Source organism: Sesamum indicum, linkage group LG7, assembly GCF_026168435.1.
Source record: "Sesamum indicum cultivar Baizhima isolate 11 linkage group LG7, ASM2616843v1, whole genome shotgun sequence".
Classification (NCBI taxonomy): domain Eukaryota; kingdom Viridiplantae; phylum Streptophyta; class Magnoliopsida; order Lamiales; family Pedaliaceae; genus Sesamum; species Sesamum indicum.
The window spans coordinates 2,135,363-2,207,451 of NC_142663.1; the positions used below are offsets into that span (position 1 = coordinate 2,135,363).

General features: G+C 34.2%; 3 protein-coding genes across 7 annotated transcripts; 1 reads left to right on the forward strand and 2 right to left on the reverse strand.

Annotated features, from left to right (window-relative positions):
- The first annotated feature begins 10,828 nt into the window (after window positions 1-10,828).
- Window positions 10,829-27,004, forward strand: LOC105165913 (histone deacetylase 19). Of its 3 annotated transcripts, none has more exons than XM_088882862.1 (8): window positions 10,829-11,010; window positions 11,569-12,142; window positions 15,784-16,224; window positions 17,891-18,121; window positions 20,109-20,179; window positions 20,269-20,326; window positions 22,761-22,850; window positions 26,455-27,004. In XM_088882862.1, the coding sequence occupies exons 2-7, from the start codon at window positions 11,615-11,617 to the stop codon at window positions 22,824-22,826; spliced, it is 1,395 nt and encodes a 464-aa protein (XP_088738988.1). In that variant the 5' UTR covers window positions 10,829-11,010; window positions 11,569-11,614; the 3' UTR covers window positions 22,827-22,850; window positions 26,455-27,004. The 3 variants fall into 3 exon arrangements, with proteins under 3 accessions (XP_088738988.1, XP_011083371.1, XP_011083370.1); XM_011085069.3 differs by lacking the exon at window positions 26,455-27,004 and adding an exon at window positions 22,918-23,100 and having other exon boundaries at window positions 10,830-11,010; XM_011085068.3 differs by lacking the exon at window positions 26,455-27,004 and having other exon boundaries at window positions 10,830-11,010; window positions 22,761-23,100.
- Window positions 27,005-29,532: 2,528 nt separating this feature from the next.
- On the reverse strand, window positions 29,533-38,731 carry LOC105165914 (histone-lysine N-methyltransferase ATXR7). 3 transcript variants are annotated; one of them, XM_088882861.1, is made up of 16 exons: window positions 38,077-38,729; window positions 37,866-37,982; window positions 36,157-36,480; window positions 35,737-36,081; window positions 35,347-35,655; window positions 34,606-35,199; window positions 34,142-34,514; window positions 33,887-34,027; window positions 33,339-33,757; window positions 33,143-33,265; window positions 32,764-32,844; window positions 32,273-32,326; window positions 32,025-32,176; window positions 30,647-30,689; window positions 30,505-30,561; window positions 29,533-29,947 (listed from the first exon to the last, which is right to left on the reverse strand). In XM_088882861.1, exons 1-14 carry the CDS (start codon window positions 38,476-38,478, stop codon window positions 30,668-30,670), a joined length of 3,456 nt encoding a protein of 1,151 aa, XP_088738987.1. In that variant the 5' UTR covers window positions 38,479-38,729; the 3' UTR covers window positions 29,533-29,947; window positions 30,505-30,561; window positions 30,647-30,667. The 3 variants fall into 3 exon arrangements, with proteins under 3 accessions (XP_088738987.1, XP_088738986.1, XP_088738985.1); XM_088882860.1 differs by having other exon boundaries at window positions 29,533-29,896; window positions 30,547-30,561; window positions 35,737-36,480; window positions 38,077-38,731; XM_088882859.1 differs by having other exon boundaries at window positions 35,737-36,480; window positions 38,077-38,731.
- A 9,498-nt stretch (window positions 38,732-48,229) lies between these two features.
- Window positions 48,230-70,477, reverse strand: LOC105165915 (chaperone protein dnaJ 10). Its single transcript, XM_011085073.3, has 11 exons — window positions 70,358-70,477; window positions 70,145-70,253; window positions 67,814-67,873; window positions 66,866-66,948; window positions 66,588-66,747; window positions 66,084-66,213; window positions 65,242-65,400; window positions 49,104-49,282; window positions 48,928-49,008; window positions 48,688-48,840; window positions 48,230-48,535 (listed from the first exon to the last, which is right to left on the reverse strand). Exons 2-11 carry the CDS (start codon window positions 70,229-70,231, stop codon window positions 48,443-48,445), a joined length of 1,185 nt encoding a protein of 394 aa, XP_011083375.1. The 5' UTR covers window positions 70,232-70,253; window positions 70,358-70,477; the 3' UTR covers window positions 48,230-48,442.
- Window positions 70,478-72,089: the final 1,612 nt, after the last annotated feature.

A 72,089-nucleotide genomic window follows, 5' to 3' on the forward strand; every position in this document is an offset into this window, starting at 1 on the left:
AATTGTTCTCCCCTAAAAAGGCGTATTTAAGGTGTTTTGGCAACTCCTTCAATTCCAATGCGGGTGCCTGCAATACAGAGGGAACAATTTTGGTGTGAGAATGTTGTAATTCAATGAAAGCAACATTGATAGGTAAGGTTCGAAGAGCTTCGAGCTCAAAGACGGTTTCACCGATGTTCGGATCCATGATCATATTTTCTTCTCGAATTTTTGCTTTTTCTAGTGTGATGCTCTCTTCCAATGCGTATTTCACATAATCCTCACCGTTAGTTGCTGCGAAATTCTGCATAAGTGGGTAAAAAATATCTACAAGAAGGGCAGTCGGTAAATCAGTTGGGTACCTCATGGATTCATAGATGTTGAATCTTATTATTTCACCCTCAAATTCCATGGTGAGACTTCCACTGTGCACATCGATTTTCATTCTAGCTGTCTTGAGAAACGGTCTCCCTAGCAAGATTGATGTGGAATTGGAGGAGTTGTCCTCCCTCATATCCAACATGTAAAAGTCGGTGGGAAAAACCAACTCATTTACCTGTACTAGAACATCTTCCAAGACTCCTTCGGGGTAAACTATTGAGCGATCCGAACTACCCTTGTTTCCTTTAATGTACCAACATTTAAAGACTCAAAAATAGTGAGGGGCATAACATTAATAGAAACTCCAAGATCACACATAGCCCTCTTTATGCCAACCAAACCAATTTTACAAGGTATAGAAAATGTATCTGGGTCCTTGCACTTTGGGGGTAGTTTTCGTTGGAGGATTGCAGATACATTTTTCCCAATACTTACCCGTTCGTTTCCCTTGAGTTTTCCTTTGCTAGTGCACTGCTCTTTGAGGAATTTCGAGTAGCGGAGTATTTGCTTGATAGCATCAAATAAAGGAATGTTTACCTCCATTTTGCAAAATGTCTCAAAAATCTCCTTTTCTTCTTCCTCCTTCGTTTTGGTGAATCTTTCCGAGAAGGGGGGTCTAGTTGCCAAAGCTTTCAGATGGTCTTCTTCGGGTTCGGTCTGCTCTTGTCGGACCTCAATTTCTTTTTCTGGCTTTCTCTTCAAAGCATGCCTACATTTAGTACCATATTCGTCCATATTTTCCTACAATTCCTTTCCACTACGAAGCACAATAGTTTGCTAATTTGAGATTCTAGATTTTGAATGCTCGTTTGGCTCTACTGTTGAAACCGTTGTGTTTGTTGTTGGAATTTTTGTGTGTTGGTTACTAGTGCTTTCATCATATCTTCAAGAGATGGACTAGACGTGGGATTAAGCAGAGGATGTGGTATAGATGGCCTGTATTGGGGTCTTTGAAAGTATTGGCGTGGGTACCGTAACTCAGATTCGGATGATCCCTCCATCGGGGGGTTGTAGGTGTTGGAGAAAGAATCATATTTTCTCTGTTGTTGTCTGGTGAATCCTCCTAAGGCATCGGCATGTTCGGTGGTTGATTCTTGAAGAATTGGGCACATGTCGGTGGCATGCCCATTAAAGCGCAAATGCCGCATGCCTTGACTTGTTGATGTTTATCTACAGCAAGTTTTTCAACAAGGGATGTGAGTTTATTCAAACGATCTTCAAGAGTACTTACCTTATTGCTCCTTCTTGGTGGATCATCGTATCTGACCCCGAACTATTGCGTGTTGGACGCCATAATTGAAATCAGATTTCGTGCTTCGGTTGGGGTTTTATTGAACAGTGCACCACCACTCGCCGCGTCTATCAATTTCCTATCCATGCTCGATAGACCTTCATAGAAGTACTGGATCAATAGGTGGTCTGGGATCTAATGGTGGCGGCAGCTTTCCACTAATTGATTGAATCTTTCCAATATTAAAAAAGACTCTCTCCTGCAAATTGGCGAATCCCACTGATCTGCTTTCAGATTGTTGTGGCTCGTGAAGCGGGAAAATATTTCTCAAGAAACTATCTCTTGAAATCATTTCATGTTGTGATGGATCCCGAAGGTAGGAAGTATAGCCAATCCTTAGCTTGATTGGTGTGACACCCCAAAAATTATAATATATAATTGGGGGATCAATTGGTAAATCTTTATGAAATTTAGTTGATTGGTAAATAAATTATGTTCCATAGTTGGAATATAATAAAAGTTTAACGGATTAAATTGGAGTTTGTTATAATATTTTGGGACAATTTATATTAATTAAAGAAATTTAGGAGGAACGTAATGGATATTTTAAGAAAAATCTAATTAAATAAATAATAATTATAATATTATTATTATTTATATATATGTATTAGTAAATAATACATATATATTAGTATATATATATATATATATTAACGAATACTACATATATACATATGGAAAGAGAGAGAGGATTGAGAGTGGGAGGTGGGCCATCTCCCCACCACCTCACTCTCCTCTCTTTACTCAGACACACATACATATTACACACACATGCACGGCGCACACACACATGAAATTGAGGTTTCTTTCGCAGAAGAAAAATCAGAGGTACGAGAATTGCAATTTCAATTTTTATTTATTTATATAATTATATTATTTAATTAGTTCGTTTATTAAATGTTGTTTATACTAAGCGATGTACTATTTAATCGGATTTATGAGTTTGACTATTTAAAATAGTGTCGAATTAAATATTAAATTGGAAATAAAAATGATATCGTCGGTCAATTAGATTATTAAATTTATTAGATTTAAATATTACTATAGCTAATTTATACAATTCCATCGAAATTGTTAACCAAATACACAATTATGTGTATTATTGTTCAATTAAAGTGTATAATAGCGAGAAATTGATAGAAAATTCATAGAAATATTCTGAAAATTATATTTAATAAATGGTATGTTAATAAAGAGGACAAACGAAGATTTGTATTTCGATAGAAATAGAATAGTAAAGAATATTAGAAATTGTACAAATGATATTCAATATTATATTTAAAAGAAGTTACGATATTCTCGATATATTAACTATATGTGGTATAACTCATTATAGGATACAGGGGTAAAGTGAAAAGACCGAACCACTACCTATTGGATAGATAAAGGCGTTGTACGGCGAGGTAAGTAAATAATTAGTATTATCTATATATGTCATCTTTATTTGTGGTTTTACTATTATCTGAATTTATGGTTCATGCTGACATTAGTTTATCTGAAAATATATGAGTGGTGAATGATTTAATTTGATTGACGATATTGTGTACGTGGAATGCAAAGACACATTGGCATATCATGTTTGTTGTATGTTGTGTTATGGGTGTCTGAAAATGAGAATGTATTGATATATGATTTTACGTTACTAGTTGCTTACAAGAATGGTGATATGTGGAAATGAGGGAATGGTAGAAATTGAATATAATTTTGGTGTGAATACCCCTTTATGTGTTGAAAAGCTTATAAGGCGAAATGAAATGAAAAGAGCTTTGATGCGATATGAAAAGAGCTTTGATGCGATATGAAAGAGTTATGTGCGAAAAGAAAATGCTATGTGCGAAATGAAACAGCTATGTGCGAAAAGAAAATGCTATGTCCGAAATGAGATTGATGAGCCGGCTATCAAGGGGGTTCACTTAAATTTATATAACGGTGAGATTGAGTTGGGGGGGAAAAACACAATATCACCTTCTAGTAAGCAAACTAGGGAAAAATGGAGTTTGGTCCGTTGTCTTATTATGAGACAGTCATGTCGTATAATAAAGCTGATTATGTTGGAATTAAATTGATTGTATTCCATGCGTGTTGCCTGTTCATCTTGTTTGGGTTGTGTTTGATATACATATATAGATAGGGCTGGTTATTTACTTACTGAGTGGCAGGCTCATCCCTCTGCTGACATTTTCTTTCAGCAGTAGACTTTGAGGTGTCTGACTGTTGAAAACTAGGTCTACGCGTTATACTCAGGCAGGTCGGGCCAGTATGCAGTTTTTCTCCTCTTTGGCAGTTAGAGTACAAATCAAATTTTGTTTATACAGAGAGAATATAAGTGTACGGATTACCTGTGACGAATCACTTTGTAATGTGTGATATGTATATATATATATAATATTGTGGATTGATAATAACTATTATGACGTGTTGGGATTACATATGCAAATTAATTAGATGGTTATGTGTAAATATATATGTATGAACACAGGGATTACTATAAGTATGACGTTTAGGATAGATATAGCCCTTGTAGCAAAGGGGGTGCTACATTAGGTGGTATCAGAGCAGGGATTAGATTTCCTTGGGATAGTAGATGAAATGTAATATTATGCGTAAGGTTCATATGTTAGGAATCTACTCACATGTGTGTATTTCACATAGGATGGAAGCGTCAAGGGAAAACGCTGCTGGCCCAACTGAGTCATTAGAGTCTGTGTAGGGTCATGATTCTGGATCAGAACATCAGGGGTTAGGATCTCGAAATAGAAATGCCTCACAACCAGAAATAAACCCCTTTATGCACTAGTTTGTTGAAACGATGCAGAGGACATGAGAGAAAAATATTCATATTTATTCCCTAAGCCAGTAACTTAGTTAAATTTCAAGGACGAAATTTTTATTAAGAGGGGAGCATTGTGACGCCCCAAAAATTATAATATATAATTGGGGGATCAATTGGTAAATCTTTATGAAATTTAGTTAATTGGTAAATAAATTATGTTCCATAATTGGAATATAATAAAAGTTTAACGAATTAAATTGGAGTTCGTTATAATATTTTGGGATAATTTATATTAATTAAATAAATTTAGGAGGAACGTAATGGATAATTTAAAAAAAGTCTAATTAAATAAATAATAATAATATTATTATTATTATTTATATATATGTATTAGTAAATAATACATATATATTAGTATATATATATTAATGAATACTACATATATACATATTAGTATATATATATATATATATATTAATGAATACTACATATATACATATGGAAAGAGAGAGAGGAAGAGTGGGAGGTGGGCCATCTCCCCACCGCCTTACTCTCCTCTCTTTAATCACACACACATACATATTACACACACATGCATGGCGCGCACACACATGAAATTGAGGTTTCTCTCGCGGAAGAAAAATCAGAGGTACGAGAATTGCAATTTCAATTTTTATTTATTTATATAATTATATTATTTAATTTGTTCGTTTATTAAATGTTGTTTATACTAAGCGATGTACTATTTAGTCGGATTTACGAGTTTGGCTATTTAAAATAGTGTCGAATTAAATATTAAATTGGATATAAAAATAATATCGTTGGTCAATTAGATTATTAAATTTATTAGATTTAAATATTACTATAGCTAATTTATACAATTCCATCGGAATTGTTAAACAAATACGTAATTATGTGTATTATTGTTCAATTAAAGTGTATAATAGCAAGAAATTGATAGGAAATTCATAGAAATTTTCTGAAAATTATATTTAATAAATGGTATGTTAATAAAGAAGAAAAACGAAGATTTGTATTTGGATAGAAATAGAATAGTAAAGAATTATTAGAAATTGTACAAATGATATTCAATATTATATTTAAAAGAAGTTACGATATTCTCGATATATTAATTATATGTGGTATAACTCATTATAGGATACGGGGGTAAAGTGAAAAGACCGAACCACAACCTATTGGATAGATAAAGGCGTTGTAAGGGCGAGGTAAGTAAATAATTAGTATTATCTATATATGTCATCTTTATTTGTGGTTTTACTGTTATCTGAATTTATGGTTCATGCTGACATTGGTTTATCTGAAAATATATAAGTGGTGAATGATTTAATTTGATTGACGATATTGTGTACGTGGAATGCAAAGACACATTGACATATCATGTTTGTTGTATGTTGTGTTGTGGGTGTCTGAAAATGAGAATGTATTGATATATGGTTTTACGTTACTAGTTGATTACAAGAATGGTGATATGTGGAAATGAGGGAGTGGTGGAAATTGAATATAATTGTGGTGTGAATACCCTTGATGTGTTGAAAAGCCTATAAGGCGAAATGAAACGAAAACAGCTTTGATGCGATATGAAAGAGTTATGTGCGAAAAGAAAATGCTATGTACGAAATGAAACAGCTATGTGCGAAAAGAAAATGCTATGTGCGAAATGAGATTGATAAGCCGGCTATCAAGGAGGTTCACTTAAATTTATATAACGGTGAGATTGAGTTGGCGGGAAAAACACAATATCACCTTCTAGTAAGCAAACTAGGGAAAAATGGAGTTTGGTTGGTTGTCTTATTATGAGATAGTCATGTGGTATAATAAAACTGATTATGTTGGAATTAAATTGATTGTATTCCTTGCGTGTTGCCTGTTCATCTTGTTTGGGTTGTGTTTGATATACATATATGATAGGGCTGGTTATTTACTTACTGAGTGGCAGACTCATCGCTCTGCTGACATTTTCTTTCAGCAGTAGACTTTGAGGTGTCTGACTGTTGAAAACTAGGTCTACGCGTTATACTCAGACAGGTCGGGCCAGTATGCAGTTTTCTCCTCTTTGTCAGTTAGAGTACAAACCACATTTTGTTTGTACAGAGAGAATATAAGTGTACGGATTACCTGTGACTAATCACTTTGTGATGTGTGATATGTATATATATATAATATTGTGGGTTGATAATAACTATTATGACGTGTTGGGATTACGTATGCAAATTAATTAGATGGTTATGTGTAAATGTATATGTATGAACACAGGGGATTACTATAAGTATGACGTTTAGGATAGATATAGCCCTTGTAGCAAAGGGGGTGCTACAATTGGCAAGAAAGAAGGGAAAGATCCTCAGTTTGACTTGTTCCTCGCTGATACCTTGTGGTCGCAATCCGGAGTGCACCACATGAAATCCCTTCAGATGTTTATGTGGATCTTCACATGCGAGACCACGGAAAGTAGGAAGTAAATGAATCAATCTAGATTTTAGTTCAAAGTTTACTTCCAAATTCGAGTACTCAATGTATAGTGGTTGCTGGTTTAGATTGGGCGATGTCATATCCTTGATCGATCTTTCGGGGATCAAAGCCATGATTTCTTCTCCATATTCGCTAGAGGGTTCTGGGAATTTCAATGTTATGTCTGTTCCGTCTTGATAGGGAGTGGATGTTCCTTTAGATTGTTGTTTAGTCTCCCGACGAAGTCTTCGTGCGATCTTCTCGATCTCGAGGTTGCATTCTAGTTTACCTGTACGAGAAGACCTTGGCATTAATAATGATGAAAATTAAGTAACAAGAAACAAAGAAATCTACTTAAAAACACCTGTCCCCTACAACGGCGCCAAAATTTGATGGGTGTTGACGCCACCAAAATTAATTCCTACAATAGTTTGCAAAAGTGGGAGTATGATCGATTTCACAGGGACTGGTTTAAGTCTATTTCTTTAGAAAAAAAATAGGAAAATAGCTGGGGGGATGTTTGATGGTAGATAGAAAATAAAAAATTGATTTGCCCTTCAAAGTCTCCTTGGTCTTGTCTAGCTTTTTATGTCCAGAAAAATGCAGAATTAGTAAGAGGGACACCCAAGTTAGTTATAAATTACAAATCTTTAATTAAAGCATTAAGATGGATTAGGTATCTCATACCTAATAAAACATATCTTCTTAAAAGACTTTATAATGCAAAAATCATGAACTCAGGATTCTGACAAATTCAAATTGACGAAAAAAGATAGATATAAAACAGCTTTTGCTCTCACTTTTGGCCAATTTGAGTGGAATGTTATGCCATTTGGTTTAAAAAATGCTTCCTCAGAATTTCAAAAAATTATGAATGATATTTTCACTCCATATACTTCTTTCACTATTGTTTATATTGATGATGTTTTAGTCTTCAACGAAAATATAGAAAAACACTGGAAACATTTAAAAATATTTCTTAAACTCATTAAAGATAATGGCTTAGTTGTATCAGCTCCCAAAATAAAACTCTCCCAAACTAATATTAGATTTTTAGGGCATCAAATTCATCAGGGATCCATTGTCCCGATTCAAATATCTCTAACTTTTGGAGAAAATTTCCCAGACCATTAGATAAAACTCAATTACAGAGATTCTTAGAAAGTCTAAATTACGTTTCAGATTTTTATCCAAATCTTAGACAAATATGTAAATCATTATATGAAAGATTAAAAACTCCACCACCACCTTGGACTCAAATTCATACAGATTTAGTGAAAAAAATTAAAAATAGAAATTAAAGAAATTCCTTGTCTAAGTATATATCATCCAACTGGACGAAAAATTATGCATCAGACCTAGGATATGGAGGTAGTCTTAGCCAAATTATTAATGATAAAGAAACAATAGTAAGATATTATTCTGGAATTCAAAAAACTACAACTCAGAAAAATTATCCTACAATAAAAAAAAAATATTATCTATTGTATTGTGCATTTCTAAATTTCAAAATGATTTGTTAAATCAGGAGTTTCTTTTAAAAATTGATTGTAGAGCTGCAAAAGATGTACTTACAAAAGATGTTAAAATTTTAGTTTCAAAATAAATTTTTGCAAGATGACAAGCTTTATTATCTGTTTTTTATTTTGAGTCTAATTCAATTTATTTAATCCCATTAAATTACCAAGTCTAAGCTCTAATTGAAGGTATTAATTAATTAATCCGATCCAATTAAATTGATCTTATCAAATTAATAAAACCTAACTCAAATTCGATTAATCTCATCAATTAAAACTTGGGCTTTCCATCACATAGATTCTTTCATTTAAATGATCACATAATAATCTCTCGAATTAATTTAAACTTTTTAAATTAATTCATTCCTTATAGAATTAATTCATAATTAACTCTACTACTTCCTTTAGTGATGTTTTGTGTGTATCTATAGGTTCATTCTCAACTAGACTTGGGCTTGTGTTAACATATAATTTAATTGATAAATGTTTTTGCACTAAATTAATTAAATCCATCAAAGGAAAGGATTTTTCACGAGTCCGTGTTGTGGATATTGGACGTGTGATAGCACAGTTAGTAGTGAAGACCTCTTAGTCATTCGGAGGAAGATCGGGTTGCCCTCTACCCATAAGTTTGTTGTTCCTTCTTCGGGGGAAAGGATTAGGGAGCCCCCCAAGGGGTACTTCATTGTTTATGCCAGTTATTTTAGTAGTAGGTTCTTTATCCCTCCCCACCCACTGTTAGTAGAGGTGATTCTAGTTATAGCCTTTGCACTAGTCAGTTTACGCCAAATCCTTTCATGTATTTTGAGGGGTTTCAACGTAGATGTCGAGAGAAAGGGCTCCCCATTATTTTAGCTGGTTTTCATGCGTTATGTCATGTGCATCTAATAAATCCATAATTGTCGTAATATGACCAGGGAAATACCCCTCTAAATATGTAAGGAAATCGTCCTTTGAAAAAATATTGAGTCGGATGTAGGATCTGAGGCCTTAAGGTAGGCACCAGTTAGCAGTGGGCTTCACCCCCTAACTCGAGGTAATGTCATAGCTTTGGTGGGGATGGGGGACCCCACCAGCTTCAAGCTGGCGAATTTATCTCTTGGCTCGAGGCTTTGCCTCGCCTCCCCCCCCCCCCCCCAACTCGTGGCGCCCCCTTGAGTTGTCAAAGAGGCCTTGCCTTGCCATGCTAGCTTGAGGTGACGCCTCGAACTAGTGAGGCCGCCTTGCTAGCGGGGGGAGGGGGGCAAAGCCTCGACCTGGCCTCACGGACCTCGCGCATGGTAACACCCTGCCAAGTAGAGGTGAAAATCCCCAACACACTCGCCCGCCCACATTGAGATACCCCCATCGCCACCACCCTCACCCACTAACCCCTCACTACTCTCCCACATATTTTAGAAAATGAAAGTGGATTGAACTAACCTTTGAAGGTCATGCCTTGGTTACTTGATGTGAGGGAGTGAATGTTTTGGGGTTGAGAAGAGAGGGCAACAAAGAGGCTCCACCCACCCCTCTTGTCACATATTAATGAGATCATACAGTGGATATTTTTCCTTACTCTCCAATTAGGTACTCCACAAGTCCAGTAACTCGTCCTAGAGTTGGGGTTATATGATGAATATGTTTGTAATATCAAATTATTATTAAGGGTACAAAAGTAATTCTCACATTTTAAATACACATAAATATATTCATCTTACCACACCCTAAAACCCTCAACTCCACCAGACATACTCAAAATATCAGTTTTTTTAATTCAAGTTACTATTCATGATTTTCTGTACATCCTCTACCAAAAATTTCTTTCACTAGATCAAAATTAGACTTGAGAGTGGTCCTATGTCGAAAGTAATTTTCTCAAAAATCCCTTACTCAAAATTACTACCACATGAAATTCATTGAAGAAGTGCCTTGATAATGATAATATTTGATAATATAAAAATACATAAATATTTTGAGTTTTACATAGAATGAATTTAAACAGGCATACCAAGTATATAACTCGTGATAGTTGTTGACAAGGACCTATATGAATTAGCAACTATCATTGGTTTGTGGTGGGTATGGATTAAAATACCAAAAAATATACTTATTTCTTCACCATCCCTTTAAAGTTGTTTTTCATAAATAAATTTTTTATTAATTCATATTTAAAATTATTTTATTTTATTAATTTTCCATTAGTTATTTTTGCCATCTTCTTTTTCTTTCATTTAATTAAATAACTAAAAATACCATCTTCTTTTTCTTTCATTTAATTAAATAACTATAATAAAATTATAAATTATGTAACACCATTAGTATTCGTTGTATTGAATTGTTATGCACATGCACGTTTTGCCTATATATTGAGAAAAAAGGAAAGATAAAGAGGAAAAAGAAAAATATATATCCACGTTAACTAATCCAAATCAGACTCCTCCAAGACTGAGCCTGAAGTCTAGAAGAAATAAGAGAGTTGAGTCATAACAAAGTCCAAAGCCCTTGTTTACGTTGTATACCTCCACTCCGCACCGCAGCCTCTCCGTCGCACTTGAACAGTGTTAAACCTCGATTCCTCCTCTAAGCTACTGGCCCTGATTCCCATCGCCATCTCTCAGGTAAAATTTATCAATTGCTCTCTGTATTTTGCCTGTTGCTTGCTCGCGCATACACCATTACCTTATTTGTCTGTACTAATTTTTGCTACCTATTTTCTTCCTCCGTCTGATGTTCTCCGAATTTTATCGCTACTTTGGGACTGCAATATTTCCCAACGAAATCAAGTTCGCAAATCATGAAAAGAAAGCTTCTTCTCCTACTTCGGGGCGTTTCCCGTGTTTTCTGAAAGAATTATATACTTTGACTTGAACTAATTACTTTTTAGTGAATCCTTGCAGGTTTGCTTATGGTTTGATTTTATTATGATATACGAAAACGAGAAGAGTGTTAGAACCGAGTTCCATTTTTATCTACTTCCGCTATAAGATGTTGGATTTAGCTTTCGCTTTAAAAATGTCAATTGGGTTCCACTCTTGATGTGGGGTTGTCATATTGTTTCTAACTGGAAGTCTTTTCTGTAAATCTTACTATTCGAGAAAGTGCTTATTGCTTGTGCCTTTACCTGCCTAATTGCCTGGTTTGCTCACTAGTTATGCTTTATTCGCTGTTATTTTCAGGTTTCACCTCAGATAAGGATTAAATCATTTCTTCGTTGATTGGTCAATGGAAACGGGTGGAAATTCTTTACCATCTGGTCCTGATGGGGTGAAGAGGAAAGTTAGTTATTTCTATGACCCAGAGGTCGGCAATTACTATTACGGGCAAGGTCATCCAATGAAGCCACACAGGATTCGGATGACACACGCCCTTCTTGCACACTATGGATTGCTGCAGCATATGCACGTCCTTAAGCCCAATCCTGCCAGAGACAAAGATCTCTGCAGATTTCATGCAGATGATTATGTTGCTTTTTTGAGGAGCATCACCCCAGAGACACAGCAGGAACAGCTCAGGCAGCTGAAAAGATTTAATGTTGGTGAAGACTGTCCTGTATTTGATGGTCTCTACTCCTTTTGTCAAACTTATGCTGGTGGCTCTGTTGGTGGGGCAGTGAAGTTAAATCATGGACATTGTGACATAGCAGTAAATTGGGCTGGTGGGTTACATCATGCAAAGAAATGCGAGGCTTCTGGTTTTTGCTATGTGAATGATATAGTGCTGGCTATCTTGGAACTGCTGAAAGTGCATGAGGTTGGTTGCCCTTTCCATAATATCCCTCCTTTTTGTTTTACATTTTTCAGCTTCTATGGATTCTTAAATCCTAGAACAGCATGTAATGAATAAGCTATGTTTGAGTCAAGCTGTTACCGTTCTTTTGATTTGATGGTCAAGCCGGTCTTCAGGGCAATGCTTGAAACTCATTCTAAGCATACCATGTTACTGTGTACTTAGCACGAGCTACTTTTGCAGCCTTAAATGCAAGTTTGACAGTAGTAATTTGTCTTGCTTGATACTCAACAAGAAATGGGAAGTTTCAGTACTGTTGGTTAGCCAATTTATATCATTATAGGTGTTTTCTGCAAACCACCATATATATAAATATACATGTCGATATTGCTTTCTTTCAATTCAAGTTACTTATTTTTCTATAGGATTTTTCTTGAAATTTTATCAAGTGAATTTTTTCTATGCATATTGTTTGTTAAACCATGCCCCTGAAATTCAAAAAATTTGGGGAACAATTATGTGATTTTAGGTGCAAGAGAATGAAAACGCCATCTCTAGTTCTTTGCATTTTAGAAGAGACAGATGAAATTCTTGTTGGCCATTTGGTTAGGAGTGCAGATGAGCTGAGTCGGCTCGACTAAAGCTCTACTTTAGCCTGCTTGACCTCGAGATCTTTGATGAGCCAATCTCGAGCCAACATAGTCCTGTTCAAAAGCTCGCGAGCATTTTTCTATTTTTTTGATATTTTTTTAGTATTTTTATATACCTAACGACACATAATAATATATCAGGTTAATATACAAAATATTTATCATATATTAGAATTGTATTCAAGCAATATCTCATATTTTAATATTATATCATCATAAAAGTATAGTATTTCGATATCTATCTAAAAATAAGCATAATCAATAATTTAGTTTTTTTATTATTTTTGTGTAAATTATTGTTTAATATATATAACACATTTGAATTTTATTGTTATATTTTAATATCAATTTGTGATTTTCTAACAATTCAAAATATTTTAGATATTTATTTGGGAGTATATATTTGTATCAACATTATGTGTAAGTACTTGGATAATTTTTATATGCATTTTTTATATGTTGACTAATTATGTTACCACTAAAACTAGTTTTCGACATATAATAAAAATAATATGAAGCCGTATATTCCTAACATTAGATTAATTTAATGTAAACATTTGCTTTTTAATTTTATAATTAATTATTATTATTATTATTATTATTATTGTTGTTATATACCTTTATGTTATATTAAATAATTGATTTTTTAAATTATCTAATAGTCAAAGAAATCTAGGAATATATTCTTATTAGATGCAAAATTATTTGCGCTTGTCAATCTAACATAATAATAAATATTGTAAAATCATTATTATTTTAATTTCAATTATTAATAAAAAGTATATCTTTTGAACAAGTCGGTTCATTTACACCCCTACATTTGGTGACCATGAGAGAGTCTTTCTATCAAGGTGTCATTGAATCGTAATTGATTAGTTTCAGTTTTTTTTATGAGTAGCAGCTGGTCTTTAACTGAAAGGGCTACACTGCAGTTACCAGTATAGACTGTATAGCGATTAAAGGGTGGTTGTTTTGGTAAAGAAGCTTGGGCATCAATATTAGGTCTTGATACTGCGAGTGTAAACAAACTTATGGTTATGAAGGTGGTGAGTATGCTGGGAAGAAACAAATATAGGCAATGAAGGAGATTTGAGGATATGAGTTAGAAATACGAGTTTTTGATAGAGTATCACATTCATCTGATTCTGAGTAGCACCAAACTCGACCAAGAAAAACAAGAATGATTTTACTTCCTTCTAAATTTTGCCCCATGATATGGGCCAGGGCTCTTATAATACTAGAAAATTGATGCTTGGTTACATCAAAAGAAAGTTTGTACCAAATTGGTGTGATGCTCAACATGTTCTATGCATAAAAATTTTGCCCCAAACTCGACCAAGGAAAGTTTGCACCCAATTTTTATGCATAGAAAACGTTGAGTTATGGAATCATCAACAGCTAATGCACAACATTATCTAGATTCTAGACCTTGGCGGAACTGCAAAAGTTGATTGCTGAAAAGTTGAAATACCCAAATCAACAATTTATAGTATGTATGGTATGGCCCATTTCTCTTGGTGCAAAACCAGACCACTCATCTAACACAAACAACAAGGTGTAGTATAATAATTATTTTGGTCAACTAAAATTCAAGTCACGTATTAACATATCTTCGATCTTTACTTTGCCCTGAATTTCACCAGATTACATTAGTAGGTTGGCTGATATTCCACCAAAATCACAAAGTTATCAGCACCGTGAATCAAACCCAAGCATTCCTGACTTGATCTTTGAAAGAGGATTTGCCAACATATCTGCACGATTTTCTTGAGCTGAAACTGTTCCACTTTGAGTTCATCTAAGCTATATTAACATGAACAGAGACCTAATATGGCTGGTCTTCTAGTTCTTTCTCGAAACCTTTGGTTTTGGTCAAATTTGGTATTTTAACTATTAGCAAGAACGGCAATCATGTTAGAAAAAGACCTAAGATTCTAAAATACTCCTAAGCGAACTGCTTCTCAATATCTCAATCACTGCCTCTCTCTGGATACTGCAAAAACATATTGCAAAGAACTGTGTGACTAACAGCAACCCCCAGCCCCCCAAGAGTGAATACATAAGTTGTGAGTGATCTCCTTTGTCAATTTCACATCCATAATTAGAGTCAGTCCACAGTCGAGCACGAACTACAAAACTGCAGCTTTAGAACTCCAAACCTAGCTTCTAAGGCACCTTGCATATATCTATCAAATAAATCTGGCAGTCCAGGTCTTTTCCCGTGCCAAGCAGATCATCTGGCAGAACAAATTGCATGCAGAATATCAGGATGTGCACAAAGCATAACAACTGCACTAGACTAGCAATGTACTACACATTCCAACTTGAACTTTGTATTGCTAATAGATGCCAGTTTAACTAAGCAGGGATCAATTATTTTTGAGCTAATAGTTTTGCAGACTTAATTGGAATTAGAACCAGCCTGAGAAGATCTTAACAACCAAGAACATACTGCTTAATACTATAACATTTAGATGAGTGTGTAACTCAATAAAAGGAATAATAAAAGCACTTGAAATACTCATAATTTACCATATCTTTTCCGTTGCAGATGCAAAGCATTTGGCCTTTAATGTCACAGCTTTAGGCTATATATGATTTTCAGGCGACCATTAATACATGAGATGAGAACAAGATTTTACTTCTTTTGTAAATACTACTTGTCACCATCCAGCAGCATCAGATAAATATTGATCTGGTTTCTGGCTTTGCGATGGTGACTCTTTTTTAATTTCAGTTTAATTCTTTCATAACATCATGACAAATTCATGTCACAAGAATACATAATATTCAAATGTCTAGGGCATTTCAGTTCTGGTCTTTAGGTGGGGTCATATGGATGCTTGACTTGGATCAGCTCTTTGCTAAATATCTAGAGCTTTCTCCTTTATTGCTTAACCGTCAGGATACTTGTTTTAATTGTTTTCTGTTTAGCGAGAATTAGATAATGTTATTTGTACCACAGTGTTTATGTTGACTTTTTAATTTTGTTACTATTTTATTATCTTTTTGCAGCGTGTTTTATATGTGGACATTGACATTCATCATGGAGATGGTGTAGAGGAAGCATTTTACACCACGGACAGGGTCATGACTGTTTCTTTTCATAAATTTGGAGATTATTTTCCTGGTACAGGTGATATACGTGACATTGGATATGGAAAGGGGAAATATTACTCTCTTAATGTTCCCTTGGATGATGGAATTGATGATGAAAGTTATCAGTCTCTGTTTAAGCCAATAATGGGCAAAGTGATGGAGGTTTTCAGACCTGGTGCTGTAGTATTACAATGTGGTGCAGATTCTCTGTCAGGAGATCGGCTGGGGTGCTTTAATCTCTCCATTAAAGGTCATGCAGAGTGCGTTAAATTTATGAGATCTTTTAATGTGCCACTATTATTGTTGGGTGGAGGTGGTTACACGATACGAAATGTTGCTCGTTGCTGGTGTTATGAGGTAAGCCATTATTCTCAACCATCACTCTGGATCAAGTCATCAGTTTTATGTTTATGATGACTTTGTTCAGAAATCTATCTGCTAAATTTGTTCACAACATATGGAAAATCACTTGTACAAGTTTGAGATGCTTAATGCATCTGTAATAATTAATTATGAAGCTTGGACGTCTCTGGAACTCTGGGACCTGGACATGTGGTCAAAAACCCTGAGACCTAAATCAAATCTGAGTTTCATTCAGATGGTTTACACACTGCGATGCCATAAACCGTTTCTTTATAGTAAGATGAGCCTGTACTCAAGGGCACTGCTTTTGATTGTTTTTCTAGTAATGGTGAAGTTGTAGACACTGCTGATCATAATGCAGCTGGCAGTATTTTTTTCACAGCTGATACTGATTGCTCAACTGTACCGGTCTTTCTAGTTGCTGATCAGTGAAAACTGTAGACCCCTACTTGTTTTGTAGTTCAATCTAGTTTTTATTTCATCAGGGGTAGCTACTGGGGACCAGGTGGTGCTAATGGGGACAGCAAACGCACTAGTCTGAATCAATTCTGGTTACCATTGAAAGAGAGAAACTTTGTTGTATCCTCCCAATTATTATTTTTCTGCCAACTAAATACACAGTTGAAATAATGTTACCTAGAAATGGCTGCTGTCTTGTGGTAATGAAGTAAATTACGTATCTAAGTTTGTTAGAGCATTTGCAATTAACTTTCTCTTTCAAGTATTATATGTTTTATTACGTCGGTTGTCTTACATTCTTTGGTTAATCCATGGAGACCCGTGACTCCAAGCATATAAGCTTTTTGGGATATTGTTTATTTTTCCCTACATCTGTTGAAGCAACTTAAGAGACATGTTATTCTTTGATTTAACAATACTATCCCAGATTCACCATATAGAATAACATTTATTTATCATATATTTCTTTATACCTTTTTTAGAGAACTGTATAAAACAATGTGTCAAAGTTTGTCCTGGATGTTTCTCGATAAATGCTCAGATATGAGCTAAAGGGCCTGTCCAAATCTGGCTCCCAGTTAATCCACTACTGTTGGACAATCCATACTATAGAGGCATGGATTGAAATTTATTCATTTTTTATTTGTTGGATAAGACTTTATTTAATGCATATTTCGGATATATTTAAGTCAATGCAAATTGGCTTTTCTACTTTCACCAGAGACAGACAGTTCTATTTATTACATTCCATGGTATTGCCAGTCCTGTGATGAGTGAACCAGTGCATGTTTTGATCGGTATAATTTGGGGTTTGTGATCTGAGATACTTCTGGTAGGAAAGCGATTTTGTTACATTCCTTTGCAAAGACAGTTCAATACATGGCTTTAAGCGTGTTAGTCTAGTTGGAAGTTGCCATTTGTCAGCATTTTTTGACAGTTTAAAGACGTGCTGATGAAGTGACTTGTAGCCACTGATGTAGTGTGGAATGGCCCACCAACCACCCACCCACCCTACATCTGAAAATGAAAAAAAAAAAAAAAAAGGCATACACAGATAAAGAAATCCTGTCTTATTTTCATGCTAAATGAAAAGATGTGGATATAACTTCATACGTATATGTTTAGAGAGCTGCCCCCTTCCCCCCTTAAGCTATAGTGGTTGTAGTCTTACTGGTGATTAACTGTGCATCTGATGTAACAGACAGGCGTAGCACTTGGGATTGAACTTGATGACAAGATGCCACAACATGAATATTATGAGTACTTCGGCCCGGATTATACTCTGCATGTTGCTCCCAGTAACATGGAAAATAAGAATTCTCGTCATTTGTTGGAAGAAATCAGGTCCAAGCTTCTTGATAATCTTTCAAAGCTTCAACACGCACCCAGTGTCCAGTTCCAGGAGCGACCACCAGATACTGAACTACCAGAGGTTTGTTTTACATTACAAACGTACTTAGGTCACATTTATGTCTTGCCTTGGACCGTTTTTGAGGGAAAAATCTATCTTGGACCTGAATTGGCCAAAATCAACTAAGTGCATGGAAACAATACTACTTACGCTATATATGACTAGGGCTTTGCTGGGCCAGGTAGAGGATAGAGTTTCCTTACCTTGAGATATCCAATACCATATGCATCATTTCATGAGGATAATCTGAATGTCACTTGCTAAGAGTCGTATGTGACTATCTGTCTTTACTGCACCTATCCCTATCCCGAACTGAAAAATGATTTTTCTCGTCAGAGTTCATAAAAAATCAATTACAAAGCTCAGCATTGTTCTTTAAATTATTGGCCATCATGTTAGATTTAGATTTCATTGTCCAGGATGATGGCACTATTTACAGGAAATTTACAGGACTTGAAGACTTTATCTATACTTTGAGAATCATTTTGTATGAGTTTCATGATAAATCCATTTCTGGACCATCAAAACATTTTTCTTCTGGGGCCAAAAAATGAAAGATTTGGTTATGAAATAATAAGTCGCATGATCATATGAAGTAATGACTTATTGGAAATTATAATTCTTTTTTCCTGTTTTCTGGAGCAAAATAAAAAACTATTTTCGTTTATGCTTTCCCCCCCTTATTGCTGAAGCAGCTTTTGTTATTATCTGAAGATTGTAAAAAGAGGCTTTACTTGTTTACTGGGATTAGTTGTTTAAATCTTTCCTTGGGGATATTGGATTCTTAAAATTTTGAAATGTGTGATGCCAAGGAAAGAACTCATTGCATATGGTTCTGTATATGGAATATTTTATGTGGATAAGTGAGCACGAGTTATTCTGGAACTTTTAGTGATTTTGCTTTGCTTCTATTGTATTCTTCTATAACAGTGCTGCTTCTTAGTCTTCTTTTGATCTTGGGCTTCGATGGTTGTAACATGCTTAAGTCAAGGTTCTGTCTATTAATACCTTTATATGTCTTTTGACAAGTTAGCAAAGATATTTTTGTGAATCATGGCTGCTGCTGGATTCAATGACAACACAAATGCATTCCCTGCTTTCTCACTGTTTTGCAGTTTTTTTAATCACTCCCCGTCAAGATTAGAGATTTGACTCACTCAGTTAGCATGATACCTGCGTCAAATAAATGCAAATCTCAGTTTCCTGTTTAAAACACTGCTCTTATCATTTTTATGCTCTCCATTAACATATGACTGTGGAAAGGGCACAAGCACCATGTCAGTTATTCTACCTGCACCTGTAAGATGTAATTTCAAATAATTGACTGATTAATAATACAAAGTTCTTTAATGACTTGGAATTAGAATATCAACTTTTGATTATTTTCTACATATATTGTTGCATTCTCTGAATTACTATTATTAATATTTTTGAAAAGTGAGAGACAAGTTAAATGATGAATCAGAAAGTATATTCAGCTGATAAATAAAAATATAACCTCCTTTACATGGCAATCTAGCAATTTGTGGTCAGTGCTATTACAATGTTCCAACATCCATGTGCAACAGTAGCATGAAAGAAATCTCCTGTTGAGGATATTTCCAACTTTGGGAGGAATCTCACCCGCAGCACAATCTTTAGATATAAATAGTCTGCCTGTTCTGAAGAGGAACTAGAGGTTGTCTCGCTTTTGGATATTTTACCTTTTTCTTTCCCTTTTGGGTTTAGGGTGATCGAAGACATCTTGAAAAGGATTTGGGTGGCACTCTTAAGATTGTGTATTTTAGTTTATAAGAAAATGGATCAATTGGAGTCAAATTAACCTTTAATGGGATTGACCTGCACTTAATAGCAAAAGATGGTAAAATGTAGCAAGAGCATAGGAGAAATTCAGTTAAAAGTCAAAAATTCTATAGTTTGTAAAGTTCACCTGCCTCTGTTTTCTGGATTGTTAAAATTCAAAATGTTCCAATAGCTGAAGCCTATTCTTGACTTCTTCTGTCTGCAGATGGAAGAAGATCATGATGGAGAGGATGAAAGATTTGATCCTGATTCTGATATGGATGTTGATGATGAACGGTACCTTTTTTTATTGAAAAAATAAACAAATTCATGACTGTTATCATGCCAATTCTTGTCTCTAAAGGCATCCAAAATAATCCATACAGCAAGCCTTTGCCGAGCAGAGTGAAGAGTGAATTTCCTGAACCCGAAGCAAAAGACATGGTACTGTTGCTCATCCTTTTTAATTTTCTTAAGAAAATGTTGGACTTCAATTTGCAAGGATTTTGTAGTGATTTCGTTCTTTGCTTTAGCATGCCAGACAGACATCCCCACACCCCCCGATATAACTTTTCCGTGTTCATATTTTCCATACTTCGTTTGATAACTCTCCATCAAGAGGAAGTGCATTCTTTCTTGAATGGTGTTAAGAGAATCATAACTTGCTTATGCTTCAAGCATTGTTCTCTTAACATTCTTATCTGGTTTATGTTTTTGCCTAAACTTCGGTTGGTTCCTAATGAGTTTGTATGGAGGACTCCACAAATAGTTCAAACCAGTTTGCTGAATGGTCCCTATGCCGCAAGACGACATGTGAATGTTAGAAACTAGAGGACGTAATGGGAATTTTAGAAAAAGTTTAAATCAAATAAAAAATAACTGAAAATTCGGGGCAGCAGCACGTACTGCCACCCCCCCATCGCCTCACTTTTGCACACAAGTATTCTTAACACACTATTATCACACACACGCAAACCTACAAAATTGACGAGCAGGTATGGAAGTTTTTTATTTTAATTATTATTAATTAATATAATTATATTATTTGATTAGTGCATTTATTAAAAGTAATTTATACTATCAGATGTAATGTTTAACAAGAATGAAAAATTTATGAGTTTGACTATTTATAAATTAGCAATTAATTAAATAACCCATTTGCTTTAAGATTATTATTAAATTATTGAGTTGTTACATCTAATCGTTACTATAATTAATTTACTCAATTTCAATCTAAATTTTTATATTTTCTTGTAATTTGTGAATGCTATCAGGTGTACACTGAATGATTTCACCTGATGTAATTAGGAACATGATCCGTATGTCATGCATAATGTTGTTTGTTGAGTTTATTTACAGTAGAGGGATGGTGTCATGGTGATACCATCTGATGCATATGAGCGGCTTTCAATTAAGTGCAAATGTAAAAGAAAGGAGGGATTGGATAAAAGTGAAGCTTTGAGATGATAATGGTCTGAGGTGATTAGTCTTGAATTCAGAAGAGGAATGACAAAAAATAATACTAATAATGGGAATGATACCCCAAGAGGATTAAGAAAATCTAAAAACTAACTTTGGAGATACTCCAGTCTAAAATGTATCAAAGGTGCAGGTCATGTTCAGAAGTGATCAGTTTTTTCCTTGATTACCATGGTGTTGATCTAAGAATGACATTCTTTACCAAATGTTTCAAGATGATCTAGTTGGCCTTTCTATAGTTGAAAATCTGTTGGGTGCTTATTCATAGAAAGCTACCTGTTGCACTAACTATTTCATGCTGTCTAATAATGGGTTTAAGCAATTTCCTGCTTGAAAATACTGATTTCGCCTGTCATTTATCACTGCATCCTTGAGTTAACACGGTTGGCCTGAATTATATCCTGGTTCACCACTAACTCCTTCAAGTCTTACTAAGTCTAGATCTCACAGATCTCAGCCTATTTGACCATCCTATTATATGTACCAGCATTATCCTTCCAACTATCGAATGTACAAGAGCCAAAACAGTGCTAAATCTTAGAAGTAGGACGAGTAATATCATCCTCAACATCGTAGTATTTGTATATATGAGATAAGTGGATGGAGAGGTGGATTGGGACTGAAGGCTTTACATGGAGAAATTTTTATTACTGGTAACAAAGTTTGAGTAATTTTTGCACGTATAAACTTCAACAAATTTTAATTTGATAAACAAATAAATATTATAAGTATAATAAAAATTACAGTAAAGCAAAAGAAACTATTGATGTTACTAAGTACTAATTGTTGAAATAATTTGTCATTTAAATAATATTTATAATGTAAGTTTTATTCAAAAAGTGTCTATTAATTATTTTTTAATAATTCTTTTCTTAAAATTAGTGATTAGCAAATTTTAATACATATATAATTGAATTTAATAATATAAGCAAATTAATAATTTGAAAATAATGATTATTAAACTTGTGTGGGAGCAATACATATAATATTACCTAAAATATATATTGTTAAGTCAACTTCACGAATACACATACCGATTCTTGAGGGGGAACAAGGACCCTCCTAGCCCCCCCCAGGATCCATCCATGGACTCAAACCTGGATATAACACATTGTATAATTGTATACCAATTCTTGAGGGGGAACAAGGAACCTCCCTGGATCCATCCATGGACTCAAACCTGGATACAACCACATTTTATAAATGTTGATTGCTCGGATGATATGTAAAACTCCATTTTTCATTTATTGCTCTAAGATATAAAAGAATGATATTTTTTGGGGCAGGTGAAGATTGATAATTGGTTTTAGTTTCCCATGCACAGAAAATAGAGAATCTTGTTCATATGTGTAGGGATTTTTGTGGTTGTTTAATATCATTGTCTCTCTTGTTATTTCAGGATGATATCAGAGAAAACGAGCACAATAGGGAACTGGATCTGAAATGCTCTGAACCCCTTGCCTAAAGATACAGCTCAATGTTCCATATCGTAAGTAAGTCAATACGGTGTAAACATTGAAAATTAAATGCTTACCAGGTAAAAGTTTTAATTTCAGTAATGCGGGAAGCATGCCAGTGATTGGTACATGATTTGCATGGTAAACTCTGTAACCTAGAACCACTTGTAAATTATGCAAATCTTAGCAAGCCTCTTGATGTCAACTGGCGCAAGTGTGCAAAGTTGTGTGTGGTTGAGAAGAAACTTATCAGGAACTTAAGTATACGTTCTACTTTTCTTCCGTGTCTCCATCTTCACAAATTATATTGGACATAAATACCATGCGATATATGTGAATATGAAATAGAAGCAAGTCCTAGAATTGAAAACTTGAAAAGTTTTCATACTGGAGGGGCTGGAAGAATCTAGTTCTTTAAGCCACTGTTTGACTTATTCTCTGTTTGTTTCTCTCTCTACTACGCTCACACAGCTTTGTGTTGAGTGGTTTTTAAGGGCTTACTAGGTTTCTCTTTCTACGCATCTCGCCCCAGCCTTCTTTTTCTTATCAAGGACTTCCCACCTCAGCTTGATGTATATAAATTTTGCTTAGAGAAGCAGAATTAGAGACATGTTAGTAATCCAGTTAAGAAACATGTTGTGACATTCCTTAAACCTCTGCGCTGTGCTGTGCTGATTAAGAAACTACAGCACCTATAGATGTACAGTGCTGGTCTTGCAGATTGCAATTTGTTGTTGTGGTTTCCAAGTCATAATGCTCAACTTAGTTATATGCAGTCTCTTTGGGGGACTAATGTCTCTAAGTTTAATGTGCTGATAGTGCCCCCCATGTCATGGTAGCAAGGACATATCTGACATCAATTGGGAGCAAGTCTTGCGTCTCGGTAGTAAAAGACATCTAACATTAATTGGGAGCATGTCTTAATACGCTACCGCTTCAACACTGCAAAAATAAGTCAAAACAGTTTGTTAGATCTCACCACTTATAACACACCATATTTGAACTTTTTGTGGTTGTCCCACTTCAATGTGTTCGGAATAGTGGCGGCAATGAGTCTACCTCAAACTCGAACTCGAGCTCGAGCTCAAGCTGATTTTTATTTATTTATTTATTTTGTTTATTATTATTATTATTATATTAAATTATGGGAATTACCAATTTTTTACATAAATTTATAAGTAATAAAATAGATTGTATAATGCATACTATATTATTATTATTATTATTATTATTAGATTAAATAATGGAAAATATTAATTTCTTACATAAATTTATAATAAAATAGATTGTATAATGTATACTATATTATAAATATACCAAAATATAGTATGAAATTCTAATTTATTGTTATAAATAAATTTAAACTATTAATCAGTTTAGTAGTAATATAATTAGTAAAATGTATGTAAAAAATAATTATTCTGAACAGTTTAAAGTCATAGAAAAGTATATATTATCTGATAATGCAAGTGAAATACATAAAAATATTTTATAGTTGAGATTAATATATGCAGTAAATTTATATATTTATAAATATTAGTATTACACTGATGTAATTATCATCTTACGTTGTTGAACAAATGGGTTAATCGGACCATCAAAATTCAAATCAGACCTTTAGATATGATCAAACATATAGAAAAATATACTTGATAAAGTTTTAGACGTATTGGAAATGCGGATGTCAAGATATCGTACTCGGAACATAAGAATAAGGACAAAAATGTATAAAATCCTCCTGTGTTTTAGAAAGTATGCAAAAAACACCCTTTTATTTTTAGAATAGGCTAAAAATCCCCTCCTGTTTTGTTTTAGTCAGCGAAAAACCCCCATTCTGTTAGAAACTAACGGAAGGTGGAGGAGACGCGCGTTTGGTAGTCATTTTTTCTGTAGTTCAGGTTCATATTTAATAACAATTTTGACTAAAATACCCCTCTATGGGTCTATATAACATACAAAGAATTTTTTGTCTTATTTTATGTCTTCCTTTTGCCATTGTCACCCTAAAAAAAAAAGTATTAAATTTGTCATATTAAATTTAAATTTAAATTCAAAGAATTTTATATTTGTTAATTGTTAAATCCAAAATTATTTTAATTAATTAAAATATATATTTAATTACAACAATTATCATTATAATTATTCTTAATTAGTTAAAATATTTAATTACTGTAATTATTTAAAATATTCTTAATTAACTAAAATATATTTTAATTAATATAATTAAAATTAATTAAAAAATTAAAAAAAAAAAGAAGAAATAAGATGGCGAAGCATTCGCGGTGCTCCGCGATCGAAAAATTGAAATGCATGCATAGAGTTGACGAAAATCGGTGGAAGGGGGCTCATTCGATTCGCAAGGAGACGAAGCGATTGGTGGTGGTTTGCGATCTGGGTCACTCCGGTGATAGCGAATCGACGGAGAAAAGCTTCGGTTGTCGTGGTGGTAGCCCAGCTTCTATGGTTGACAAAATTTCAAATTGTTTGAGGGAAAATATTCGCCTCATGAAGAGGAGTCGAATGATATGTGTGGCGCCCAATGACTTGTCGTGACGGCGCCGGAATTTAAGAGAGAAGGTGGCGGCGTCGGAGTTTATATATATAACAATAATAATATATTTGTTAATTTTAAATTATTTTTTAAAATTTAACGATTGAAATTAATTGATTAGATCTAACGATCAATATTTGATCAAAGAAGATCCAACAATTATTAAAATAAGAAATAATATGTATTAAGTAAGGGTATAACGGTCATTTTTTAAAAAATTAACACCGTGAGTTGAATTTAACGGAGAAGGGGCGATTGAGTTGAGTTTTACAAAATACAGGAGGGCTTTTAGCCTATTTTCATAACAAGAGGGTAAAACACAGGGGTCATCTTGTCCTAAGAATAATCATTCAAGTCCGTGTGTCGTAAAATCAAGCCATGTGATTTTAAATCAACTTGTCAGATATGATTTAATGGACACAATCTTATAAATATATAAATTTGGTGTGAATCGGATGGTCAAATTTTAAGATATCGTAATTGTTGATTAAATTTTTTGGTCCATTATATATATAATAAAATAATAATTAAAATAATTAAAATTATTCAACCATCACTATTATTATCATTATCATTATTTTTAGATTAATTCACATGAATTACTAAATTTGATATAAATTTATAAATAATAAAATAAATTGTATAATGCACAAGATATATCCTGATATAAATATAAAACTCAAAAATAGGTAAAAAATCATAAGTGAATTACTTGTCAATTTAAAAATGTATAACATAATACAAATATATAAAAGATATAACATAAAATTTCTATATGTCATACTAAATAATGATTTTAATTACAAAAAATATTCTAACTTACTAAATTGTTGATTAAATTTATTTTTGTATAAAGATTAAGTGTATAAATAAAAGTTCTATAATTTATTATTTTTCAAAATAAAATGTATAATATTGATTAATAATTATAATATATGATCAATTTTGATTATAAAATTGCACAAATATTAAATATAAAATTCAATATATAAAAAATTCAAAATAAAAATATATAAAAAAAATAAAAAAAACTAGCGGACTTATGAACAGACACAATTGAGTTTCATTTGCTTTCTTGTATGCAGGGGTGGGCGGAAGGAATAGCATATGTAATATACCACATTCAGATCTGAATTAAGACCCACGAATGGTCCCATATCAGAAAAATAAAAATAACAAAAAAGAAGAAAACCCTGGACCTCAAGATACATTCACAAAAACCTCAAATTGTGCTCGAAGTCGATATCCTCCCGACATCAGATCTAGATGATTACCGCTTTCTCTTGGCCAGTAGACAAGCATCAGAAAACAGCAAGTTACATTCATCCAAGGATAATGGCAGTGGAACAACAGAATACAAACGCCAAGTCACAACTACTAACAAACAAAGTTCCGACCTGCCGGGTTCGAACCGACAACCTAAGGATCTGGACTCAGGTGCTGATTCCTGGTTTTGCCCAATCCTTTACTCTTCCATTTGAGCTAAGGTCGGTCCAAAAAACTCATGCAAAAGTATCTATTTGATTGAATTTTACTACGGAGAATTGAGTTTCATCTGGTTATCGTAACATGCAACTTTTGTAGTGAACATTCAGTGATGCCCCTGTTTATGGTAATTAATCATTATCAACATCATCCACGTTGCAGCATCATTCTTGAACTTAAGCATTATCACAATGTTTGTAACATGGCAGATCTCTTTCAGATGCAATTGTTTTGCTAGAGTAAATGGAGACAAGTCAGAAAATTAAGCGATCCTTACATCGGTTCGCTAATTACTTAGTTGGACTATGATAAAAGATTTAGTATGTGCTAAATTATATCCTTATCTGTAGCACCAAGTACCAACTAAAACCGACGCACAAAATCAAGTACAAATGCCTAATACTAATAATGTATATTATATCCTTTCAGGATCAATTGTTTTGCCACAGTATGAAGACAAGTCAAAAGATTAAGCGATGTTTCCATTCTGTTATGTTCACTAATTTACATAGTTGGACTAGTATAAAAAGAAATTAATTTGTGGTGAGTATGATATCCTTCTTCGTAGTACTAAGTACCAACTACAACGACTGTACACAATCAACATAACTACGTATGCCCAGTACCAATAATGTAAAATGTAAACTTGACTTTTCTGTTCCAAAAAATTATATTTAGAAATTTGACTTTACTACAACACATTACAATATGCATTTACAAATGCTCACATGCAGAATAACTTATAACAACATTTTAATATCCACCGATATCTGCAAATAATAAAAAATATTATGAAATCTATAAACTATATGTTAAAAATGTGCTTTCACATATTTTTCCGATCAAGAAAGGTCAACTCATACACGCTACACCTATAGTTACACATGCATTCATATAATAGATCTAAGTATATGAATATGTACCTCTACAGATAAACTTATATTAACATACAATATCCAATATAAATGCACAAAGGCAGACCGGGACTTAATATAGTATTATGATATTTCAATTTTGGGGTAACGGAGGGAGCTATTTTTATTATAATCTGTAATGAATTCCAAGGAAATAATTATTCCCAATGGTTAAATGAGAAATGAAAAGGAATAAACTGGACAGAATATAGTATTATGATATTTCAATTTTGGGGTAAGGGAGGGAGCTTTTTTTATTATAATCTGTAAAGAATTTCAAGGAAATAATTATTCCTCATGTTTAAATGAGAAATCAAAAGGAAGTATTAGCCTTCCGAAACAAAAAGTAACTCTTTTTGAATGCGCATTATCTCGTATGAAACATGTGATTTGTATCCTTGGATGTTGCATATGCGTATGTGTGAAACCTCATAGCTATATAAAACTTAACTAACACTTCTGTTCCTATTTTGTCGGGTAATAAGTAATGAAAATGATATGGCATCCCAGAGCGCATTAGAATGTGCCACAGTACAACCACAGCACATGATCTCTAAGTCTCAAGGCAAGCAAGAGCACTCGTAACCAGTTGCGACAGAAGAGTACCCTTTAACACTTGGCCAGTCCCGTCTTAACCGACTAGCCCCCTAATTAACCACCTAATCAAAACTGCACTTTTCAAGTCTTATGGTGTACCCTGACTACTCTGACAAGATTTGTCTTAACAGAGCAGCCCCTAATTAGCCACCTGATCAGTTCTGCGCTTTTCAACTCTCATGTACTCTCACAAGATCGTCTTAACGGAGCTGCCCCCTAATTAACCACCTAACCAGTTCTGCGCTTTTCAACTCTCATGACGTACTCTCGCATGATCGCCTTAACAGAGTAGCCCCCTAATTAACCACCTAATCAGTTCTGCGCTTTTCAACTCTCATGACGTGCTCTGACAAGATCCTTTCCCCTTTTCCTTAAAGGAAGTGACTATTTGTAACATTAATATTGAAAGCAACAAAAAATTTCCAGATGCTTCTGATATTCATTAGGGTCTGCCACTAAAAATCATTGGGCACTCGCTAAGTAGTAGATAAAGAAGTAGGAGACACATACCAGAAGCCTCGACATACAATCCACTAAGCATTTCGCATGTCTACAGACTACTTGCTTCTCCCTGCGCAATATAAAATTGAAAAAGAAAAGGAAATAATTGGGACTTGCACCATCCATGTATTGTTGAAGAAAACTTGGTCATCACACTTTAAGTTAATTCAGCAACCAATACGCCACGTACAAATTGCGAAACCCTACTATCAGCATTTGGAATGGAAATTGCATGTACAAATTGCGAACCGCTACTATCAGCATTTGCAATGGAAATTGCACTTAAAAGCTATGTAATTGTGCCAATCATGTCACCGAGCAAGTGATCTATTGTAACAAATTGGGCATTTATCATCTCAGTCACTTTTGAGCACCCAAACCCAAATCCTGGATGCAAAAATTTGAGATGCACAGGTTGTTGAACTCATGCAAATTATTGAACACAATCCATAGGACAATAAGGAGTCTCTTACAAAATAATCATACCGTTAAGACTTAAGATCACGCTTGTATGATAATTGGAAGGCAGGAAACCGTAATTTTCACACCAGAGTGACAGGCCCAACTAGTAGATAACCCGGGATACTGGAATAGGCCAAGATCAACTTCAAGTTCCCAAGTAAGACACATATGAACAATCATCGCAATCTCAACACAGGAAGCAAATATAGCAAATAGGATTGATTCATTCTTAAAAATTCATATTACCCATTGTAAATTGTTTCAGCGAACCATACAATTTTGCAATCTTCTGTGAGAGCATGACTGTGTGCAACCACCCTGTGTGAGAGGATGTTCTTTTATACCTACCAAATAACAAATCTTTTGTATATTATGAAATATTTGAAAATTGTCGGTATGTTTGTACATGGCATTGATTTCCAAACTATCCCTAAATTAATGAAGAAAAACAACTAACTTTCAGTTCTTAAGAGGAGAAACTCATCTGCAACTGAGAGATATCTACAAGAATATGCACATTCGTTGGGTAAATGTCATCATCATTAACGATTGGCATGAAAAGGACATCCTGCAATAATGCCATGGAGTCAAGTCGCAGCATGCTGCCGCAGTTAATAACCTGAAAGAGCATACACAGGGGATCAACAACTGGAGTCCATGCAAGATACCATTAATTTACTAGGAAATGCTACTGACAACAAATTTGCCAACTTAGGAACCCCGAGACACATGAGATAAATACATCTTTTGCTAGCGAAACATAGTTTAACTGAATAAAGTGAAGTAGGTAAACCACAACACAGCATTTGTGCTCTGGAAGATAAATAGTTTTCTTGTTTGAAACCCCACAAAGCAACCACACAAATTCAATTAAGGACACAATCAAGCTTCACAATTTCCATCATATAATTTCTGATTAATCTGATCATGGCTGGAAAGACAAGGAATCCTAGTACATCTTGCAGACAGTTTATCAACAACAAAAATGTCAATGTTTACATAATAGTTACTGCTGTGACAAGGCATCACTGGTATTGGCATCATAAAACTATCAAAGGGGAGCAGACCAAAAGCTAAATGCTAAACCCATTTTTGGTTCATTGCCTTGTCTGAAGAATTCACGTTAAAAGTGCATGAAGGCTAGCCGAGTGAAAATAGAAATGGAGAAAGGATTACCTTGGAAAGAACATGACAAAATGTCAACTCTAGATATATTACCCAGTTCATGGAGGCCTATCAAAACCAGGTAAAAAACGATGATCAACTTAAACATAAAAGTATCAAATGTATTCTAATTGAAAAGGAATACTAGATAAACCTGTTATAAACTCCTCAACCTTCAGTTCAGTGACCCGCGGCACCTAAAAGATAAGGCAATCAGCAGGCAGTTGATGAACGGAAGCCAAAAAGAATGAGAATACAACTATTATAATACACAAAGAGCATATAGAGCAGCTGATCACATTGACTTCTGGACACAGCAACATTTAGTGTAGAGGAAGTATGCATCATGTTACCCTCAGAATGCACCAATGACTCTATTAAAGAGAAAAATTGAAATTGCATTATTTTCTGAAATCTAAACATGTTATTATTATGATGACTTTCACTACCCTAAAATTTTGTGCAGGTAATCAAGTCTCATCAATAAAGCAAGTCTCATCAATATAGCACCCTAGTTAATATAGGAATAAACTTAGTAAGAAACATATCTAGTTTGTACTGACAACAACATAGGAAGAGGTAGTTAACAGGATGATGTTACTTTAATGTATTCAACCCCGAGATCAATGAGAACAGACTACTACTGACAACCAGATGAAGTTCTACCTAAATAACACTTATATGTAGAGAAAATTAACTATCTGCTAAACAGTGATATAGAAATTGTATTCCTGACAAGGAAAATAATGCCTTAAATAGACAGAGCAATCTGAAACTTTCTTGCAACTTGTTAGGCTGCTCAATCAGACATGACACAAAGCCATCCTCAAGCTTGTGCATTCATGGTAATGTCAGCATTTCATTTCTTTCCCAGTAGGTCTTAACTCATCCTATTCTGCAGACAATTACTTTTCACCAACTTCTTTATAAGTACCAAAATAGGTGTCCCAATAATTACAGTTGGGTTGGAAACAACTCACAATAATAAAACTACTTATCACCAAATCACTTGAGGTATATAGTCAAGCTACAATTTAACAGGGGAAATAACAGACAAGGTTTAAAAGATAGTAAAAATCAAACTTAAATAATGTGTGAACAAAATTCAGAAAAGTAATAGCAAAAAAGAAAATAGTTTAAGAAGTTACAAGAACATCGCCAACTAAAACACATATGGAACAAAATGCAGGATAAGGTCACAACCACCATCACAATGAACATTCTAAAAAGAGTAACCAAAAGAACAATTGAGATTATATTCATTGAAAATTTCATTCACAACTTGTCTGTCACTCAAACAAGTCGCATTACAATACTGTTAGAGCCATAGACTGAAACATTTTTCATGAAACATGCTTATAAATAATAAAGCACATAACACAACCAAAGTAAATATCAAAGGCCATTCAATTATGTGTATGTTCTTCAACCAAAATTTCCAGGGCTGAAATCAGTGAGTTATTCTCAAGTAAGGGAAAGGCTGTGACAAGGTTAAAGCACAGTAACAACGTAACAACTATAAGTTGTGTTACCTTCTAGAACCGCAGTGGCAAGGTATCTTTTTCTCCTCCAATGGGAATTTGTAATTGTAAGTGAGTTCTTCACCAGCAGATATGTGCCGCTTAGCATATATGAAAATCTTTTTCTGCCCCTCAACGCTAATGACCTTCGTGTAGCAGTTAGGCTGAATTTAAATCAACAAAATTGTAATCTCATCTTAGAATGACTAAGGTACCAAACCACCAATGCAACATAGCCATAACCCTTTTGCCACGGTTACCTCACAAGAATGATTTATAAATCTAGCAATCCCTCCGCGCTTTGTAGCATCAACCTGCAGATAAATCAATTAAATAGTGTTACTTTCTGTCAACAATGATCTTATTATATAGCATAAGAAAACCATCATATCATCAAATTCCCGTTAGACATCTCACAAGTCGAGCTCAGGATGAGTATTAGACCAGCAAAGATAGAAAGTAAACACTGTAAATATTGGCAGGGACCAATTGACTATTGAGTAACAGAAGTAGAAAGTCCAAAACAAACAACAGAAGGGATTGATGAATAACAAAGGTGAAGGGGGAGAAGTGGTTCAATATAAGTCGATGAAAAGCTCAGTAACGATATAATAATGAAGAAATTGAGCTGCAAGCAAATAGAAGGTTATTCAGTAGAATAATGCATGGTAACCAAATAAAAATAGATTCAATTTATTGTCTACAGAAGTCTTCTGTTAGGCTGAGTGAATACATGTTTTGTTTTACTTACCACGTAACCATCATCCAATCTGAAAAGATAACTACTCCCAATTCCCATCTTCTCATATTGGCGCTCACGTATATCAGATATCTGTACAAGTGAAAGTGCTGCATTAATAGGATAAAAGTACTGACCCGAGTGATGAGATCAATACAAGATACTAACACTTAATTTAACATTCCAAACAGTAATATTTTAATGCCACTTGGGTATCTACGCCAGGTTCCAAAAGCTCGGTTACTCCATCACAATATAGTCACTGAAGATGGTATGCCCATGCCAGCAAAAGCTAATACATACAAATCTAAAAGGAGACAAAACAATGGACTACTCAAGCCACTTGGACAGCTCATATCAGTAAGCAATAAAAAAGAAAGAGGCTGCTCACACGAGGGCGAATAAGTTCTCCAACATATTCAATAACAAAGTCCTCTGCCTCGATTGGTTCCAGCGCAACAAGACCCCAGTCATGTATCTTGCTTCGCTGGAAACGCAAACGTTTTTTCCTTGCCTGGTCAAAGAAAAATTGTTAATTTATTTATTGCAACAAGCAGACAATGACATGAGGATCATCATTCAATTACCTTCAACTGTGTTGCTTTAAGAAGATCGGCACCCTCTGCGGCAGCAAGAAGGTTACGCAACTTAACCCTGTTTGTTCTCGCAGAAAGTCCCTTAAAACTCGATGAATGAGAACCAATACACTCAGAATTAATATATTGAGAATGCGGGCGACTACCCCGGATACGAGCCCTTTCTGTAGGACTAGCAGTCAAAGCCCATTCACGCCATTCCCAGCCATTCATAGACGACCTAGCACAACCATTTGACTGGGGACAAGGTCTTGCTATCCTCGACTTATTTCTCTTGATCTTATGTACATCAACTTGTTTACATAGTGATTGTTTTGCAACGCCATTTGCTAGTTTCTGGACTTTCCCTGGTCGCAAATTTTGCGTATCATCAATCAGTTGCTTCCTTTTAAGTTTTGAGACCTTAGTTGCTATAAAAGATTAGACAACAGCAAGATTAGTATATAATATCACAGTACTGGAAAATTGCTCAACAAATAAGTTTCGGATTAGCAATCAGGACAAATATGACATAAAGAGAAATAAGATATGATACCAACCTTTTGGCATTTTGGTGGTGCTGCCAGTAGCTTCAAAATCCAAAGAATTCAATTCCAGATTTTTGGCACAAGTAATCCTCTCAAGATTGTGCTGGTCTTTGATGAAAAAGGATGTATTCCGTGTATTGCTGCTTGAATCATCTTCGAAGAAATCATATTTTAAGTATTCTTATAATCAGAAGTTTTAGTATTTAGCTGTTGGACTGCAGAATTAATACAAAAAAGAAAGAAAAAGAAAAAGAAAAAACAGGATACCTTGAAAAGCACGAGCAACTTTCTCTGATCTCCAACTACAATTGTGCATGGATGATCCCTTTTCCCCAAGGATACTAACATTAGCACATGGCTTGTTACTGCCATTTTCTGGACCCTGCTCTAAATGAGGAATCATATTTTGAACTTGAGCAGCCTGAGGAATAGTTTTAAGGGTATAAGATCTCCTTGACCTTTTGGATGCTCGGTTCAGATGATCAGTCTCTCCCATAGTCAGGGAGACAAAAAATGAATCTGATTTTTTACCACCCAGCTTTCTCCTCCGAGAATATGTGTATTCTTCTTTCAATAAAGATACTTCAGAATATCTCTCTCCATCATCAGGTTTTTCTTTATTCATGCAACGCACAGTAACCTGATAAAGCAAAGTAAAGACATGAAGAGAAAGAATCTATCTTTCCTATCCCACTAATGAAAGTAAATCATCTGGTAACTATAAATACTACCTTATTGGGTGATTCATATCTCCTAAAAGAGCATGTCGCTGTTATAGCTTTCTCAATAGCATCATCACATAAAGATTCGAATTTTTTCATGACATAGTCATATATCCTCAACCGGCTTATCATCAATGCAACCTGGAAAGTGGTTTTCCAAGCATGCCCATCTAGTTTAAATGATTGCACTTGTCCAATTTGTGATAAAGCACAACGTTCAATAATTTCCTCAGATTGAGGTGGGCGCAATTCATCAATAACTGCAATAGTACTAGCATCATCTAAATGCATAGTCAATTTCTGGAAAGGGCGCTTGGAGAAATGTAACAGAACATCTTCTTCCATACTTTCCTCGGATAGAGCTGGACACAGTTCATCTACTTCAATACCAGTTGGATCATCTAAATGCATTGGCAGTTTTTGAAATGCACTCTTCGATAAAGTTGTCATAGAAACTTCATGACAGTGAATTACACTCTGATCTGACCGATTTTTTACTAATTGAGGTGGATGTTGGCGATCATCTGAGAATAGAAGTGTTGGGATTTTCTCAGAATTGTATCCACCTGTATGGTTGGGCAGATGAGAGGAGTATAGAGTTACCTGCCAAGATTGATATTTTTATACAAACACATGATAAGATAGTCGGACAAGAAACACAAGGCATCTTAACATGAAAACTCTTTCTCCTAGGGAAACTGGAGGTGGACATAAAAAAAGCTTGTATTGAAGAAAGTTCCAACCATTTACCTCTTTCTTATGACTACTTTTTGGAAAATCAACCACCTTCTTCACTTCCTCATCCACAAATCTCTTAAAGTAATCTACCAACGACAACTTTGAAGATGAATGAAGGTTATCCAGTATATATTCCAAGATGACCTCCATGTCACCATAAATAGTATCAGAGCTCAAAACATTTCCTTTGGAAGACTTTTGTCTCTCAAAAGGTGAAGAAACTGATGGCGACTGCAATTGTACATCTATTGCAGTTCTCACTGGTTCAAAACCAGGAGGGCAATCCACCTCAGCGCTGGAGGAGTCTTGTTCTTCTATTAGCTGTCAAGCCATTGAATTTTAATTCAGAACCATACATACACCAAAAACTTAAACCAAAAATACGAAAATATCATTACATACATGGTATGCTGGTAGCTTTGTTCTCTGCACAGAGAACTGTTTGGATGAAATGCATTGCTCACCAACATAACAATGGGGAGGCCACCGTTTCATGTTTCTCCACGTGGATGTATACTCAGTTACAGGATCATAAAAGATTGCATTCCACATGACTTGCAAACAAGAATCAAAGAGCGTCCTGCTAACAGCGATATATGCAGCACAAAAGTTATCAAAGCCTCCAACTGATTTCATGCTGGGAGGAGATCTCATTGTTTCACTACTACATCTTTCCTCAACAGTATTACATACTTCTACTTCATCCCCAACAACAACATGTTCATTCCTCACTTGACATTCTTCAGACTGACACATAAAACAATAGAAATATTTACAGGTGATAAGTAACATGATTAGTTTTTCTAATATGTGAGTACATACCATTCTGCGATAAGAACAACAGGATTTGGCAGAGTGAATAAGTGGTTCAATGTTATGATTCTTGTTACTTTTCTTGGTGGCAAGAGAATCAGAAATCATGCAGCTAACTATCTCATCAAGTACAACTTTACGTGCTGTTTTCATGATCCCAAAGTGAAGCTGCAAACAAACTTCTTCAGAAATCTCAGATATCAAGTTAAATGCTGAGCCAGTGAGTTGGTCATTCATGTCATGCCCAAATACAGCTCCATGTCTAGCTGCTCTCCAAGTGTTTAACAGTGACTCCAAATCCAAGGGTTTGTACTTATTATCAGCATGATATATCTGCACGTACCATGACATGATCAATAAGGAATGGCTTAAGGGGAAAAAAGACAGTAACACAATAGAGCAGGATCAGAAGATGAAGCTTTACATAAGCAAAAACTTGAAGTCAACTAAGGTTGGAGTTTAAACCAGTGTTTTAAAAGGCGGTATCGATGGCTAAGGTGTTTCATATGTCTCAGGGAAGAGCATATGCCCCTAGAAAATCTGATTTTTTTTTTAAAAAAAATAAGGTATTGAATAACAAATTCTGGGCCTTCAAGAAACCTTTTCAATCACACATATGCCCAATCAGTAAGGAGCTTTGGGGAAGTAATGGCATGGCCCTACAAAGCCAAGGGCGCAAGCGCCCTTGTATTGCCGCAAGGCATAACTACTGCTAAGCCTGTGTGTGCCCCAAAGGACAATTCTTAAAGCACTAGCTAAAACTCTCACAACTGCAGGAGAATACGGGGAAAATATAAGCATGAAGTGATATACAATTGTCGACTAAACCTTTGAGACTAAAGATGTCAAAAGTTACATTTAATAATATCTGGCGAGTATTGTATTTATTTCCTAAAACTGTAGTGGAAAATCAAGTCTCAGAATCCCATGACAATGCATGATTGCTTAACACTTTGACACAGCCCTCATAGACAGAACATATACAAAAAGGTCAAGAGGGATCCACAGATCTCTTGAGTTTCTCATTCAAGAACCGGTCTCATCAACTTAAAGCTGTGCATAGAAAGCCACATATACAGCTTGAAGGAGATAACTCAAGTACTTAACAACTCACAGATGCAGCAAAAGCGAAACCATCTTAACTTTTGTCCTTCTGTTTTACGTAAGTGTCAAAAATTACTAATAAAACATATCAGGCTGCAGATGCTGCACTATTTGAGAATGGATGATTAAATGAATCATTCATTTGACCATTGAACTTGACAAAGGAACAAAAGGTGATAAAAGGATAGGTGAATTCTACACAAACAAAAAAAACGCCATGTCCAAAACAGAAGACTTAATGCCTCCACGCAACCTCCGTCCATTCGACACCTTCTGATATTTTTCTATTTAAGATGATCCCGAAGATGACACAGTCGGATCATCCACCGGTCTTCCTATCAAAATGGAACATATATCAATAGTGAAGTAACTCTTTAGAATCTTTTAAGCAGCAAAAAGACAACCAACAAAAATTTCCAGGGTTCGACCGGAAAGATAACTCCAAAAAAGCAAAGAAACAATTACTATAAATGTAGGGAACAGCAAATCTTCAGGAAACTATATGCATAGGGGAGCTAATTTTTTCTAACAGACTGAATGAGATGACAAAATCATTCATAATTACTTGCATAAAATACATTTTATCCCAACTTGAAAATACTACAGTTAATCACCAATAGTGAAGCACGGATATGTCCATAGTGACACCATGAGTAAAGCTCAGTCAGGGAGTGTGGTCCATGCTTTCTTCCCTCCTCATCCTCAAACAGCCAGCAAGATTCATCTCCTGACTGTAATTTGAACGATATAACAACATTACAACAAGTTGAATGTCATAGGAAACTTTTAAAGTCATAAAATCATTGTCTAAGCAATCCTCCATACCAGTGGGAACTCTATATCTATATCGCTCTTCTCAGGGATTAGTTTCTGGTCATTGGAACTATGGCAATCATTTCTAGACTCTTTTACGCGAGGGGCAGGCACATTTAAGTAAACAAAGCCGGTGGCAACATGGTCAGGAAATTGCTTAAAGTAGTTGAGGGGCACAGGATTGAGGAGATTCCCGTTCAGGACGGGGTAAACAGGGAGCTCCTCCGGCAAAAAACCAGTGTATAAACCCTCGTACAGCTGGTGCTGAATGTAAGGACCACACATTTGACTATTTTGATTGACGTACATCCATCCGGTAACATAGGCCGGTGAACCATATCCAAGGTTCGACGACCCACCGGCATCGCAAATTTGTGAATATTCAACGTCGTTCATATTCAACTCGTTGTTCATCGGGGGCCGATTCGACAATTATCACCTGTTAGAGCAAGTTGAATACGTTAGTGACTTTGATTTGGGTCATACAGCCCCAGCAGCCCTAGGTGAAATTTGTGGGGTTTATTCCTCAGCGTAGTAATACATAAAAAATACATATGAACGATGACAATAACAGCACCCCTCTATAATAAGAGCGTGCTTATTGTTGGTGCGATAATCATCCTGTTGAAAAGATCAATACAATCAGTTGTTTTATCTTAATACGCTGTCGTGAATGGTGATTTTACATGATGTGAGAGTAGACGATGCATAATCTCAAATATTTGGTTAATTGCGTACACTACCCGGATTTTATAAAAATCTGCAAAAGACTCCAAAATGTTAAAATATAACCTAAATCCCCCTATCTTTCATAAATATCGCTAATATGCCCTTACCATTTATTCTTACCTCTTAAGTTTTTTATTTAATTGACCATTATACTCTTTGATGATGCGAGCAGCAAAAAAAAGTGTTGCTCAAGTCCACTACGAGTGGAAGTAGTAAACAAGTGTTGGAAATAAAAGAGGGGTAAATGGATGATCAAGAGAGTATTATTACTCGTTTTTCGTGTACAAAAGAAATATTGATATTTGCACATTCTGTACTTTTTCTTTACTCAATTAAATGTACCATTACCGAAAAAAGAAAGATTGATATCGAAGTAAAACTTTAAATACGAAATACAATATTTCTTTTAGATAAAGTAGTAGTATAAAGGTGAAAGTTATAGTATGTAGGCTTAAGTTCGAAAACATATCATCCTCCCGCTAGGATACTTTCTACTTTATAGACAACCATCAATCAGTTGGAGAAGATCACGAATTTGGTGGAGCATGATCTCAAAATGATTAGATAAGATTGAATTTCTCACCAATTCCGGGAGGGTCCCCGCGGTTGGATGATCCGCCGAATTCGGTGGAGGGTTATATCTTGGTGGTTGGAGACTCTCGATCCTAAAGGGCAATTGGAGTCCGCTCCAGATGAAGATATTTTATAAAGATAAGGATGCCTTGCTGAATTTTTTGGGAAGTGGTTGAGCAGAGTTTTCTCCCCGTCGGAGTTCAAGGTTTTAGGGTTTAAAGGTTACTTGTGGATTAAGGCGCCACGTGTCCCCAAAGGGGCTGCTGGTCTTTATTTGATTCTATAAGATGTGCCTCCAGAGATTCTATGTGTATACCACTTAGGCCACTTGTGGATGCTCCGTGGAATGGGCTTTGACTTTGGTTGGGGGATTTCAAGTCCTTAAACTTCTTTGGCTTGTGAGGCTTCTTGGGTCGGGAAACTCTCAGATTTGTGTTGGTGGATTTCTTTTGGCCAATTTAATTCTTAGGTGCACCTCTTGTCGGATTCCCTGGGGGCTCTATCTGTAATGGGATTCCTGAGAGCATTTTAGGCCCTTACCCAAACTAGGCCTCCTGAGAGCACTTTAGGCTTTGCATTTCTTTGGACTTTTGTGATATTTTTATTCTTTTTGGATAGCTTGATCCTATTTGAGTCAGCCCATTTTATGGGTATCACCCTCTATTATACACTATTTATTCTAATACCATTAGATCTTTCTTGCTAGTACGACCATAAGTAGCTAGCCCAATCTGCGACCCACATACATGAGCCCAATACAACCCAAGGAAACCTAATGAAGCAGGAGGTCTAGAGAAGGCCCAAAGAAGCTTCCCTCAATTATCGCTCAAGAAGGGCGAAGCCCAAGGAGATTGGCAACCCAAAGGGTCAGAGGGCCCAATGCCACCCTGTTTGCCAGAAGGACGCTTGTCAAGTGGTGATGAACTACTTGGGCAAAAAATGACGAGGACGCACACGTGGCCAACCCCTTGGGAAAGCGAGCTATGATCAGTAGGACCCCTATTTCACCTTGAAGCATCCACATACACTGAGCGTGGGCACGTTTAGTCAATGCTGCAGAAATTACCTTGTAATCTCCTTTGTTCTTTTTGATGCCTTCAATTCTGATTTTAGCTTTATTTTTGCCATCTTTGTCTCATATCTTTCCTTTTGGCTGAATATGCAATAAAATCACATGACTAGGAATGTTTTGGCTTAGAAAGAAAGATTAAATTGCTATAAAATCATGACAATTGCAGAGTTATCAAATATTAAATAAATTGGGTTAGACTCAATTATTTGATGGATTAATTAATTGAGTTATGGGATATTATTTATTTGATAAGATCAAATAAATTCCATTTGGGCTTTTAAAAATTCATTGGATTAATTCTACGGAGGCCCAAACCTATGAGTTTAATTTATTTTTGAATTAAGCCCAAGATAAGATATATATGTAGCCCTAGCTTGAATATATATATATATATGTGTGTTTGTGTGTGTGTGTGTGTGTGATATATGTGAGGTTGTAAGGATGAGGGGGTTATTGCTTGAATACTAATGGTACTAGTAGGTAGTGCACTATCGGGATACACATTGTACTTATTTTTGACTTGACATGTTGTGTATACATGTATACATACAATAAGTACATGAGATATTTCTTATATCTGTATATAGTGTATAGGTTTGTGTATATGTTATTTGTATATGATTCAAAAGACAATATTTCTCTCACAACTTATTATCCTTAGCTCTCATTCTCCCTCTTTTTCTCTCTATTCTTGTTCTTTTTTGAACTAATTTCAAGTTAGAGCAAGGTCCTTTTGAGTTTGATATACTAAATTAATAGTATAATCAAGTCTCTTATATTACATATACTTTACCTCTAGCAAGGTTTGGTTTAGACCACCTTGTGGCGTAGTGTGTGTTCAACATAGAGTAGATCTTGTTGGTCTTTGCGTGAACACACGGTTGGAGGAGAAAAGCTTAAAGAAAGTTTTCAAATCGGAAAGATAAAATTTTGTGATTACATTTCCTTCACTCTTTATTACAATAGCCACTTGTTTTATATCAAGCTCGTTTTATGCTTGTTGAGTGCTGAATGCCCGGGAGTAAGGGCTCGTTTCCTTTCGGTATAGAATTTAAATATGCTTATTTTCATTCTTTCATTACATTCTTGCCAAGTTCCATACCGATTCTTTCAGTCTATCAGAACCCAGTTTGACACTCGTGGCTATTGTTTATGTGATGTTATTTGTGATTAGCATGCTTTATGTGATGTAGATGGTTGTTTTAATTTTGATTAAAGCATGATTTACATATTTTTTTATGTATGATTCTATGATAGAAAATATGTTGTGTTGTATGTTAATTTTTGGATATCATGTGATGTTTTAAACAATTTTTATAATTCAGCGTTTTGGTTATTCAAATAATAAAAGGAAAAGGAAAATGAACAGACATACTTGTGGCCTAGTAGTGGAGGAAGTGTTCCTTCACACCTACAACCCAAGTTTAGGTGTCGCAGCGCGCTGTTGGATGGTTGTGTTATGTTGTTCGACATTTTTAATCGGAATTGTTTCAGTAACATCGTATATTTATAAAAATATAAAAAATAATAATTTTTTAATTTTTTGAATCATTAAAATTAATTTTTGTTTATTTTGTAATTTTTGGTAAATATGAATTTTTCTTGTAAAATGACATTTATTAATTTTGTGGAAAATATTTCCATGGTTTTGATTAAATTGTTTTGGAGTGTCCAAAACTTGAATTTAGTCAAGGTTATTTTCGGCAATCTTTAATTGGATTGATGTATTTGTTGGAAATAAAAAGTGTTGATATCCATTATTAAATACAATTCCTTATGAAGGAGCAACATATGTTTTTATTGCACAATGAGGGCGTACATAATATTAGATATCTCTTGATACTTGTGATGTACAATTTTATAATATGTGATATTATGAAATGTGTTTAATTTATTTATGTGATAAATGAATCAAAGGATGATCACAACACCCATCGAACCCATGTAATTGGTATTATATTCTATTTGGGGTAGGGCCTACATGCCTCTTATTATTCTCCTCTTACTCGTTTTGTAGCGTTGAAAATAATAAGGCATTCTTTTTCCCTCTTATGTACCTCCCCCCAACTTATGATTGGGGTTTCTATAATTTCAATTGTAATATGAGTAGCTTCGGATGTGAGCCATTTTATTTCATTATAAATGACTTACAACAAAGGTCGTTTATGGAGATGGGATCCAAGGAGACACTTGGAGAGGATCATGAAGAAAAGAAGGATTACAAAAAGCGCATTAAGTGTAATGGGTTATAATAATTTGTAATAGCATAGGACTAACCTTTAGAAAGACCAATGATCCACTACGGGCTCAATGGGTTGTATAGGAACGGGCTTGTGATTATCCTAATAGGGGTATGCTAGGTTTATAACTTGTGATGCTATTCATGATTTATTATTTTTGAAACAACAAGCATGAAAAATACTAATGTGATGAGATCTCAGTCTAAAGATAATTAAACTCTCACTTGGATTGTCCAAGTATAATATTAGGCCCATAATGGACATATTAAAAGTTTAATAAGTCCAAGCCTTTCATCCATAAAATCGTATTGTGGATGCTACTTTCATCCCTTTCATGGTCTGATGACTCGTGGCATGTCTGGGAATGAAGGAAAGCTACACTATTGTTATGAACGAGAGAATTATTCACCTATTTTTCTGTCTCACGAGTCACGGGGGTGATAGGAGAAATAATTCACTTGGTTGATGGGTTGGATCTAACGTGGAATTGCACGATTCACTTGGAGTCCTTGGAATCATGTGAAAAGCAAGGTAAAATATCTTGGGGATCTCATATGATGAGAATGGTAAATGTTACCTCCCATAAGGGAATTTCCGTACAAATCGTGAAAGCGAGGCATGGAGAATTATTGTTGTGGATCTCAAGCCCACTAGAAAATTATTTCCCGAAATACCCATTTGAGAGTAATGGGATTTTGAAGAAATAGTGGGAGTAGTCTATGACTAAAGACCATGTCATAACTTATATTCAATATTAAGAAAGATTTACTAACTTCTGCTTTTATTTTGATATAGATCAAATCATGTCTAAGAATCTACTTATTGTTATTCTTGAGGCTAACAAAGTGAATGGAAACAACTACAATGACTGGCTAAGGAACTTAAAAATTGACTTTGAGAGCCAGACCTATTTTTGGATCAGTCCCCTCCTACTTTGCTTTCGGAAGACTCTAGTGCTGAAGAATGTGTGATGTTCGAGAAATGACATGATGATGATCGGAAGGTTCACAGTATCATCCTGGAGTCTATGACAAACGAACTCCAAAAACAGTATGATAAACTGGATCGTGCTAGTTCAATCATGATGCGCCTGATCTGTACGCGGTGCCTAATTAACATATATGTATGCTTCGACTAAGCATTTTTTTGGCACTAAGATGGCTGAAGGATCATCGATTCACGATCACTGCATCCAAATGCTATTCTTTGTGAAAAAGCTTGAGGACTTGAAGGCAGGGATCAAGAACGACACATATATTGTTGTGTTCCTTCAGTCACTCCTCCCTCTTATGACCCATTTATTGTAAACTTCAACATGAATGGGTTTGGAAGTCGATCCCTGAATTGATAAATATGTTGGTTCAATTCAAGGTGATGATCAAGAGATAGGCGCCTGCAGTTATGGTGGGGGAGGCTTTGATTTCCAAGAAAGGCAAGAAGACTCGACGTTGGAAGACGAGGAGCAAAGCTAAAGGTCTAGTCCCTGCAAGCAAACTAGTTGTCAAGAGCCAGGTTGTTGGCAAAGAGCAGAGGAAGGAGATTCCTAAAGCTAGCAAGGCAGAAGATCCCTGCCACTACTACCATGAGAAGGGGCATTCAAAGAGCAACTATCCTAAAGTGAAAACTTTTTTTTTTCTATAAATATAAATGACAGTAGAAGGGGGCAAGGGCTGAGAGGCTGAGGATGGGGTTGAAGGGGTTGTGTTAGGGCATTGATGTTGGGCCGATAAGGAGGGGGACTGAGGGGACGGGGTGGAAGGGCGGCGGTGATATGGCTCTAAGAGGTTGGTGTGGGGAAGGTAGAGGGGCGCAAGGGATGGGGAATGAGGGGGCGGTGCTGGATGGGTGAAGGGGTGACAAGAGGGGGGTTGGTAGGTTTGCAAGGATGGGAGGCTCAAGGGATTGGGGAAGGGGGGTAGGTACGGGTAGCTTTTGAGGAATAGAAGATTCATATATATATATATATAATTTCTTCTTTTGAGATATTTATTTGTTATTTATTTATATATTAAACAAAGTTTGATGAGGATGAATGTTGGTGGGGATGGAAAAAATGATATAAAATATAATATTTTACTTTTGTATAGAATATAATATGCAGGTTTAACTTTATACAAATATCATTTAACTTTTATATTATTTAACTTTATTTTTATATATCATTATATTATACTATAACAAAAAAAAATAATTGTCAAAGAAAATGGTCAAGGATATTTTAGAAAAATTCAAATTAATTCACAATTCAATTTTAAATTATATTTATAGTCCAAAATAAACAATGTATTATTTGTTATACATATATATACAACATGTTTATCCAGTTTATTTATCTTTTAAGATTGTTTGGCTTATTTATTTTTTGGGTAAATTGTATTCTTAATAGTTCAAGTTATATATTTAGAATTAAGGTATTCGAAATATTTCTTTTGTAAGTCTGCTTTTTATACAAATGACTTTGAAATTTAGGATGTAGTTAAAATATCGCTTGATATTCATGCAGGCATAATCTTAAGTGCTTAGAGGCAATACAACCCAAGTATATGATGGTGACAACTTTGTCTTATCACAAAGGCAAAAATGTCTATTGCTAATTTAATCAATTCCTATATGTTACACAGTAAAGATGAGATAGACTAATACTTCCATAACCCATTTTTTAATAGTAATAAGTAAACATATCAAAATACAATCATTCATATCATTATCAAATTTCAAACACAACTTAATACATCACACATTTATCCAATTATCCAAAGTAAAGATGGCCTAAGTTTTCTATTGCTACTAGAACTAAAAGATGGATTCCTAATAAAACTAAAAACACCTAAGTAATTGAAACTATTATCCTAGAGGGTTTTTTTAAGCAATGAGGCTTCCAATCAGCCACAAATCTCTCTATCAGCCACGAATCCTCAAGAAAAATGTATCTTATGCTTCCTTCTTTTGTCGATTTCCCGCAGTGGTAGGTATGGGCACACCTAGCTGGATGTACAAAGTTGTCATCTTCTTAATTGTAGCTTCATTCTTCTCTTTTCATTCCACAAACCTCTTAGGCTTCCATTTTATTTTGAGTCTTGTTGAGGCAATCTCTTTAGGGCACCCAGACTTGCCGTGTTATTGTTGGCCTGAAGTTTGGTTTTCTAGATATCGGTACATAGACTTGTTGTGTTATTGTTGGTCTAAAGTTTGGGTTTCTGGATATCAGCATGTGTGAGAAATAATAAAGATTGTGATAGTGATTCATGAACATAAGTTTATTGTTGTAAGTGAAGTTTCTATACTGAGGTTTTAACTAATTGCCAACTAGTTAAGTAGCTATCATGTTAATCACTATAAATGTATGCATCATGATATGAATGGGCAAAACACAATTTATCCTCTCGTGTTACTCGAAAATAGTAATTATCCCTTTATGATTTTTTTTTAATTTACCTCCCTAAAATTTTAAAAAATAAACAAAATACTCCCTTATCTCATTAGGTGTGCTTCACGAGATCAATGTGCGAGTTTGCTTGAATTTTACCTATAAAATGATATTTATGCTCCTAAATGTGAATTATTAGATATATATATATTAATAGTTGAGATTTAATAAGCAAATTAGTGCTGTACATTTGTTCTTATTTGGATCAACAATTAATATTGATGTATAAAAGCAATGGCTTAGATATTCAAATAGATCAATGGCTCGAATTCATTACCAGTTATCAAAATAAATATATAAAATGTAAAAATAAATTTTTATAATAAATAAATACATAAATTCTACATTCACATACATATGTATATAATGTATGTACAATATTAAAAAAAGAATAAAGGCATCGACAGGGGGGAAAGGCGATCGAGCCATCGATCTGAATGCTGGCGATGGGGAGAGGGGGTGACGACAAAAGAGGAGAGGGGCAAGAAAGGTGTGGAGGGAGGGGCGATATGACGTGGAGGAGGAGAAAAGGCGTGGGTGGCGGTGGGGGGCGATGACGACGGGGGGAGGGGAAGGGAAAGGGGTGCTAAGGTCTAATTGAGGGAAAGGGGCGCTCCGTTGCAGGCGATGAGGGGCGGTTGGTTGTGGCGATATATTTTTCACTATGTATATATTATACATATATACATATATATTATAAATATATCTATATTAATATTATACATATAATTATGTATATTTTATAATTTTGTATATAATTTTATATATATAAATGAATTTTAACCATTGATCTATAAATATAGGACCATCGGTTGTAAAATAAAGCTACAAACAAAAAATTTTAAAAATACAAAATGGGCAAGTGTGTTACACCACTACTGTGAAGGTGGTATTTTGCTCAATTTTTAAAAATAAAAGAAGGTAAACTGAAATTTTCTTTTTCAAAGGGGGTAAATTGCTATTTTTTGACAAACACAGGGGGTTGGGAAGCATTTTGCCCTGATATGAATAGTGGAGATGATCTTTGTGATGCCTCCAATGTTTATTATTATATTGATAGTATGGTTTCCTCACTGTCATGGAAACTTTTTTCAAGTAAGTTGTGTTTAGGAGTTGTCAAATATGAACTTTTCTTATTAGCACGACAATTGGCACTTGGTTTTATGAAAAATCGTCCATTTTACCCTTTTTGCCTCAAGAGTAAGGTTTTATATCAAGCACAGATATTTTATTTTCATACTTTTGGATCTTATTATTTAATTTATTTTCACAAACATTGTGATTTAGTACAAATTTGCTTTCATAACAAGCTCTCTGTTTTTAGATTCGCCTTATCTATTGACCATTATGGGTATTTTTGATGCGATTGAAATGCTCTTAGTAATAAAACTTATCACTTATTTTTATATCCCTCTACCTATCACATATTTTTGACTTGTTTAATGTCTTTGAATAACTTCATGTATGAGCTAACTACACTATGTTCATTTGCATTTCTTGTATCCAACAACTGTAAGCCTATCACTATTGGGTTTGTACATGGAGATGAGGCAACATATAATTAGGAATGTTTTGTTTTATTTTCAAAAAAATTATTTTTAGCTTTACATTATTTTAGCATTTCGATTATTTTTAGTTTTACATTATTTTACATTTTTAGCCCAATTTCAATTAAAATTTACAGTCTAGGTTCACTTTCTCATGTACACTTTTAGGCCTCATTATTTCTTTTGCGTTTAGCTATGAGGAGGATATGAGAAGACATGTTGTCATGTCATTTTTACGTTTAGAAATAATGTATTTCAAAATATAATATATACATAATGCCTCTATAAAAAGTAAAATAAATCGAAACATATTTTCAATTTCTCACGCCGATAAATCTGAGCTTGGATACATACAATTCAGACATATTTTTATTTTTTGTACAAAAATCAATAACGCATTTTCATCCCATTGAAAATGCTTGAAATTGAAAATAAAAATGAAACAAAACCAAGCGGCACATCTAATGTTAGAGTATTGTGAAAAAAAATATATTATTAGTTTATAATATTAATAATTGAAAAAGTATTGTATGTGTGATTTAGATCATAATGATAATGAAAACATTTTCAATGAGAATAAGTGTAAACGAACATCAAGATTATAAATGTTTATCTCTCACTTGGACAAATACATAAGGTTACCGACTCGGAATGGGTAGAATAAAATTCTACATTATCTATATACGAAACAACCACAATCAAGAAATGATATACTACTTCATTACTTGACGAACAAAATACTTACTAACTTCCACACTTTAAATATGCTCAAATGTCAAATATGCAATGCTTATGGTTGTTTCTGAGCACCAGGTGGTGCAGTTGGCATTGGAAAATTATTCAATTGAGATCCAGCAATTTGAGGAGCCTCTACATATGGGCTCTGCAAAGTTAGGTAATGTTGATGTAATTAGACAAGAAGTGTTAATGATATGACAATGAATACTAGTTCGATTCAAATAAAAGTATATAATTTATTTAAACAAAACAGTACATTCACTTTTTACCTCTTTTCAGGAAAACAGAAAGCTTTACCTGTGATGCAAATGCATTATTAGCCTCTTCCTTGTTTGAAAATCTTTCTGACGTGTTTGAAGGAGAAATATTATTGGTCGCTTCACTTCCACTCAATCTAAGGAGGGGATCAGTTGGCATATTTTCAACATCATTTCCATTGGATTTCATGCTCTGCAATGGAATAAGATTCAAGTTAACCTAAGCTATTGAATAGAAAAATAAACCAAATGTTTGCAAAAATTTTAACATCTTAATTACTTGGAATATTTTGCCGAGGGTCTTCAAACCTCTTGCACGCAGGCGAAGCTCTTCTTTCTTTGCATTGTTATCTTGTAAGACCTAAGAATACAAGTGCATCACAATAAAATAATTATAGTGGAAGTGAAAAAAATAAATAGGAGCTAATAACCAAACAACTGCAATTTCTGCACAACCATATGACAAACATGGGTGAGTGTGGCTTCAATATCAGCCACGTTGAGCTTCCATAGGGAATCAATCATTAACTTTTTGTGTGATTGCATGTATTCCTCAAGTTCTGCCTCTGTGTAAGTTCCTTCCGCACTGAGTTGTCTTTTCATATCTTCTTGCAACTGAATCAAAGCAAGTGCACCTATGACAACAATTGTTAGTATTAAGTTAGGAATAATAAAAACGAGCACCATAAATATTAGGTTACCCTTAATTTTTTTATTTGTAATAGGTGACAAGTATATGATATTCCACCATAGAAAAATAAATTAACCACTGAAAAAAAACTATTAAAGACCTGCCCAGGCCTTGTAGAACTTGCTCCACTAGTTAAGATAACTTACAAGTAGAAGGGTACCAATCTAATCAATAAATATCATTACACATAACTTACATGTTATTAGGAGCAGTCTTGCATCATCATACGTAATTCTTATCCCATCCCATAGAAGAGGAGAAATGATATTTTCATATTAGAAATATTGACATAAAATTATAATGAAGGTGACATATTGCCTCTTATCTATTTTAACTAAAATTTGCCATTCCCTTAATGCTATAAGATTTTTGTTCCTTTTTTTTTTTCCATATTCTCCACTTTTTCCCCTAATACCCTAACAGAAAATTGGTACATAGAGAGCTTAACAACCAATGGCGAAATTAGAGTGGTAACATTTAGAAAATGTCAGTTGGGAACAAAAATATTGTAAAGGAAAAATATATTTTTAACTACTTGAGATTAGACAAGCACAAATGGAATTGGTTCGTTACCATGGTTTTTTTGTTAGATTAGAAGAAGCTTTGAAATACTATAGTTGGTTTCTCCTTGGAGTTTCATACATGACGTGTGTGTATAATATATTTAGTTTCAAGTACTTAATATGCATACATATGACTTGTTTTTTATGCATATTGGTAATTGAAAAGTTGAAGGTTTTTGTCAATGTGATATTTAAGGGCAAGTTATTTTTTAAATACACATGTACACTGCATATGATATTTTTTCAATGGAAAAATCGATGGAAAAATGGTCATATATGGTAACTTATAATTACGCAAAGTTGAGATGTTAAGTTGACAAAAAAAAAAAGAATTTAAATGGCAAAATGCAAAAATGAGCATAATTCGGATGTCAAAATATAATTTACTCTAAAATTATGATTTCGATAGACTTGAGTCAGTACTTGAAGAATGAAAGTATGACTTAATTTGATTCTCTTTTTAGCCATTTGAACAGGATAGGAGAGGATGAAACATTTATTCAATTGCCAAACACAAATTTAAAGTGTGTGAACTTGAAAGACAAGATATTAAATGATGCATCAGACAAAAGTCAAATTGCATTTGATTAAGTAGACAACAAGGTACCGAAAGAGCCCCAATATGGATCAGTGGGGCTCAATCCCACAAGTTCCTAACGTTTAGATATAGTAGATTCAAGTTAGAAAACTAAGGATTAAAAGTAACAAGAACCCTCAAAAGGTTTATTTGCAACACGTGACTTCCTCTAAAAAGCTAATGATTGATTCTTCCCCTTTCTTATCCTCTAATAAAAAAACCTTCTCTCTAAGCTTGTTTGTCAAAAATCAAAACAAAGGTTATGAATAGGTTAATTTCTCATCATCATAGATCATTAAGTTATCAATCTAATCCAAGTGCTTTTGTAATGTAACATATATATTCAAAAGAGGTCTACTTTTAAATATTATTTTGTATGGAAGACTTCAACTTAATTAATGTAGCAAATACTTGACCAATTTCAACCCATTTCTCAAATCCAATGTGATCCTAAGAGCTAACCTAAAACTGAATCCTAATTATCTCATCAAGTTAATGAGTACCAGTTGAGTTCCTGATCCTCTATCTCTTGTAGGTTGCAAACTTTTCTCCTCTAATATCTTCTTTCTTTCATGAACCAATTTATGAATTCCGTCAATTGCCTCTACCTATGTCAACCAAACAAAATCATCACATATTTTTTTCTAGTTGTTGTGATGTGGGAATATTCCATCTTATTCTTCAAAGATCTTTCGAAGGTTTTATTTATTAATGTAAGAATATCTTATTAAGGGCTCCCTTCAGAGACCTTCTTGAGTTTACATCTTGTCAAGGTCTTCAAGAAACCTTCTTCATAATACAATCCAGGCCAAGTATTGAAGGTTTGGCACATAACTACCATCAACAGTAGTGACCGTGAAGGTCTTTAAAAATCCTAATATGTATAGACCTCCGGTGACTATTAGATCATTTTAATGTCAACGTGTCAACGCGACAGGTGAATATCATACAGTTAGGTTCTTCCTATAAATATTGGACCTCCAATGACAGGTAGAGGTTTATGTTGCTCACTGTTTCTTATTACTTTCATTAGCTTCTCCAACTATGGACTAACTTAAGCATCAGAGGGTCATCAATGAAGCTCCCCGATGTGTGCCAAAGTCCACATTTAGGATGACATTTGGCAACATAATATATCGATTTATTTAATTTTTCCCTTTCTTTCTCATTTCATGAAGCCCCTATCTTTTCGCTTTGTACGTCCTTAGCTTATTTTTGAAACATCCATTTCCTTTAGGGACCTAAATAGACAAGCTAGTGATGTTGCAATTCATCTAAAAGGCAATTCTAAAATTCATCCTTCTTTTCACATCTGGAGTCTAGAAAACTTTAAGAAATTAGATATATAACTCTTTCTTACATCCCCTAAGTTTCTAAATTCATTCTTCTTTTTACACACATATCATAGAGGAGTCTACAAAAACTTTGAGAAAATTAGACATTTTCTTGTATTTCCTTGAGAGACTCCCCGTCCCAACAAAGATACCATCCAAAATTAGGGCTTTTATTTAGTTATTAGTTCATTAGAGGCTAAACACTTCTGCTTTGCTTTGTTGTAAATGACAAGACCTTATAAAGCTCTCAACTTTCGATAGTGTGCCATCTATAAATATCATAAGGAAAAACCTTGGTTATCCGTTTATCCTTGCTAATGAAGGCACTTTGGTGGGGACCTTTTGCATTATTAAAAATATAGGTGACATTCGACCTTCAATAAGTGAGACCTTCTTGCATTGCTTTAAAGGTCCTAGAAAGCTAAAAAACTAAGTTATTTTAGACTATGTTGTTTTTGCTATGGCTTGGTGTATATGGATACAAAATAAAATGTCTTAATTTTGGAATAATCATGAAAATTAGTTGTATTATGTGAGGTCTTCCCACTTTTTTACTTAAAATCTTGGAACAGGGGTTTGGCATACTTCAAATGGAGGATTATGTTTCCGTCAGCAAGAGTTAGTCATCTACCTAGAGTCTTCACTGATCATCCAATTGCTATTGAAATATAAAATAAGGTATTTGATAGGGGCAGAGGCATCGGATTAGAAGGTTAAAAGCTTACTAGATTTGATCTGATAAGTGTGAGAAAATCATTCAAGAGAGTTGAAGGAGAACTAGGCAGGAATCTGGTTTTGACGGCCCATAGGGATGTGTTGATAACTATAAGACTGTGCTTTTCAGTTGGAGCAATAGAAAGTATGGCCTCTTAGGGAAAAAGATTAGCTTTTAGGTACCCAAGCTCAACAAAGGACCTGTCATAGCAGAACCAAAGGGTAAACATACAGCTCTGATGGTGGAATGGTAGGATTTGCTTAGTAATATGGAACTTAAATGGAAACAATAAACCAAAATAGAGTGTCTCAAAGAAGATGATAAGACCACTATAATATTTCATGCAAAAGCTAGTAGCCCGTGGAAGAAAAATCAAGTTCACAAGTGGAAGGATGACAATGGAGAATGGAAAGATAAGGAAGAAGAAGTCAGGGATATAATTCTCGGCTATTTCTAGAATATGCTCTGTTCGGCAGCATCTCCAGAATCTAAAATTGACGTCATGTTGAGCGTGGTGCAATCTCTGGTCATAGAGGATATAAACCAATGCCTGACCTAACCTTACTCCTATGACGAGGTAACCCAAACCCTTTCTCACATGTCCCCTTCGAAATCCCCTGATCTGGATGGCCTCCCCTTTATATTCCGTTAGAAGTATTTGAAAATTGTCCGCATGTATGTTGCTAGATGTATTTTAGATTTCCTCAACTCTCGCTCTTTCCTGCCTAGATTTGATCATGTGTATATTAGTTATATCTCTAAGTGTAGTACTCTAAAGACTGTTTAACAGTTTCGTCCTATCAACCTTTGCAATGTGATTGTTAATTTAGCATCCAGAGTCATTGCAAATAGGCTTGAAACATGCCATGACTTGATTATTTTCCCTTTTCAATCAGCTTTTGTTCAGAATAGATTTATTACTGACAATGTACTGGTTGCATTTGAAATTCATCATGTCCTAAATAATAAGAAGGGCTAATTACATTTTGCCATTTGAACTATAACTGTTTTTACACTTTGGCATCTAACTTTTTCTTTGTGTCAACTTGCCATTTCAACTTTATAAAATTTTGCACTTTACAGTTTATAACTATTTTTCAACCAAGTTTTCTGTAAAAAAAAAAATCACATGCATTACACATGTGATACTCAAGGCCTATGTTATGTGATAGTTTTTACATATGCACAGCATGTAATATTTTTCAGCAAATAAAAAAATCAACAAAAAAAATCCTTATATATGGCAAAGTGCAAATTTCGTATAGTTGAGATGTTAAGTTGACACAAAAAAAAGTTCAGATGTCAAAGTATAAAAATGGGCATAGTTCAAATAGAAAAATGTAATTTACCCTAATAAAGAAAATGGAGGTAAAGTAGGGCTTGCCTTATTGAAACTGGACATGAGCAAAGCATATGATATGATTGAGCAGGGATTTCTGGAGCATGTGCTTGATAGATTAGGTTTCCGCTAGTCTTTTGTGTCTCTTATTATGTGTTGTGTCCCATTTATATCGTCTTTTTTTATTCTTAATAGTATGCATTTGGTCATATTCTGCGATATTGGGCCTTGGTCAAGGAGACCCGTTGTTCCCTTACCTATTTATTTGTGCTCTGACTACAAGAAGCATAACGTAATAATACATTCAAAGGTGTGGCGATTGCAAGGAGAACACCCAGAGTATCACATATCTTTTTCGGTGATGATTCATTGATATTTTGTAAGGCCACAAAAGAAGCATTTGGTTGCATTCAGGAGATATTAACAAGGTATGAGAAAGCCTCGGGTCAATTTATTAATCTACAAAATCCTCGGTTTCTTTCGATTGGAACATGGACCCTAACATTCATTCTAATTTAGTTTAGAGCCCTAAAGTAGAGGAGAGAGATAGTCATGGAAAATACCTTGGTCGCCTAACCACCTTAAGACACACGAAGAAGGAGATACTCAAAAGTTTACATGAGAGATTTTAGAAGAAGGTTATGGGATGGAAAGAGAAATACCTCACTCAAGCGGGTAACGAACTGCTAATAAAGTCTGTTCTCTAGGTGATTCGCTCATATTCAACGAGCTATTTTCTCCTCCCCAAAAACCTAAATCAAAGAAATTGAATCAATCCTTGTAGAATTTTGGTGGAGGAGTCCCAAGGAGAGGAAAATTCACTGGATATCATGACAGAAGTTATGTGAAAGAAAATAATAAGGAAGAATGATTTTTTGAGATTTAAGAGCTTTTAACATGATCTCATTGCAAAACAAGTGTGGAGAATCCAAAATAATCCCGATATTCTCCTTAGTGGAGTACTTAAAGGGATATATTTCTCTCGAGTTCCCCCTTTGGAGGCTAAACTTGGATATAACCTGTCTAGTACTTGGCGAAGTATGTGGTTAGCTATTACGCTTGTTCGGGTTGGAGGTAGGTGGCGTGTTGGAGAGGGCTTGAACATCAGAATTTGGTGTAATTAGTGGCTATTGAGGCCACATGATTTTGGACCAATGCAAAAATAGGATTGCTTATTACTGAATGCAAAGATGGTGGTGCTGATAGACAAAACCAGCAATTGTTGGAACGAGAACTTGATTGATAGTTTGTTTGATCTAACAGATGCGAATTTGATCAATTCACCACCTTTAGTTAGGGATGGAATGTCAGATGTTTTGGTGTGGCCTTACATAGAAACGGTCAGTTTTATGTTAGAAGTCCATACTATATCTTTTGAAAGATTTCCACAGAGACAGAACAATGAGGAGGCAATGACATGTAGTCATGAGTCCAGCTCAAGTTGGCAGTTTATTTGGTCTTGCAAGTTGCCTAACAAGATCAAAACCTCTATTTGGAGACTTTACAGGCTTGCTCTACCTATACCCGTCAAATCTCATTCACAAAAGGGTGGAGATGGAGGAAAATTTCCCACTTTGCCATTCACATGTTGAGGAGTTCAAACATCGTTGCATCTTATGCACTTTTGTGAATCAGGTTTGAGTTCTCTCTGGTCTATTATTTCTAATTGGATTGATTCTACTGAAAAATAGGTTAGATTTCGACATGCTTATATAGATGAAGACAACTATAGAATGAACCTAACATTACATAGAGGTTGTGGCTTGAAAGGACCAAATTAGTTGTGGTACTGGAGAATCAAACACCCCATCCAACCAATGTCATACGGGGAACTTGACGAATGATATTCGCATTTTAGGAGGCCTTTACAGTACCACAACCAATAAAGAGGACCAACAATGAAGTCATTTGGTCATCATCCCCTACTAGAATTCTGATGATTAACTTTAACACAACCATTTTCAAGGAACAAAATGGAGTTGGACTGAGCTCCGTTGTTCACACTAATAGTGGCCAATGCGTGAGATGGAGTACTTCCTTCACCAAACATGTTGTGGACCCAACCCTTGCAGAGGCACTAGATGCTAGAATGGCAGTTACAATGGTGCTGGAGATCAAGGATAGGCTTGTGGAAATAGAAGGTGACTGCTTGGTGGTGATTAAGGATATTTGAGACAAAGCTTTGCATCATACCCACATAGATACCACTATCTTTGAAATTGTTAATATATTAGATCATAAGTTTAGTGTTTCTGTACAATTTGTTCGTAGAACAACCAACCAAGTTGCACATGGTTTAGCAAAACTCATTGTTGTGGTGGATGGTGGGAGTATTACACCTGACACCAAAAACTCTATTTTGCTACTTGATAGTACAGGTTTTGGGGGATGATAATTAAACTTTATCCCTTCTGGAGCAATTATATCTTTAGTGGGGTGACAATATGGGAACATAACGATTGGAGCAATATCTACTATGATGGGGTGATGGCACGACCGTAACAAGTTAAGGCATACATAGATATGCATGCCTATGCAACTAGGGTTTTTCAAGTCCTAACACCAGTCTATACATTGGGATTCAAGAAAACTTGATAGAGATGCCACAAAAGGATGATGAAGTTGTTAAGCCCAAAACAGGTCAAGGCTATAGATGCGGAGAGAACTCTAAAAGCATTTAGGGTTTTTGGGATCTCACAACCTGATCTTATGGTCGAAAAAGGTGTGGTGCAGTTAAGAGTGCCCCACCTGAGGTGTTTATTAGTTTATTCAGATTGACATGAGGCCGTCACGGCCATTGGAGCCTATAGCTAAGGGGTTTGTGAACTCCCCCCATAAGACGCTTCACTTCATACCTCCTGATTGGAAAAATGGTGATATAGTTTTCTAGGTTACCTTGCAGATGGTAGATTGGGGGGCTTGGGGATGGAACACAACTACTGTTGGATATTTTCTAGGAAAGAAGCCATTCTTTCCCCACCTCAAGGCCTTTGCGCAATCGACATGGAGGGGGACTTGCTGAGGTTATTGGTTCTAGCCAGGGATGTTTCTTCTTCATATTCAACTCACAAGGGCTTTGGAAGAGGTGATAGAAGGAGGTCTGTGGTTGTTCCAAGGGGGAGCTATTGTCCTGCATCATTGCAAACCAGGATATGAGCCTGACAAAATGAATGCACAAGTTGGTACCGGTTTGGATTAAGTTGAAGAATCTATTGATAGAATACTAGATAGATAAGGGTTTGAGCTTGGTTGCTAGTGGTGTTGGGACACCTTTGTATCTAGATACAATTGCTAAGGCTTGCTTTGGAATTGATTATGTGAGGGTGTGTATCTTGCTGGATTTTAGTGCTGAGTTGCCTAGCATGTCATTCTAATGCTCCCTACAATGGACGGTGATAGAAACCAGACGTGTAGGGATGGTTTTTGAGTACGGAACGTGCCTATCTTTGGGCCATATTGAATAGGAGTGTCCACTGAATAGGGGCTACCGCGAAAACCACATGTTCAAGTGTATGTGCAGAAATAGAAAGTAAGGCCAAGACTTATCCATGAGCTCGTGCTGAAGCAGACAAGGGATGGAAAATGTGAGAACAGTGTGCAATGTGCATATGAGGTGTAACCACCTACGTTAAATAAGGAGCCACAATGGCTAATGGAGGATAAGAAGGAGATTGTGGTAGACAACTCATTTGAGGCTATACAGGAAGTGGCCGATGAAGGTGATGGAAGGGTGTATGCAACTTGCGGTCCTAATGCATGCAACCCCACTTTGGCTCCTAATGATTAGAATGGCAAGCCGGAATGTGAATGGTCTCAACAAGAGAAAACTAATGTCAGAGTAAGTGACCGTAAAACTAATTGATGGAAATTTCGACAACTATTTAGTAATCTTTATTAATATAATATTAACTTGATGAATATAGTAAATTTTCATCCATGACACTATGTGTTTGTTATGTTTATTATTTACGTTTACTTGTGCTAACGTTACAATAAATCCACACAGACCAATTAGAAAACCCATGTAGTCGGTTGCACATTAGATGTCAGTTATGAAACCAACTTTTGAGAATTGATCTTAAACGTTCCAAGTTGAGGAACTCAAGACACGGTGTCAAGGACCTTGATCCAGGGCATCAAGGGTCCTGTAGAGACTTATACTAAGTACTGCATCCATTGGATGGGTGTCGTGTTTCATCAACGATAAACATAGGGCATCTATATAGTTTTAGTGGGTTTTTTTGACAAGGTTGTTGATCTAGGTGAATTGAGTCATGGGGAGTGTTATCTGGAAGCGTTAGAGGATTGATCAGTATGACTGAAATTTTCAGCTCTGATCCTCATACTTGAGGAGTAATGACAGTCGCATTTGTATAATGGCTGTAACTTTGATCTAGCTGAATTGAGTCATGGGGATTGTTATATGGAAGCGTTAGAGGATTGATCGGTATGACTGAAATTTTCGGCTCCAGTCCTCATACTTGAGGACTAATGACAGTCGCATTTGTATAATGGCTGTAACTTTGATTTAGAGAGAGATGACTATGTTTTTGTTGTGGTCGTTATTAGTCTTGTCTAGTGCAATCAGAGTATGTAGTAAGGATGATGGTTTTCAAGATAGAATTTTTCATCTGTCAGTATACGAAGGATATGTCTCCTATGGGCTTTGAGATGGTTTAAATCTTTAAGTTTATGGAATAGTGATTGGACGAATAGGTAATGATTTCCTATATCCATCAATAAAGTATACACATTGTCAATATTAAGCGTAGTTTTCTAGTCAAGAATAGGAAACAACATCCAATTTCATGTCCTAGAGTAAGGCTAGGAGACGGTAGACAAAACGATTGTATTTGTATGAATTTGAGCCCATTTGTTCATGCTAACATTGACATAGTTTCAAGTGCCATAGACTGATGCTATATGGTTACCCATTGTGACAGGCATTTTTTCTTAATGGTTAATTGAAAATAATTAATTAAATTAAACTAAATTAATTAATTAATTATGGTCGACACAAGCCAAGTCTAGTTGAGGTTGAACCTAAAGAGTTACACATAAATCACTATGAAACTGGTGGAATTAATTTGGAATTAATTTTAGAAGAAACAAATTAATTTAATTAGATTAAATTAATTTAAGGCAAATATAAATAATTGAATCATTTATTGGGAAAGTCCATTTGATGGATGATCTAAGATTTAAAAATTAATTGAATTAATGTATTGGTTTGATTTAATTAATTGATTAGATCAATAATTTATTATTTGGACTTATGTTTATTCAATTGAATTAAATGAACTATGGGGCTTCAATTGGGTTGAAATTAATTAGATTAATTTAATGCCCAATGGATCTTAGTTGGCTTGATTTAATTTGATTGAACCAAATTCGATCCATAACTTGAAGTCCAAGCCTAAAGCGTGAATGCAAGTAATAGGAGGAGTTGAAACTCCTCAACTCCTCCATCGAATGAGCATCGTGGCTAGCAACATGTGGAGGTGTGTGCAACCATGGTTGAAGGTTATGCACTAAATGTGCATGGGTGTGTAGAGGTTACCTTGGAGGTAACTTGATTTTCAAATTTGGAATTCATACCACAACAAACGAACACACAAAATACATTCAATTCTCTTACTTGAAAAGACAAATACACGCCATCTTTGTTTTTCTTAGAGAAAAACAATATTCTCTCTTTGAGTGTTCTAATTGAATTACGTTCAAGCGTAGAACTGAAGGATCTAAGTACACTAACTAGTTGTTTTTTGTTTGGATTTTGTTTCTTTTTTTGTTTAATTCTATCTATTAATAGAGTTAAATTTTGATCCATATTGTGGTGTGGACAACATAGAGGAATTTTGGTGTGAATTCTAGGGATGACAAAATGAGTTAAAACTCATGGGTTCAATTCAACCAACCAGTTTTGGGTTGGGTTAAGTTGGTTACATTTTTAAATGAATTAATATAGGTTGGAGTTAAATAAAATTATATTTTGTATGGGTTGAATATAGTTGGATATGGGTGGATAATGGGCTTAGTATGGGTCTTAACAGGTTCAAATCATAAATTGAAATAACAAAAAATCTAGAAGAACACACCATTTCCTCTTTCCTCATATACACACACACACTCTCTCACATCTTTCTCATATGTCTCTCTCACACACAAATATGCTCACAACTTCTCTTGCTTTATACACACACACACACTCACATCTCTCTCACACAACCCTCTTTCTCCACACATGTACACACACACACACACAAAACAAAAAAAAACTCTCACAACTCCCTCTTTCTTCATATACACATACACTCTCACACATACTACCCTCTTTCTCTCACACACATATAAAAATTATCTCTCAATAAATATAAAAAACTTGATTGCACATTTTAGTGTTCATTCAAAATGAGCATTCAAAATATTTATGATTTATTTGATAAAATATAGCATTTTGTTAGATACTTAGCATATTTTTTTACTTGATGACTTAACAAATAAATCTTAATGTCAATAGTCATTAGACATAAATGACACGTGATACAAGTTTAGTCGGATTACATTACAAGTAGTAATTACCTTTTTTAATAGTTCAAATATTATCATATTTTCTTTTCATTGTGTGAAATTCTGAAACCTTTAGATTTAAATTAATAAAATTGTTTATACTAACCCGACCTAACCTATTTGCACCCCGACCCATTTGAACTCATTCATTTAGATTCATTTTTGAACCCAACGCATTTTGGACCCGACTCATTTGGACCCAACCCAACCCGACCCACCCCACCCATTTCCCACCCCTAGTGAATTCTAAATGTGAACGTATAGGGAACAACACTAGTTGTGTTTCAATTAATATAAATAAAAAGGTAGTGTTTCGGGTGAATACTTGTACTATTTCGTTTTCTCCTCTAGCTACTTGTTCAAGCATCTTTTCTTTTTTTTTTTTAATGATGTATTTGAAAACACCAAATGCTTGAAAGTTTAAAGGGAACACCCCTTTAAATCAAATTTAATTTCTTTTATTTAATATTTTTGCTGCGTTCTCGAGCCGTATTAATTCTTTCAGTAAATCAACTTTAAAAGCATTTTATAACGTTTCAAAGTCTTAGCGATAAGAGTATTTTGTCCTTTATTAATAGATTTCTAAAATATCATTGGTTTGCCATTTTTCAATGTCTATAGTGTTGCTACTTTGAGATTGTAAGTCGTTTTTATTTGTGAGACAAATTGCCGTTTTTGTTAGCGTCTAAATGGGGCAATAATCTTCTTAAGGATAAAGAGTCTAACTCTTGTCTTGAATTCATAATACACAACTCACACATATCTTTTAATTTTTCAGTAGGCGCGGGCCCTGCTCGGACCGTTAGTCTGCTGCCAATCTACAGTGATCAAACGACTTGGCCAATTTTGTGTCTTCTTTCTTGAAAAATTAGATTTTCTAAATTTTTATAAGTTTTATTGAAATTATTGATTTTGGCTAATTTTGATTTTAGTTAAATTAAAATTTTCTAAAATTAAATTAGTCTTAATTAGTTTAAAAATAATTTCCAAATAAAAAAAATATTTTTGTAATTTGGATGTATGATACTAGATGTCCTTTTTAATAGATTATTGATATGTAATTTTCTGCATATAATTATTTTATTGTTTTTTTTTTACATTGGATATCATGTGAATAAATGAATAGAATATATTTTATTTTGTGAGCTTGTTTATATTTGATATAAATATGTAATTATTATTTAATGGATAAACAATGGGGATGATCACATAGCCCATGGCCCATATGTATGGTTTAGTTTTATGCTAGGTGGGGCCTGTGCGCCTCTTTATTTTATTATATTTTTTTTATTTTTAGCCTTTAAATAATAAGACTTGCTTTTTTCCTTTCTATTCACTCCCCCAACTTATAATTGGATTTTCTATTTCAAATTGTAACGAGTATAGTTAGATGTTAGGTTTTATTTTTTAAAAATAAATGAAAGGAAACACTTTTGTAGCAGTGGAGGCCCAGGAAGAGGCTCATCAGATGGAGTGCACCATAGAGATCCCGAAAGAACGAAAGGTGTTACAAGGCCCATTAGAATAATATTGGGTAATAATTTTATAATGTGTAACAAGTTCCATTGGAATGATACTGGGTTATAATTATTTAATAGTGTGGGCCACTCTAAATTCGCCATAATCCACTGTATGGTTATTAGATCTCACATGATTGGACTTGTGATCATCCAACTGGGGCGTGCTGGGCTTTTATTGCATATTTATATTTTGAATATATATTTTAATGTTTAATGTGTAATGTATTTGGAATGCACACAATGCATCTCTTTATTTTCAATATTAATACCCAAGCATGCAAAAAGACTTAAACGATGAGGTCTCAATCTTAATTAAGTTCTCACTTAGATGGTCAAAGTTAAATATTAGACCCATAATAGATTAAAAGTCAAATGATTCGATTAAATCCAAGCATTCCATCCACAACAATGTGTCTAAACTCTACTTTCATCCATTCATGGTCTCAAGAGTTATGACACATTTGGAATAGAAGAAAGCTACACTATTATTGTGAAGGAATGGAATATTCTTGTTTTTCTATCTTACGAGTTGGGGGTGGTGGTGGTGGTTATAGTTGAAACATTCTTTTTGTTGATGGATCAGATCTAACACTGAGTAGCGCGTTTTACTTGGAGCCACTGAAATCACATGAAGAGGCAAGACAAAATAACTTGGGATCTCATTGGATAAGAATGGTATAGATTATCTTACACAAAGTCTTTTTCTATTTGAATCATAAAAGCGGAGCATAGAAAATTACGTTTCTAGACTCCAAGTCTATTAGAAAATTATTTCCTGAAAACTCCACTTGAGAAGGTGGAATTTTTTTAAAATATAGTGAGAGGGGTTAATGACTGAAGATCGAGTAATATTACGATAATCTACTAAATTTCGATTTCCATTTGATGTAATGTTTAAGAATCCACTCACTACTATTCTTGAGGCTAATAAAATTAATGGAACAAAATATAATAATTAGTTGAGAAATCTGAGGATTGTCCTTCATTTTGAGAATCAAACCTATATTTTGGATAAGATCTTTCCTTAGACCTTGCCAAAGAAGTTAACGCCTAAAGAATGTGTAATGTTCGAAAAGTGGCATGATGACGACACAAGGTCCATAGCGTCATACTGGCATCCACGACAAATGAGATCCATAAGTAGTAAGATAGATTGAACAATGTCGGCTCGATAATCCCCTACATGACATAGGTTTTTGCAGCTCTAGATAGGCATATTAGATATGACGCCACAAAAGTATTTTTGGGGACCAAGATGATACACGGGTCTTCTATACAGGAGCTTGGGATTAAGATGCTATATATCCCTTATGGAGAAGCTCAAAGACCTATTTTGTTTTTGACACGAGACGTACATAATATGATCCTTCAGTCTCTTTCTCCCTCCTTCGGTCCCTTTATGATGAACTATAACATGAATGGGCCTGATAAGTTTATTCATTAGTTGATAAACCTTATTGTCCAGCACGAGGCAACATTAAAAAGTTTATGCCATCAATATTAGTTGGGGGTGCCTCAACCTTAAAGGCAAAAGACAAAGGAGCCGAATGTTGGAGAAGAAAGAAGGGTAAGACAAAATTAACTATTGCAAGAGCTTCCAATGCTCTTGTTGCCCCACTGGGCATGGGCAAAGCAAAGAGGAAGGTGGTTCGACAGTTAAGTATTGAAAAAGATGTTTGCATTAATTTCCTTAAAAAAGGACATTGAAAAAGGCAATGTTCAAAATCCTTCTCTAATCAAGGTACATTTCTTATTGAGCTTCAACATGATTACTATTCTACTTTTTGCGTATTGGATACCAGCTGTAAAACTCATATCTGCAAATGGTTTGCACGTGGTGAAAAGGAGTAGAAGGCTAAGATGGTGGTCCTAAAGCTTGGCAATGGTAGGGTTGTTGCTACGATGGTAATAGTACTAATTACAACTTAACTATTAATGATCTGTTAGGATAGAGTTAATAGAATACAACTGTGTAATCTAACATGATCATACTATATTTTTCTATTATTGGACAATTGGGATTACATGTTTTCAGTCAACTAAAGCTATTTATTTGATAAAAGAACTCTTATTCTAATATGCTAAGTTGTTTATGTAATTGTTTCAATGCTGTCCCATAATTGGATTCTGAATTCTCAAAAAAATAGTAAAAATGGACAATCAAGACAAAACTCATAGATCCGGCATGCAAAGTTAGGTCATATTCCTCTAGTCAGGATAAAGAGAACAGTAGATCCAAAGAGTCTAGAACTAGACAATTGAGCCTGCTGGCTTGCAAGTCCTTAAATATTGAGTATAAAAAAATTATATGTTTACGGCTAATATAAAAATACACACACAGATGCACATAGATATTCCTAAGTAGATTCAAATGAAAGAGATTGAAGTCAATCACCCAATATAAATTATTTTTATGCATACATAGTATAATGCAAAAAAATAATAGTTATGGATATGTTAAAAGAAAACTATGGAGTTGTTATCAAGCAAAATTATGGGGTTATATATTGTAGTTAGAAAACAACACAGTCACCATACATTGGTCACATTTACAATTAGAGAATAACTTAGTAACTTGTTAGATAAATCATACTACAATATCCTATATGTTTGAGGAATATTATTTATGATGATCATTATAGAAAATAAATCACAAAGTCGTTGCTATATAGCTAGTGTAAGGGTATGTAGGCTTTGTAGTAGGATGCTATAAGCTGGTGGGGAAGTTAATGAAGAAGGGGTCTATTTTGTGGAACTTTGATGAACTAAGAGTTACTTTGTCATGTCAAGAGGTTACTGAGCTAGTCCAACAACAGTGGTTAAAATGGTGAATGGTGAAGATGAGAGTATGTTTTGGAAGTTCAATGAAGAAATGCAGGTACTAATTGTGTCATTACAAAACAGAAAAAGGAAGGAAAAATATTATCATTATTTGCATTTGAACTATGTAAGCTTGTGAAAAATAATCTATTATGAATCTCATATTTGTGTCATGAAATTCATAATTTCTTCACCAAGATCGAAAATTCTTAGGTTCTACAAATTCGCACTTCTTTACTCGGTCACATCAATTTTTAGATAGAAGTACCTAAATCATGGTTTGAAATTATTTTAAAATCCAAAAATTCCAATAAGTAAAAGTTCCAAAATAGTAAATATCACGATATAAATACGCAAAATATGAACATGATGTAGACACATTAAGATGAAACAAATAAACATTTTTCTAGCAATGAAACAGAACCATGAGAAATTTCTAGTAAAATCATCAATATTAAGGCTAACCTGTTGCAGCAGTTACTTGGGATTTGATAAAGTGTCCTTTATTCCTAAACCACTCAGCAACAAAAGGCACACCTAAGTAGATCACCTTCTTCCCAAGCTCTTTTGCTGCCTGCCTTGCGTAAATGTAGCCAATGGTACTTAGCATATCTACACCATAAGCTGTGAAACAATATCAAGTCATTAAGAAAATAGGGATTCTTTAAATGCATCACTATACAACATAATAATGGAAGACAAAAATAATTAATTTCAAATGATAGAGGTAAGAATGATCAATTATATTCATATCCTAATAAAGAGAATTGAGTAGAAAAATAGTTGTGTGAACAATCGGTCAACCCTGAATAACCTTCTTTTATGATTTAGAACATAAGTTATATTGACAGTTTTTATCCTTGCACATATTTATGAAATAAGAATTTGTGTATGCTCCCAACAAACTACATGAGTCACTACTTAGTATGATTTGCAAAGTAGTTTTCAGGAACTACAACTCTTTTTTAGTAGCAAATTTTGCATCAGTTCCTTTGAGGAAAGTGTCACACTATGAACTATTTGAACATTAACATAAGAACCATCAAACATCAGTTTTACGTGTGTAAGTTATAATAAAATCTTTTACTTATTTTTCTTGAAGTGTTTTGAGAAAAGATGAATTTCTTGTATTAGATTTAGCAAAACATATGGGCAAATCATCATTTCAAATGATAGAAAAGGAAAAGTTCTATAGTAATTATAAAAGTTACCAAAAAAAGAACAAAGGTAATACAAAATCCTAATGGATGAGTTGAGGTTCCAGTAGTAAGGAAAAATATTATGAGACGGAATTGATGATATATTACCAGCTTTAGAAAGCCTTGACACCTCGGCTTCAGCATGACTAACAAATTCTTCCTTATTTCCTTGGACATATAGGTTGAGTCGATCTCTGAGTACACCTGCCAGCCTTTCTTCCCTCTCTCTCTGGACAGTCTAAAGTTTCAAGAGAAATACTATTTATTAGAAAATACATATATTAGAAGAATGCAACATAGAATACTTAAATAGACATTTATAATAAAAAGTATAAGCTCTAAAGCTTTAAATATGACCTTTATTACTAAATACCTATTTATGAAATAGGAATAATTTTTCACCTTAATCATGTATTCGGTTTCTCAAAAACAAACAATTACAGATGACATATTAGAACAAGTCTCTAAAACATGCATTGGTTTTAAGGCTTCTTAGTGCATAATAAATTTGAAATCTTCAGTTGAATTAACCATGGGATTTGAATTAAATGGACAAACAATTGAAAGCTACTATTGCAAATACAATAAAGTCGGAAGCATCAAAATTTTTACCTGTAACTTTTCTTGCAACTTTTTAGCATCGAACTGTTCACCTTCTGCAAACACATCCAAGGAAGCGAAAGATGCCATGGCAAGTTGTCCAATGTATTCTTCAAAAAGCTCACTTCCAAAAAGCATGGCAAAAATTGCCGCAGGATCAATAATTGATTCTCTGAAAGGAATTACAACAATAAAAATCATTCTCAAAATGGATGTTAAACTCAGAAATCTTACATAATCTCATGATCCTGAAAAAGTTGAACAACTTATAAATTACAAAATAAACTAACTTTGAAATTCCCGACTTCCCATAAGAATCATAAGCTTGTCTTTGTGTTGGATCACTAAGTACTTGGTAAGCCTCCCCCAAAATCTGTTATCAAATGGAAGGCATTTAATTGAAAATGCAAAAGCTTTGAAAACCCTAAATATACAACAAACATGAATATAATATAACAAAAAACTCTAGCTCACTTTTCTTCGGACTCCATTGAAGTTTGAACTAGTTTAATAGTAGTAAGTTGATGAGTATCTATAAAACCCTCAAATGGATGACTGAACTTCACAATTTTTCAATAAATTTTATCAGGAATTATAGGTCAATGTTACTAAATATATGATACTACTCTACAAGTTAGATTCAATTCCTAATGTTTTTTACCACATATTGGAGATACTCTTCCAATAAAGTAAATTCTCAAAGAACAATAAACAATGAATCAATTCTTTCGAGTGCAATAATGTATATAATAGTATCTAATGTGACTTATATATCTCAGCACTTGGAATATTCACTATCTATGTTTTAAACACTGAGAATTCATGAAATAGCAAAATCTACATTATGGTTTCTAGTATTCTAACTTAGATTTTTGATCAAATGGATAACAAGTGTTGCTGGACTAGAAATGGAACAGGTATGGGGTAATTTATTAGTGAACAAAAGTTTTTCCTATCATTTTATTTTAATAACTATAAATAAATCTATAAAGAATTCAGTAGATAAAGTTGAGTGATATTGAGTTAAGCTTAGTCAGATGTGAAACTTGATGGGATATTTTAATATGATTATGAAAGGACGGAAAGGCCATTCCTATGCTTCATTCAAAAATCTCATTTTCTATAAACTGAAAACTCAAAGGATCCCCACTATTCATGATTTAAACTAACTTCTTAAACTACTTGAAGAAAATGCCAAAAACAACATGCTAAAAATTAGAAAAAGTTAGTAATTTCACTTGAAATTTTTGTGCAGCTAAAGGATCATTCGGGTTTTTATCTGGATGAACCTGCCTTGCCTGCAAAATCCCCGTCCAACCAAAATTGATGAAGGGATATTAACCTCAATAACATTGAAAACACAAAAATAAAATATATTAATCTCTTAATACTTAAGAATTAAGATCACACACGTCGCCAAGAAAGAACATTACAATAATGAGCATGTAAGGGAAGCATTCAAGAATACCAATAAAAAGAAAGGTATAGAAAATAACAATTAATTTGTTCTTAGAACTTTCACAATCCTTATATGAAGTCTCCTGCAGTAAATTCTTATTAGACCAAAACATCTCTCCCTTTTCAAGTTAGAAGATCAGAAGTAACTACAAAAGATAAGGCTCCATAGGTGAGCTTTACATAAAATCAAGTATTTAGAGACCAACCAAAGATAAATTGGCCTAGTTAAGATGGATAAAAAAAAGTCTAATTATGATGCAAATCTTAATGAAGATATCTATAATTTCCACATTTTTCAGCAAGCTTCATTTCTAGACCCCAATATTAAGCTCTTAAATATCTTTTCTCATTCTCTCCCTCTTTCATTTCACATACTTTTTCAAATACTAAAACCTCGTAATTCATTCGTTAACCTAATATAATTTTGATTCCCATTTCATTTCTTATACTTTTATCCTAATACAAACATGAAAAGTAGGCATGTAAACTGAGTGCAGCTAAATAGTCTCCCTCTCACCCTCTTTCCTCCTTTTAATTTGCAAAAGTAGAACATTTCATATTTCTCACATTTTTTCTTCACAAAACCATACATACATTTAGGACTTAGCAATATTTTAAGTGGAAGGATGCATGCAAAACAAACCCATTATTCAAGCAAAAGAACCTATATTGAATAAAGTAAAACTAATAATGTAGGTCATGTATAAATCTTTTTAAGATGGATTAAGATATTTCCATCCTTGATTGAAAAATAATGATTAGCATAAAAGATTGGTTGGTGTGAAGTTGTGAATAAAATATTACAGTTCAAGGTTTTACTTTGAGGACTTCTTATGCTCATATTACGTAGAAAAATAAAAATTTGTATAGAAGAATTTGGTTTTGTGTTACATCTTTTTCCTGTATAAAAATATAAAGCATTCAAATACGCATGATTGAAACTAATAACTCGTCGTTGTACCCTTGCAACATCTTATTTTTCACCAGAGCTTCCCCTAATCCACAACTTTAGCTATTCCATCTCTCATCACTTCTCCTTCTAACCCACCTCTATCCATGAAAACCATCCTGCACGCCCTTTTCTCCAGTGCACCTACCACTATTCAATTAACCTTCCACCCTTTTGTGCCCATTCTGTTTGTTTGTTGACAAATCATCGTCCACTCTTTCCCTTATCCTGACTGCTCTCATTGCACCCTAACTATATTTGTACAATCAATACAACCGAACTATTCTTCAACTCAATGGTACCCTCACCCCACTCCTACCCGTATCACCACCAAGAAGGAAAACGAAAAAAAAAAAACTCACTGGTCGAAGTAGTGTGTAGAGTGGGACAAAGATTAAAAAAGCAACTTTAACAAGAAAATAAAATCAAAGAGAAGCAATAGTTTAGAAGTTGCAACACCATAGTAATTCAAAATATAGGAAGCTCTGTGTGTTGAATGCTAATTGTACAGTTGTTTCAACATCAAATCTTAATTTGAATTCAAAATTATATTAAAAAAATTAGAACAAAATAAATCAAAAGATCCTCATTAGTCTTTTTTGGTTTGTTATGTGTGAAATATGAGAAAACAAGAAAGCGTAGGTTCACCTCAAGTTGCACAGTATGCCATGATTAATTCAATGATGTCATCATTTAAGATTTGAAGAGCCTATTGTTTTCAATCAAAGATGTAGTTTTACTTTGGTTCTATTTCTTAGAAATTGCAGTTTTTTTGTGTGCTCTTGAAGATAAACTCACACAATTGCACTACCTCAACGATCATAGGTTTTATTTAAACAGAGATGATTTAGAGAAAAATAAGAGCATTGCTCATACCAAAACTTTTGGAATAGAATAATTTCTTAGGTTCAATGAATGATGGAAAACAAAAATCATTTTTAAGTACTTCCAAGATTGAACATGCATTATTGCAAATAATGCTTCATGCCAAACTTAGATTCTCAAAATTAGTTCTTCTCAAGAGAACGTATTCTGTTGCATCTCAATAGCAGAAAAGAATTCTTAATCTGAAATACCTTCACATAACTTTCCTAAATAAAAAAGAATTCTTCAAAATCAAATAAGATCTTTTGAAATAAATTCCCAAATTAATCGACCATACCTTAACATAATAAGCTTTTTTAATTTCAGCCTCAGTGGCGGTGGGGTTCACACCCAGCACATCGTAATATTCTGTCTCCTTCACCATTGATCTCGAAGGAAATTTTACTCTAGTTATTTCCAATTGAAAAACCAGAAAATTGGATCTAATTATGGGATAAGAAAAGTTTCAAATGATACCAAATAGTATACTAAATCAGCATGATGAGATCACCTTTATTCAAAAAGGAATAGGTTAGCACGATGTATCGCCAGACATAAAGTTGAAATTTGAGCGAGCAGATTCCACGAAATGACAATAAATTTAAAGCTTGATCGAAAGGAATTCTTGATAAATTTGATTTAGGATTTGTTATTTAGTCTATCGGTGTCGGCAAGGGAAAATATATGGTAATGAAATTATAGCAAAATGGCGATATTGACCATCACCTAGAATATAAAATACTTTCAATGGTGTTTGACTCCATTTTCAATTATGTTTATTGTTGCTTGCATCAATCGATAATGTATGTGTACAGTAGACTATTTTAATTTGGTTATTATTTATTTTATAATTATATTATAAAAGTAAATAAGTACATTTGCATCATATATATTAAGTATATGGTTGAAAAATAGCTTAATGTTAACTTGAAAGATACATTTGTTTTCTCTTTCACATATTTTATACTTAACTAACCAAGTGTTGGTTAAGGCATGTTTCATTTTAAAAAAAACATATAAATTGATTATTAGTCATTTTTATCCTCACTACTTGTATAAGAATAATTATTATTATAAAAGAGTTACAACAAAATATCTTTCGCTTGTGTCTGTACTATACTCCTTGTTGCATGATTTCTTCCATTATCCTCCTTATGGTTCCTTAACTTGAATATCATATTATCAAATTTGGACTTAGAAACATTGGATCTGATACTTAAGTGAGCATAAGCCAAGAATTGGATGAAGTTTAAAGCATATTATAATATATGAGTAAAGAACATTTTTTCTCAAAGCCTTTTCTACACTTCGCTATCTATATATTTTATGTCGTTTAAATTTACCATACAAATTGTGAAAATTTTGGAGTTTACCGTTTGATGCCATTTTATGGTAGAATTTTATGCCAAAAACAACTCACAATTACAACACATGTGAAATTTAAGGGTAAAATCATAATTTCAATGGGAACCCTATTTGTATATATATATATAAAATCTTCTCTCAGGGCATTATTCTATCACTAATTCCCTTCACCATCCTCTCTCAAACCCAAAAAGGACAAGTCCTCTTTTTGCATAAATTCGGAGGCAAACAAAAACAATTAGAAATATTTGAAAAAACAATAATATATAAAAAGATGTCTTAAACACTTAAAAACGTTCAGAAGAATGACAAATAATATACGAAAAACAAAAAAAATCAGATAGAATAATACCTAAAGAAGATAAAAAGAAAAAAAAACTCAAAAAATTGGGAAGAGGGTCTACAAACAAATAACAGTAAAGTAACTAAAAAGTGGTAAATTAAAAAAAGACAAAATATAAAATGTTTAATAGTTTCAAGCTCTGAGCCAAGACATTTGCTATACTCCGATTTTCTCGTCTACTCCAGCAATGAATGTAAGAATGTCTAGCAACTTTTGTCATGGAGCATATAGATAGAGAGTTGTAGCGTACGACTATTTTAAGCGTTGCCGCACTTTTGGAACGTCCAACTTTCTAAAATCTAAAAACAAACATTCAATTAAATTTTTTTAACAATGCAACAAAGTAATGTGTAAAATAAGGAAAAATAAGTAGGATTTGAATTACAAATTAAATCGAATTTTGCCCACAAATTTTCTACTTTAGTTTACTTTTTTTTAGGAACACACCACATTATTAATACAAATGAAATCTAATCTAAAATTTAACAAACACATTTAGAAGTAAAGAAAACTGTATGCATTCGGGTATGAACAT

Excerpts from the sequence above, each read along its gene's own strand:
- LOC105165913 (XM_088882862.1), top strand. The coding sequence starts at position 11,615 with ATGGAAACGGGTGGAAATTCTTTACCATCTGGTCCTGATGGGGTGAAG. Across the intron at positions 12,143-15,783 it reads AACTGCTGAAAGTGCATGAG|CGTGTTTTATATGTGGACAT; the intron begins GTTGGTTGCCCT and ends ATCTTTTTGCAG. Across the intron at positions 16,225-17,890 it reads CTCGTTGCTGGTGTTATGAG|ACAGGCGTAGCACTTGGGAT; the intron begins GTAAGCCATTAT and ends CTGATGTAACAG.
- LOC105165914 (XM_088882860.1), bottom strand. The coding sequence starts at position 38,478 with ATGAACAACGAGTTGAATATGAACGACGTTGAATATTCACAAATTTGC. Across the intron at positions 32,845-33,142 it reads GAGAACTTATTCGCCCTCGT|ATATCTGATATACGTGAGCG; the intron begins GTGAGCAGCCTC and ends TCACTTGTACAG. Across the intron at positions 30,690-32,024 it reads TGCCACTGCGGTTCTAGAAG|GTGCCGCGGGTCACTGAACT; the intron begins GTAACACAACTT and ends CTTATCTTTTAG.
- LOC105165915 (XM_011085073.3), bottom strand. The coding sequence starts at position 70,231 with ATGGTGAAGGAGACAGAATATTACGATGTGCTGGGTGTGAACCCCACC. Across the intron at positions 67,874-70,144 it reads AAAAAGCTTATTATGTTAAG|GCAAGGCAGGTTCATCCAGA; the intron begins GTATGGTCGATT and ends GGGATTTTGCAG. Across the intron at positions 48,536-48,687 it reads ATAATGCATTTGCATCACAG|AGCCCATATGTAGAGGCTCC; the intron begins GTAAAGCTTTCT and ends CTAACTTTGCAG.